Here is a 72,089-nt window from a genome sequence, read left to right as displayed (position 1 = left end):
AGATAGTGGATGTTCGCGACATATGACAGGAGATGCAAATTTGATATCTCAACTAATCAAGTATACTGGACCAAACATCAGTTTTGGAGACAACTCCAAAGGTAAAACTGTGGGTAAGAGTAAGCTTATCCATGGTAACTTTACAATTAAAGATGTTTTGCTAGTAGAGAATTTGAATTATAACTTGATAAGCATCAGTCAGTTATGCGACAATAATTTCTCAGTTCAGTTTGACAGACATACATGTTCAGTTAGAGACTCAACTGATGAGATCATACTAACTGAAAATCGTTGTGGTAATACTTACAAACTTAGTTGGATTGAACAACCTTATGTACCAGTTTGTTTTATTGCTTCCAAATTTTCTAAAAACTGATTGTGGCATAAGAGATTAAACCACTTAAACTTTAAATCTATTGCCCATCTGAGTAACCACGATCTTGTCACTGGTTTGCCCAAAATAGATTTTTCAAAAGATAAAATTTGTTCAGCATGTCAGCTTGGAAAACAAGTAAGATCTTCATTCAAAAACCGAGGTTGTAAATCATCTTCCCGATGCTTAGAACTGTTGCACATGGTTCTTTTTGGTCCAATACCAGTCATGAGTTTAGGGGGAATGAAATACACCCTAGTAGTAGTTGTGGATGATTTTCAAGATTTACTTGGGTAATTTTTCTCAAATCAAAAGACCAAACTGCTGCACAACTGATTAAGCTCTTCAAAAGACATTTAAATGAAAAATCACTTGTAATTGATCGAATAAGGTCTGACAGAGGGACTGAATTCATCAATCAAAATCTGTCAACTTTTCTAGAAAATACTGGAATCAAGCATGAGCTCTCAGTAGCTAGAACACCTCAGCAAAATGGTGTAGCTGAGAGAAGAAATCGGACTCTCAAAGAAGCTGCTAGAACAATGCTTGCTGATTCTTGTATTTCTCAAAGGTTTTGGGCTGAAGCAGTAAACACTGCGTGTTACACTCAGAACAGATCAATGATTAACAAGAATCATGTGAAAACACCATATGAGATCTGGCATGGAAGAAAAAGTGTGGTTTCTTATTTCAAGATATTTGGCTGCAGATGTTTTATTCTTGATAATGGTAAAAATAATTTAAATGCCTTTGATGCTAAATTTGCAGAGGAAATATTTCTTGGATATTTTTCAGTTAGCAAAGCATATAGAGTTTTTACTAAAAATTCTTTAAATGTTGAAGAATCTATCCATGTTGTTTTTGATGAAACTGTAATAACTGATAAGCCAACTGATCCAGTTGTGCTAGTTGATCGATTTTCAGAGATAAGTTTGGAGGATGAAGATGAAGAAGAAAATCATATCAATCAAAACATCCTTCAGACACCTGAACCAGAAATCTTAGATCAATCAGTTGAATAGGAACCTACTCCTGATAATCAGTTGGTGGAGCAAATAGATGATATTCAGTTACCAACTGAAACAGCTCCAACTGAAACTGAAAACATTCAGTTGCCAATAGAAGCAATTGATGATATGGAAACAACACATAATGAGCTCAGATGGAAGAAATCACATCCACCAGAATTGGTGATAGGTAATCCATCTGACCCGGTAAGAACAAGAAATCAAATGCTTAATTTGTTTATTCATTCTGCTTTTGTCTCAAAACTAGAACCAAAGAAAGCTGATGAAGCTCTTGCTGATCCTAACTGGATAAATGCAATGCAAGAAGAGCTAAATCAGTTTATCCATAACAATGTCTGGGACTTAGTTCCAAGACCAGTTTGTAAAACAATTATAGGTACAAAATGGGTATTCAGAAATAAACTGAACGAAGATGGTTCAGTTGCACGCAACAAAGCAAGATTGGTAGCACAAGGATATAGGCAGGAAGAAGGAATTGACTATGGTGAAACGTATGCACCAGTTGCAAGACTGGAAGCAATCAGAATGTTCCTTGTCTATGCATCATTCAAGAACTTCAAGGTTTAACAAATGGATGTAAAAAGTGCATTTCTGAATGGTCAGTTGCAAGAAGAAGTGTATGTTGAAACCTCCAGGTTTTATCAATAACTCTTTTCCTGATCATGTCTATCATTTGAACAAAGCTTTATATGGTCTTAAACAAGCTCCAAGAGCTTGGTATGAGACACTTTCAAAATTCTTAACTGATCATGATTTTACTGTTGGATCAGTTGACAAGACCTTGTTCAAATTTTCTAAAAATGATCATATTTTACTAGTGCAAATTTATTTTGACTGATATCATATTTGGGTCAACTAACCCCAAATTATGTGAGAAATTTGCTAAGTTAATGCATGAAAAATTTGAGATGAGCATGATGGGTGAACTGACCAAATACACAAAGGAATTGCTCAAGAAATTTGTCATGCAAACATGTTCAGCTGCAAGCACTCCCATGAGTTCATCAGTTAAACTAGACAATTATCAAGGGTGAATATCAGTTGAGACGTCACTCTATAGAGGTTTAATAGGTTCATTATTGTACCTAACTGCTAGTCGTCCTGATATTGTGTTTGCTGTTTGCATGTGTGCTAGATTTCAAGCAAATCCTAAGCAATCGCATTTTACTTTTGCCAAAAAAATTTTAAAATATTTAAAAGGCACTCAAAATGTGGGATTATGATACGCTAAAGACTCTTCTTTCGATTTAGTTAGATATTCAAATGCAAATTATGCAGGATGTAGGCTAGATCGTAAAAGCACCAGTGTGATAGGATCGATTAACGTATCAAGAGTGTTTAGAAGGGGGGGGTTGAATAAACACTCACAATTAAAACTGATCTTTTCGAATTTTGAGTTCAGTTTGGTGACAAACTGATTCTCGGAATCTTGTTGGTCAATGACAATCAGTTAAACTAAAGTAGTTGCGGAAAATAACTGACTGAAAGATAGAATACGAAACTGAAATAAAATAGGCAAGGGTTGTTTCCGGATGTTCGGAGAATTTAATTACCCCTACGTCACCCCTTCTATCTCAAGGATAGGATATCCACTAAAAGACATTGATCAAATACAAGAATTGTACTGACCCACTTCAGTTTGGGCTTAACACTGCCAAAACTGAAACTCTTAGTATTACAGAATGTTCTCAGTGCGTAACTGATATTAGCACTATCTAATTTCAACGATTATTATAACTTGCTAATGAGCTCAAATTGTAGCCTTAACTGCTACGAATATATCAAGTAAGATTGAGCTGAGATTTTGACAGAGTGACAGCAAGCTTTTGAATATTGTTGACTCTCTCTTTTATTCTTCAGCTATTCTTTTGTCATATTTATAAGCTTCTTTTCTCCAACGGTAACTTGAGATGAATTTGAATCTTTGTATCCGTTGATTATTCCTTGGACATTTTTTGCTTTATTTATTGTGATGCGGCGTCTTAATTGCTTTCGCCGAAACGCGTTTTTCTAAGCTGTATTGGTTGAAGTACGGCGTTGCAATCTTCTATGTCTCTTGACGGTTGATTGTTCTTTCTCGAGATATGTTCAGTTGAAGGGTGCTTAGCATACGGCTGAATATATCAACTGATCAGTTTCCAACTGATCAGTCAGTTGATTTCAGTTATTAAGTCCAGTTGCTGAGTTCAGTTTACTTCGATCAGTTGGTTCGTATTTTCAGTTGATTCATTTTTTGTCAAACGCCGAAATTTAGTTTCCAACAATTTCCCCCTTTATGGTGTTTGACAAAACTAAGTAAATAATAGCTGAACATCTGAGCTCATTGTAGATAAAATAAGAGATTGAATTTCTTGAACTGAAAGAGATCTTGATTTAATAACAACTGAATCAGATTAACTGCTTCTGCTGTTTTCTGCTGTTTTTCAAGATGCTCTTTGATCTTTAATTTCTTCCCCATTTTTGTCAAACAAATCCATCTTCTCAGATAATTTTCGAACGTCAGTGGAAAGAATTTTGACATCAGCGGAGATACTTGAGACAGTAGTTTGTAAACAAGTCCGCAGCAATTCCATTTTATTAGAAACAGAAGTTTCCAATCGCTCAACTCGTTGACTGATTATATCCTGAGTTGTATAGAGACTTTGAGCTAGACCTCTGTTATTTTTCATCTCAAGTACTGTTCGGGTAAGAGACTCCATGTTTGCTTGAATGGCTTTCAGTTTTGCGGAGTCATATTCAATTGAAGAATCCAATTTGACAGTATGAGAGAATTGTGTGGATTGAATTTTCTTGATTTCAGTAATCATCTGCTGCATATTGTGCTGCATATTCTGGATTTCTTCAAGAACAAGATCCATTTCTGTGGATTGAAGAGGAGGTGACTGATTAGATGTTCTTGGTTCATGTGAGACTTGATCAAAGACCACCATGGTTCTATCAGATAATATCGTTTCAGAGATAGTCTGTGCTGGAACATCTGTTTTAGTTATTGCTACTTGGACTGGAGGAGATGAAGATTGATGTTGATCAACAATTGGGCTTTCCTGCTGAATAAGATTTTCAGTGAAAGAGTCATGAATTGCCTCCATATTTTCAGCAATCTGTTGATTTGGTGATTGAGTAGGCACCACTGTTTGCTCCTTTAGTTCAGAAACAGCAGGCTGAACTGGTGCTTCTGTTCAGATAGAAACCTCTTGAGTGATTTGATCAGTTGAGTGATCAACTTTTTCAGAAATGGTTTCATTATTCATAGATTCTGTCACTACTGCTTGAATTATTTCATAAATGTTGGCAAAATTCAACTCGGCTTCAGAGTACAGCTGATGTTCCACAGCAGATGATTGTGGCACATCCTGAACTGGTTCTTCAGTTGTGACAATAGTTTGTTCTGAGGATGGCTCTTTCTGCTGAGAGGAGGGGTTTTCTTCTTCTTCTTCAGAGGCTTCCTCAGGAAGAACTAACTCCTGATCCATTTCCCACATTTTTATCTAAGCTTGCAAGCTAGTAAGATCTGTATCTGGCTTAGTGATCACAGCTCGATCATTATAGGCAGTTGGATTGGTGGGAATGTAGTTTGCCTTTAATTTCTCAAGCAGTTGAGATAGTTTCTTAGCTCGAATTTGATCAAAAAATATGTTTTTCTCTCCAAAGCCTGAACAATTGTAGCAGTTTGACCATCTTGAGGACAATTGCTTGCAGTTTGATAAATTTGTTCAGCTGGGATTTCTTTTTCAGCTGCTTAGCAAAAATTTGAGTTCTGTAGACGGTCCAGTCATCATATATTTTAAGTTTTGATGCTGCAAAATTATTAACCTGTTCCCAAACAAGGTCAATATGAGTTTGAATTGAATTGGATGGCCTGGGCTCTTCAATCAATTTGCCTTTGCCTTTTTCAGTACTGAGGATGTGTGGAATTTCAATCCTGTACGAGTAGTATCCACCTGTTCTATAATCTTTATTCCTTTGGGTCTGGGAGGTGCTAGAACGGTAGGACGATTGATGTGGATTAGAGGAGCTTTGATTCTAACTGTTTCCTTTGTTGCACCAGCTGAGATTTCTGGTGGAATAATCTTCAGAGGAACTGCTTTGATAGGTTGTTGGGCATCTGAAGATATCAGTCTTTCAGTAAGAATTGATTTTACTGTGGTTGGTAATTTTGTCCTTTGTGTTCTTGGTTTCTTGGCAAGTTTTGGAGAGGGCGTCTTCTCAGAATCGGATTCACTAATAATCAATTTTCTTTTAACTGTCTTCAGTTGAGCCAATGTCTTCTCCTGTTTAACTGATTTGGGAGCCGCCTGTTGAGTCCCAATCTCCTGTTTTATCTTTACAAACTGAGCAGGAGAAATGTCTAGTTTAGTCTTGTGTGGCAGAATATTCTTCCCATTGAAAATTTTGAATTTGGATAATCGCTCCGAATCATCAGCCACCAACCCTTTGACTTTCATCAAATAGCTTAGCGGAACTGCAAATCCTTTGGATTGCTTAGTGGAGGAAAACATGTTCTTCAAGATACTAAAAATGAGTTGCTTCCAGTTGAATTTTCTTCCTGCCATAATGATCGTAATAGCTTGAAACTTCTCCAAAGTTAGGGCAGCATACGATCCTGCCTTGGCCAATAGCCCTTTGGCTACGATATCAGCCAGCAACTGAACCTCATGTTTCAGTTCCTTCTTAGGATCGGAAACTTTGATTTTTCGTCCATCAGCAGAGAGTGCAGTTTGCATTTCTTCAATATCTGATGCTTTAACATCAGCAAGGTGTACTAATCCATCAGTGGGTAATGAAAAGATTTCTCCAAAAGAATCTTCAGAAATGGTCACCGACTGACCGTTAATAGTGGCAATGATGTTTCCATCAGAGTTGATATATCCATTTGAGTAGAGGTCTTGGAGTTCTTTTGGGTAAATCTCCTGCGAGTATTGTCCCAAAAACATTCTGAGACCAGCAGATTCAATCTTCAGAAAGACGTTCTTAATTTCAGCTTCGTGAACTGATAGTACTGAGTCAAAATCAATGGCCATAGCGTTCAACATGTGAGCTGGGATTTGATTCGCCATTGCTGAGAGTAAGGAAACCTGAAATTTTGCGAAATACAAGCTCTGAGTGTATGAGTTTGCTCTGAGAGATGATGTACGTGTAAGAAAGAAAGCTGAATTGAAGCGGGAAATTATTTATAAGTATGTGACTGTTTAGATTCTGGACACGTGTCAGTCCATCAAAATTTTGAATAAAAACGTGTGTTCGTGTGCTATAAGCGTGTGTACAATTTAAACGGTTCAAATGCTTCCACGTTTTCAAAATGAGATTCATCATTAGATAATAGACAGTCACGTCATTTGATTTTGAATATAATATGTTTTAATTAGTTAACTTATATGAGAAGATTAGTGAAATACCCAACTGAACGATCAGTTGTAAGACTGTGTTCTTTCAGTTGAGAGTTTACTAATATTTGTCTTCTCAGTTAACCTTTTAAAACCATTATTCCCCCTTAATTAGTGCATAAAATAATTAAAGCGAATAAATTTAAAGGTCAGAAAGATTATCGTTTGCTGAAACGTTGACGACCCTTCAGCTTCCTTGATATTCTGCTATAAATAGAAGTAACACGGTTAGTTTCAGTTATATTGGTGAAAATATTCAAGACGAAAGAATGGCAGATGCGAGTAGCTCGAGTGCTTCGCCATTTTCTCTGGAAGCTAGGAAGGCTGATATAGAAGACGAAGTATTCTACAAGAGTCTTTCCTACTGGGAAAAGTTACAGGAGCTTGCGTTCCTGTATAATTCTGGAGAGGCTACCACTCCCAAACTGATGGCAGAGTTGAGAGAAGTGCGGGAGCACTTGAATATAGCTGTGTGGGTGGACATCTTTACGGATGGTCGTATCTATCAGCTGATGCTTCGAAAGGAACTGGAGATCCTTAATCGCATAGCTTCTTCACACAGCTTTCTCAATACATCTTCCTCATCTCTATCCGTTTGGTTGAGAATGTGGATAGATGATATAGAGGAAAAATATGAAAATGTAATCCAAGAAAATATTTATGGTTGAATAAAACATTTATTTTGGCTTAACTTTGTTTTTTCTTTTTCCCGCAAATAATAAGTTTCATTAGTTATTATATATGAATTACGATCATAAACAGATGAACTGATGATTGGTTAAGCGTTAAGTAATAAATGTCAGACTGATATCAGTTGATAATGAACAACTGATAGTTAAGAGGCCTCGGTAAATGAGAAAGACGCTTTGGTTGATTTGAGTCTCTTTAGTTTCTTCAACATTTAAATTTCATCTGTCTTTAAATAAGATGATAGAATGTGAGACAATAACAGTTCAATATGTCGGATTCAAGTAACTTTGACGCATGCAGTGGTTCGCATATTCAAGTTAATGAGCAATTAAGTCCTTATTTAGAAGAATTGAAGAAGACAATGGAAGAATATGTCTTGATGAAAGTGATGTCAACATGGTTCAAGATTCATGATTTGCAGAGGGTAAGTAGTAGTGGTGCACGAATGATACAATATGTGTTTTAGCTTTATTCAACTGATTGTTCAGTCTATATCTCTTCTGAACTGGCTTGCAGTTATAGTAATTGGAATAGTCATTCGAATAGTTTTTGTAAAATCTCTTTGATGACTGACTTTGTGAATCAGTGGAGAATTTTTGACTATAACCAATATCATATCTTTTGCTCTTGTTCATACTTTCAGTTTGCTTTTCAACCAGCTTACTTGGCTCTGATTGTTCTTGTACCATAACTGATTTGACAAAGTGAATGTATTTCCCTTTGCCCATATTCAGTTTTGGTTGAGTATCATTGGTTGACATTTCATCTTGGTTACAGAACCCCAAACCAGTTTTATCAGTTACTGATTTTTGGGAGTTCTGTATATCAGTCAATGCAACAGATGATTTGTTCGAAGCCTGAATAAGTTCAGTTTGTTTTGAATTTTCAAGAATTAACTTCTGGATTAATTCCTGATTTTTGTTTCTTTCTGCTTTTAACTCAGCAATTTCCCTTTTTAGACTCAACCATCGACTGATTCATCAGTTTTGGTTTTATTGTCTGTGGGATCAGTTTGCTTTGCTTTGATTTCTTCAAATGATGATGCATGCTTTTGATACTCATTTACCATGTCATGTAGTGTTAGAATGAGTTCTTCTCGTGTGAAATCAGTTGAGCTGAATTCAAATACCTGTTGGCTAGATGATTCTTCTGCTGCGTCATTAGCCATCAAGCACTTTACTTCCTCATCATCACTTGAACTGCATGAGCTTTTTGGTTCCAAATCTTCACTGTCAGTTTCTGCCCATTTAGATTTGTTTTCTTCAGCTAAGAGTACCTCATGTTTCTTTCTGAAGACCTTTTTATCTTCCTTGGATCTTCTTTTGCGTTCATATGATTTCTTTCTTCTGTCAGTTGAGCCTTGACTGTCCTTCTTGGGTTTAGGACAATCAGCAACGAAGTGACCTGATTTGCTACAGTTATAGCAGGCAATTGGTTCATCTTTGAAATTGTTCCTTTGGTATGGCTTCTGGAAGTTCCCTTGATTCTTTCTCATGAACCTTCCGAATTTTTTGATGAATAATGACATAGCATCATTACTCAACTTATCAGCAGATTTTTCGACTGAACTGATTTGTTCAGTTCTGACAGCAGCTAGAGCAGTTGTGGCTGCAGGGGTGGATGGTTCTCCTTCTCTGGTCTGCAGCTCGAACTCATAAGCCTTTAAATCAGCAAATAAATCATGAAGTTCAATCTGGTTTAGATCTTTGGACTCCCTCATTGCCATGGTTTTGACATCCCATTCCTTGGGAAGACCTCTCATTATCTTTAGTGCAATATCTTTGTTAGTATACACTTTTCCAAGTGCATTTAACTCATTGATGACACTGCTTACTCTTTCATCATACTCGTGCATCGATTCTCCTGCTTTCATTTTGATGTTATCAAACTTTTGCATAGCAACAGAAAGTTTATTTTCCTTGGTTTGATCATTTCTTCATACAGCTGGATCAGCTTCTCCCAAATTTCTTTGGCTGTTTTACACATCTTTATTTTGCTGAAGGTTTACTTTTTCCAGCATTTTGTACAGAATGTCTTTTGCCACATTATCAAGATTTGCTTTTCTTTTGTCTTCAGTTGTCCATTCATCTCTGGGCTTTTCTATTCTTTGTGGTGTCCCTTCTGTTATGGCAACTGCTGTATTTGCTTTTAGAATCTTCATGGGTCCATCAGTTATGACATACCACATGTCATCATCTTGTGCAGCCAAATGAGCCTGCATTCTGATTTTCCAATCATCAAATTCTTCTCTGGAGAACATGGAAATTTTGTTGAATGAAATCATGCTGGCAAGTTTTTAGATCAAAAGTTTTCAAGAACAAGATTCAACCGCTCTGATACCACTTGATAGGATCGATTAACGTATCAAGAGTTTTTAGAAGGGGGATTGAATAAACACTCACAATTAAAACTGATCTTTTCGAATTTTGAGTTCAGTTTGGTGACAAACTGATTCTCGGAATCTTGTTGGTCAATGACAATCAGTTAAACTAAAGTAGTTGCGGAAAATAATCGACTGAAAGATAGAATACGAAACTGAAATAAAATAGGCAATGGTTGTTTCTGGATGTTCGGAGAATTTAATTACTCCTACGTCATCCCTTCTATCTCAAGGATAAGATATCCACTAAAAGACTTTGATCAAATACAAGAATTGTACTGACCCACTTCAGTTTGGGCTTAACACTGCCAAAACTGAAACTCTTAGTATTACAGAATGTTCTCAGTGCGTAACTGATATTAGCACTATCTAATTTCAACGATTATTACAACTTGCTAATGAGCTCAAATTGTAGCCTTAACTGCTACGAATATATCAAGTAAGATTGAGCTGAGATTTTGACAGAGTGACAGCAAGCTTTTGAATATTGTTGACTCTCTCTTTTATTCTTCAGCTGTTCTTTTGTCATATTTATAAGCTTCTTTTCTCCAACGGTAACTTGAGATGAATTTGAATCTTTGTATCCGTTGATTATTCCTTGGACATTGTTTGCTTCATTTATTGTGATGCGGCGTCTTAATTGCTTTCGCCGAAATGCGTTTTTCTAAGCTGTATTGATTGAAGTGCGGCGTTGCAATCTTCTATGTCTCTTGACGGTTGATTGTTCTTTCCCGAGATATGTTCAGTTGAAGGGTGCTTAGCATACGGCTGAATATATCAACTGATCAGTTTCCAATCAGTCAGTTGATCAGTTTCCAACTGATCAGTCAGTTGATTTCAGTTATTAAGTCCAGTTGCTGAGTTCAGTTTACTCGATCAGTTGGTTCGTATTTTCAGTTGATTCATATTTTGTCAAATGCCGGAATTTAGTTTCCAACGTAGTGGATCATGTCAGTTTCAAAGAGACAGACTGGTCTCTTGGTTCAGCAAGAAGCAAACATCCATAGCCACTTCCACAACTGAAGCAGAATACCTTGCTGCTGGAAGCTGCTGTGCCCAACTGCTCTGGATTCAGCAACAACTGAAAGATTATGGAGTTGATGCTAAAGAATCTCCCATATTTTGTGACAATACAAGTACAATTGCGATTACATATAATCCAGTTCTTCACTCAAGGACCACGCACATTGATGTCAGACATCACTTCATCAGAAATCATGCTCTGAAGAAAGCTATCAGACTAGAATATGTGTCAACTGAACAACAAGCCGCTGACATCTTCCCAAACTATTGGCTGAGACAGTTTTCTAACTTTCGCAATATACTTGGCTTAATTGATTTATCTTAATTAGTTTTATTGTTGTTTTGTCATTTTTTGTTCATTCAGTTTGTTATTTAAATGATTATCAACTTATTTAAGTTAAGTCACTCATCAGTTCATATGTTCAGTCATTAAGTGTCTGTCAACTGATGTCAGTTATTGATTAATCGGTTATTGTGTTCAGTCAGTTAATTATTTATCAACTGATGCAAGTGTAGTTTTTGCAGAAAGTAAAGAGACAACAATAATGTAAAACAGGATTTTATTACGCATGAAATCGTATCCATACAACATTACTCAGTTGCCTCCCTATAGATTCTTGCCAATCATTTAACCAATTTACAAGTTCTTGGCTATGGAATTCTCTAACAAATTCAAAATTAGAGACCTTCTCCAACTGATGCCACTCTTGCCACAGCATCACATGCCACAGAACTATATCAGTGACAAGCTGTGAAACGTGTCGGACGTTAAAACGCCTGAAATACTTTCTGGCTACAGCTCTTTGTTGAGTAGAGGGAACTGGGACGTGTCTCCGAAAAAAACTGAAGTTCGGGATTTTAATCCAAGAAGATATCACCTTCAACCAGACGAACTCTTCGATATCTTTCTTCACATCTTCCAGTTCTTGTGCCCTCTGTGTCAGAAAGTGATGATTGCTGCTGCAAGCATCTGAAATGATTGAACCAGACTCACTGGACACACTCGACATATTGAATTGTTATTATCTAACATTATTTTCATCATACTTATAGACATGTCTCATTTAATATTGGAGAAGATGAAGAGACTCAAGTCAACTAAATCGCCTTTTGACTCATATAGACTGAGTTTCTCTTACCCTTAATTTTAATTATATGCATTTATTAAGGGGGAATATCGATTTGAAAAGTTAACTGAGAAGACAATAGTCAGTTGGTCCTCAACTGAACTAACTAAGTTCTCAACTGGTCATTCAGCTGCTGACCTAACTGATCTTCTCCTTTATGTTGACTGATAAATCGAATAATATTCTATATTAAATGATGTGACTGTTTGTCAAAGCATTAAATGATGTCTTTCAATGAATAGTATTTTGAAACCTGGACCCACGTAATCCATTAATACCTTACACACGTTTTTACCACATGAACACACGTTTTAAATTCAAAACTTCCTGGACTGACACGTGTCCAATAATTTGAACAGTCACTTACATATGTGCAATACCCCGCTTCATTTCAGTTTTTTTTTACGCGCACATTCAAGCATCCAGAGCAAAATTCTATTCAAGCAATTTTGTTTCGCAGATTTCAAGCTATTCAAATGGCCAACCAAATTCCTGCTCATGTGATGAACGCTATGGCGATTGATTTGACTCTATCTTCACTATGAAAGACGAAGAAGTCAAAAATGTCTTTCTGAAACTGGAAGCAGGTGGTTTGAGACCATTCTTGGGGTTATCTTCTCAAGAAATTTACACCAAAGAAATTCAAGATATCTACTCCAGCGGCTATGTTACACAAGACGGCAGCATAGCATCTACTGTAAATGGTCAGTTGATGATCATCGACGAAGAGTTCTTCTGAAATCTTTTCCAACTGCCTTCTGAGGGGCTAATCAATTTATCTAAAGTGAAGGCATCCGATATTGAAGGGATGCAATCTACCCTTTCTGCTGATGGTCGGAAAATCAAGGTTTCCGATCCAAAGAAGGAACTGAAGCCAGATGTACAACTGTTGGCTGATATTGTAGCAAAGGGAATTTTGGCAAAGGCTGGATCATTTGCTGCACTGACTTTGGAGAAGTTTCAGGCCAAGACGTCTATCATGGCTGGCCGGAAGATAAACTTGAGAAACATCATATTCAACATCATGAGAAACATGTTCCAGTCTTCCAAGCAGTCAAAAAGTTTTGTTGTACAGCTCAGCCATGTGCTGAAAGTGAAAGGAATGATAACTGATGATTCTGAGAAATCATCAAAACTGAAGATTTTCAATGCCAAGAATGTCCAGCCTCCCAAGCAAAAACTGGACATGACTCCTGAGAAGTTTATTGAAGTAAAGAAGGAGATTGGGATGGAAAGAGCTCCCAAGTCAGTCAAGAAGGCTCGGAACGAGACTCAGAAGAAGACAATCAAGCGCAAACTGATTGTTAGTGAAACTGATTCTGAGAGGACTCCATCTCCCAAGGTCTTCAAAAAGCCAAGGACCTTGAAGACCAAGCCAGTTGCTGCAGTTGGAACCATCCCAACTGAAAGATTGTTGCAGTCAGGAGCCCAACAGCCTATCATGGCAATACCTCTGAAAGCAGTCCCAACTGAACCCTCAACTGAGGATCAGTTGCCTCTATCTGCAATCCTACCAAAGAAGAATGTCACCGAATCTGGTGACAAGAAGAAGCTTGCTGGAGTTAAGGCTCCATTGATCACTATTTCTGGGTACTCTTCCCTACCTCCTCCCAGACTTAAGGGAATAGTGATCAGAGAGAAGATCGACACAACAACAACAACAGGGTTGAGCATTCCCCATGTCCTAACTGACTCCAAGGGCAAAGGGAAGATGCAAGAAGAACCCAGACCAAATAATGCGATTCAAACAGCACATTGATCTCATATGGCAAGAGATCAATGAATTTGCGGCAAACAAACTCAAGACCTACGATGAGTGGGTGAGATTCAGAACTGAGGTATTTGCTAAACAGCTTCAGTCGATGTCTAAACTGAAGAAGTATATTGATTTGGAGGTTGTTGTTCTGAGAGTAGTTAAAGCTTCCACAATCGTTCAGGCTCTAGAACGCAAGAGTTATTTCTTCGATCAGTTGAGAGCCAAGAAGCTTCAAAAGATAGTTGCTGAGTTGCAACAGAATTTTGATCCTACAAGTCCAACATCATTCAACGATACAGCTGTTCATAATCAACTGGACTCGGATCTTCTCTGTTTGCAGATGCAAATCAAAAATTGGGAAATGGATGAAGAACTGATCATTCCAGCGGCTTCACAAGATTTATCAAGTGCAGGAAGAGCCAACTGAAAAGTCAGTTCAAGAGCCATCCAAAGGCTCAGCTGCTGAAGCTACTCTATAGGCAACTGAACCCTCCACATCAGTTTCTCAACCATCTTCATCTTCAGCACCTCAAGCATCTACTGCTGATCCAACGCCATATTCTGAAGCTGAATTATCTCTGGCCAATCTCGATGAGGTCATCAAATCAGTAACCTCAGATATTCAGCTAGACAATTCAAGATCAATCGAAGATGTGGCTATGACTGAAGAACCAGCTGTTCAAGCTGTCAATATTGAAGAATCAGCCGTGAAGGATATTTTTGAAGAGATTGAAGAGCTAGTTCAGTCAGTTGTTATGACTGAACAAGCAGTTTTCGAACAAAATAAAGAGGCTCAGCTGAACGCAGTTACAACTGAAGCAGTGTCAGCGGAAGAGCCTGTTCACCAACCAACTGAAGATCTAGTTGTTGAACCGACCGAAGAACCTTCTAATACTTATTCTCTTCTAACTGTCTCATCTCCTCCCCAGGACCCTCCAACAGAAGATATTTCAGAAATAGCTGCGCATGAAAAAGAACCAACTGACGATGCGATGGTTGTATTTACTCAACCAGAAAAGAAACAGATTCCTGAAACTTCCGAAGCCATGTCTCCTAGAATTTCAGCAACTGATGCCCTATTTGAAGAACTTCAAACCGTTCAGTCGAACCTAGTCAGTATGATTAATGCTATTTCGGCAATACAGTCTATTCAGTTCGCACACACTTTGAATCTCAACTCGACCAATGAGTTTACTACAAACAGATTGAATCTACTCAATCAAAGTGTGACTTCTCTATTCCTCCAGATGGAAAAAATAAAGAAAGACGTTTTGACTTTCTGGAGAGTAAAGTCGGCAAACGTTTTGACTTTAGTCGGCAGACGTTTTGACTTTCTGAAGAGTAAAGTCACTAAAAAAATTGATATGCTGCAGAATGTTGTGATGAATGCCGCATCAGATATTGCAGCAGATGTCCATTTATTAACAAAGAAAGTGGATGTGCTTGACAAAAAGGGGAAAATTATTCGAGAGAGAAGAATACAAAGGGAAAAAGAAGATATGAAGATCAACTGACTGACTTTAGTTAATGGTTGAAGATCTGAAGATTATTTATTCTTTGTACAAATCTGTACTTAGATTAGTTCCTGATTCTTTATTCTTTGTACGAATCTGTACATCAGAGAGTTATTTTATCTACAATGAAATCGAAGTTTATCTTTAATTCAGTTGATCAGTTCATATCTTACAAGTTTTGTCAAACACCAAAAAGGGGGAAAATTGTTGGAAACTTAATTTCGGTGGTTTGACAAACTAAAAGATTAAATCTATTGAACAAACTGATCACGAATTGACAGTTACCTAACTAAAGATTAATGTGTAGATTATCAAAGGCAACTGAATCCAGCTGAACTGAAATTAAAACTGACGTATCAGTTGGAAACTGATCAGTTGAGCAGAACTGGACTTTCGAAGACAACTAGCTGATCAGTTGGAAACTCATCAGTTGATATATCCAGTTATGAACTTAACAGCAAGTGCTTATCAGCTAATCCTTCAGCTGTACACATCATCAGTTGAAAATAAAATTCAACCGACAATAGTACAAAGCAAACTGTGACTCGTAGTGGAATGCCGCATTTCAGAGTCTAAAGTGTACGAATGTCAGAAGTATATTGACGTGACAATCAACGGATATAAAGATTCAAATTATATTTAATGTTACCGTTGGAAGAAAGCCTATAAATAGGCGAGAAGAGCAGTTGAGAAATAACTCTTATCAATACGATTCACCTATTCTCTCAAGCTTGCTGTTATTCTGCTAAATTTATTACTCTCATCTGAGATTCAAAAAGCTCACACTTATCAGAATTATTCGTAGCATTTGAGGCTACTTTTTCGAGCTTACTAGCACAAACTATTGTATTATTTATTTGATCTAAGTTAGATCAGTTGTGCGAAGTCCAGTCGAAGAACTGTGAAAATTGTTGTTAAACTAAGAGTTTCAGTTTTGGCAGTGTTAAGTCCAAACTGAAGTGGGTCTGTACAAGTTTTGTATTGATCAAAGTCTTTTAGTGCATATCCTATCCTTGTGATAGAAGGGGTGACGTAGGAGTTATTCAATCTCGGAACATCCATAAATCTTTGTGTTATTACTTCAGTCAATTATTCTATCTTTCAGTCAGGTTTATTTCCGCAACTATATTCAGTTAAACTGATTGTCATCGACTGACAAGATTCCTAAATTTCAGTTTATCACAAACTGATACTTCATTAGAAAAGGTTATAAAAATCGTGAGTGTTTATTCAACCCCCCCTTCTAAACACTTTTCTACATATTAACCGATCCTATCAAGCACTGATATATTTTTACATACACACTCCTCGTGGTATTGATACTCTACTTCCATATATTAAAACTTGACAACCGTGCTCTTGCGAGCGAAAAACGCGCAACAATTCTCTTTGATATGTGTTGATCCCCTATGTTTAAATATATACAGTACTCACATTTATATGGGGTAGCCGACAATCAAGCAAAAAGCACCACATGTCCTTGTCGTGTTTCCAAATATAGCAATGGTTAATTAAAATTCCTTGGACAGTAACTGAAAAAAATGGTAACCAACTGATATTTATTCTATCTTTGCTGACAACTCTCAGAGTAACTTGGAGAAACTTTATGTTGTCTTCATAGAGTGTCGTCAGATTAGTCTAACAGCTGATCTGTTATGCTCATAGAATAAATGCTAACAACTTGATTCCACTCAAGCTGTTGTAAGATGCTTAGCAGCATGGTTGAGTTTGATAGCTTTACTTTTCTATAAAAGTTTTGTATGTCTCTTCTTATGTCAGCGAAGTTGATCAGAAAAAGTGATGTTATTTCAATGGTAGTTTTGTCAGTTTAGTTCATTTGTTCCTTTAATTTAGCATTTTAGCTTGAGTCAGTATCAATTTAGTTTGTGATTACTAAAACTTAGATTTAAATTTTATCTTAACAATTTCTCCCTTTTTGGTGATGTCAAAACTAAGTTATTGGCTTAATTGATAAATAATGAACATAATATGAATAAAATGAACTATTTATAATCTTAATTGAACAATTGAACGGTATAATTATAAGATGCATAGATAACTAAATAAAATAAAATGATCAATAAATAAAACTTTATATCTTGTTTTATTATTTTCTCAAAAGTTGATGTGAAGAGTAGTTGGGTTTGTGTTCACCACTAGAGCTGCTGTTGTGGGGACTAGGATTTTCGAAAGCAAATCACGCAAGCAATAAACCACGAGACTCTTAGCACAAGCTTGTCAAATTAAAACCTCAACAATTGGACTTTAAATTTCAGCTCAAGATGTTCAAAATACAACATAATGAAGCTCTAGATGTCACAAAACTGCAAGGACCGAAATATTTCCGATCGGAGAAAAAAGCCCTATATTGTGAACTCGAAAATTTAGCTCAAAGAAGCTCCCTTTTAATGTCCTAAATAAACAAAAAATGCAGTCAATGGATGAGCTAAAGGATTGGACCTAATAATGATGCACGAAGTGGCCATTGAGTGCACAATTTGACCCTTGGTTGTGGACAAACTTTGACCACTTGAAAGCTACTTGGACCATCGTCCTTGGGCATTTGGAAGGCCTCATTTTGGCAGCCAAGGCGGAGCTCTATAACCTTTTTCTCCACCCATAAATACCCCATCTTGTGGTGAGAAATGACATACCAAAATCCCCCACAAAAATCCTCCAAATTTAGGTCACTCTCAAGTAAGGAAGGAGCTGTTGTGCTAGTCCATTTCAAGAAGAAACTAAGCGATACCCAAAGTGTTATTCTGGTCAATAATTCCATCCCAAACCTATTCAAGACAGTACCCAATTCACGCCAAAGTGTTGTCCAAGATCGGCCAAGTCTTCATTCAAGAATCAAGCAAGTTTCGAACGACATCTTTGAATTACTATAAGTGGGCTTATATATGTTTTAAAGACTTACGTATGTGTTAAAATTCGATCGTATACTATATGTTTTGCTTTGAATTGTTTTATTCGCATTTGCATCTTTTGCTAAGTTTTGTTTCGATGCTATTCGTTCTGTCCATTTTTTTTATTTGATATGTTCGATTCATCTGTTTCGTCCCAATGGGATAAGTTTTTTGGGTATGATTTGAATGATAGCGCATCAGAAAAGCCTGTTAGGAAAAATGCCTTAGAGGAAATCCAGAGTTATGAAGACCTAGTCCCTGATTTCTTGATTATATTTTATTCGCTTCCGCATTTCGCACTTTTCTTTGTAAGAACAATTTCTGCATTATTCGTATTTCACATATGTAAAGGCAATGTTCTTTTATGAATTAGACTGGTTTTTGGCTATATTCTACGAGGCTTATTATTTTCAATGAAATTGTTAAACAATGTCGGATGTGATTTACGTCTCGGTCTCGAGGCATGAAATTTAAGTGATATCAGAGTTGTTAGGTTCATAATCCGACTGGGATTTTGATGTCAAATTTTGTCAAAAGCCTCACGTCTCCCTATCCAAATCGTTCCGACATACCAAACTTATCTTTCGTTATTCAAAATTTGAAATTCGAGCTATTTCCATATGTGGGTATATTCGAATGACTTATATCATCACATAGAAATCTCAACACTCGATTCCATCCACGATTCCATAATTTCAATCTATGCGGAAATTGCTAAACTTTTCACTTTTAGAAAATCTCACGAAAAATTCTTTTCGATCCAAATACCTTGCTTGTCTAACAATGAGACTTTGATTCTAATCCCTTTGCATTAGATTTGTCTAGGAGATGGCCTCCCCTCATACTCTTGCTTAATTCGCCCTTCACATGCGTCAGATTATCATTGACAACCAAACCCGAGAGATTGAAACCCTGAAGGCTCAACTCGCTAGAGAGATAAGAACTCATGGAGATTAAGTCTCTACTTCAAACCGATATACAATGTCTCACCCATCACCTTGATCGAGCAGAGAGCCAGCTTGCCCTAACCCCACATAATCCATCTCACATGGTACAACTAGTTGCCCTTAATCGAGAGTTGATAGAAAGGATTGAAACTGAGAAAGACCTTGCTTGCTATCTGCTCTCATCATCAGCACGAAGACCTTACTAGCAAGCAAGAACGTTACATCACCAAGCTTCATGGCGCTGAGGACAGGCTGCAAGAACAAAATAACTATATGCAAATTGTTGTGGAAAATATGGAGGAAGAGGAGGAAGATCCTATGGATGTTGATATGAATCTGATCATGTGTGGCGTGCTGATATTTGGACAAGGGTTTAAGGAGCGTCGTTGTCTCAGACTTTCAAGCTTGATAATGATTAGTGATGGAGAATCAAGCACATTCAAGCCATTGACGGAGTCTGAAGATGAATATAAGGAAGGAGTGCCGAGAAACCAAAGAAGAACGAAGAAACTATAGGATAATGTCAAAAACAACACACACTTGAGGTTAGAACCTTCCGCGCTCGGGCGGACAATTCTTACCGCCCGAGCGCTGCACCTACTGTCCAAGAAGAAGAAGATTTCCAGAGCACCCAGCGCTCGAGTGGCCAAACCTTACCGCCCAAGCGCCAAAATTCCAAAATAGTCGGCGCTCGAGCAGTAACATCTTGCCGCCCAAGCGCGAAGACCTGCGGGGAAAATCTTTAGTTTCCTTGTTAGATTTTTAATTATTTTGGGATCTAGATTTGATATCATTTTGATATGTAAACATATTATGAACAAAATTTTAGACACTTTTTGATTATTATTGATTGAATTAACCTTGTTCTTGAGTTTTCTCTCAAACAACAACCAAAAGTTTCTCGCTTTATATCAAAAATCAAACTTATCAAAGTTTATGCTTTGTGGCGTTTGTCGATCGTTCTTACGTGGATTATCAAAGGTGAGTTCTTCGAAGGTTCGTTCGAGTTTCTATTTTTCACTTGTGATTATTTGTTGCTAAGCTTTTCATAGTTTAGAGGTGAAAATTACGCACACATTTGATTTAAAAGATCGGGACACAACAACGATTTTGTTTGCTATTGAATTGAGGGAGCAATTCTAATTTAGTCGTGTTTGCTTTTCTTACGTTCAAGGATTCATATCAGATGTAGTAGAGGAAGACAGTGATGATAGAGACATGATAGACTAAGCCAAACTAGTACTATGGTTGTAATAAAAATATACTATGAAAATAAAGAAGCATAACTTCTCCTTTCTAATAAAAACTTGATTACTATATGTTGGAAACTTAATTTCGGTTGTTTGACAAACTAATTAATTGACTCAAGGACCAAGCACATTGATGTTAGGCATCACTTCATCAGAGATCATGCTCTGAACAAAGCTATCAGACTGGAATATGTGTCAACTGAATAACAAGCTGCTGATATCTTCACCAAACAATTGCCAAAGACTAAGTTTTCTCACTTTCGCAATATACTTGGTTTAATTGATTTATCTTAATTATATCAGTTTTATTGCTGCTTTGTCAACAACTGTTCATTCAGTTTGTCATTTAAATGCTTGTCAACTGATGTTAGTTAGTCATTTATCAGTTTTTGTATTCAGTTTGTTAACTATTTATCAACTGATGTAAGTTAAGTTTTTCAGAAAGGCAAATAGACAACAGAAATGGTACAAATCAAGATTTTATTACGAATAAAATCGATACCATACTACATCACTTAGTCCACTACCAACGGCATCTTGCCATAACATCAACCAGTTATTCAAGTCATGACTCCTAATATTCTTGAAGAATTCGGCATTTTCAATTCTTTGAAGCAAGTGCCATTCCTTCAACTGCATCATGTGGATCAGCACATCATCCTTGACTAGATCAGATATATGATCCACTTCCTTTTAAGCTTCCTTGCTAGTGATCTCTGCTGAGCAGAAGCAGGGAACTCTCCATCATTGATTGATTGGATGTAGTGAGCAATAAGTCCAAACAGACATAACCTTTATAAAGATGTACCCTCAGCATCTCTTTTAAACATCTGAATATGATCAGGCGTCCATGAAGGAGGAGGGACATGAGTAATGCTCTCACAATCCATTGGAGTTCAGTTGTCATTACCAAATGACAATGATCTTAATTTATAGACAAGAGACAGGAGGAAGACAAAGAGTCATCAGGCCTTAACTGATTCAGACTAAGTTTCTCTTACCCTTATTTATTTACATTTATTAAGGGGGAATATCGAGCAAAAAGTTAACTGAGAAGACAATAGTCAGTTAGTCTTCAACTGAACTGACTAAGTTTTCAACTGGTTACTCAGTTTCTGACCCAACTGATCTTCTCAAATATGTTAACTGATAAATCGAATAATATTCTATATTAAATGATGTGACTGTTTGTCAAAGCATTAAATGCTGTCTTTCATTAAATAGTATTTTGAAACGTGGACCCACATAATCCATTCATATTCTACACATGTTGTTTTCACACGTACACACGTTTTAAATTCAAATTTTCCTGGACTGACACGCGTCTAAAAATTTGAACAGTCACTTACATCAGTACTATACCCGCTCCAATTCAGTTTTTCTTTTCTTCTTACGCGCACATTCAGCATACAGAGCAAAATTTTACTCAAAGCATACTTTTTTTGCAGATTTCATTCACTCAAATGGCGAACCAAATCCCAGCTCATGTTATGAACGTTATGGCGAATGACTTTGATTCAGTCTTGACTGTAAAAGAAGAAGAAGTCAAGAACGTCTTTTTAAAACTGCAAACAGTTGTACTGAAACAATTTCTGGGATTATCTTCTCAAGAAATTTATCCTAAGGAGATCCAGGATCTCTATGCCACCGGGTATGTCACTAAAGAAGGTAGTATCACAACTACTGTAAATGGTCAGTTGCTGATCATTGAAGAAAACTTCTTCTGCAATCTATTTAAACTGCCTACTGATGGGCTAGTTAATCTTTCTGAATTCAAAGCATCTAATGTTGAAGAGATGACTGCAATCATGGCTGAAAGAAAGGCAGGATCCTTTGCTGCACTTACTTTGGAGAAGTTTCAAGATATGACTGCAATCATGGCTGAAAGAAAGATGAACTGGAAGAATATTATTTTCAATATCTTGAGGAACATGTTTCAGTCTTCCAAGCAATCCAAGGTCTTTGTGGTATAGCTCACCTATTTGCTGAAGGTCAAGGGAATGTTGACTGATGATTCTGAGAAATCATCAAAACTGAAAATCTTCAATGCCAAAAATGTCCAGCCACCCAAGCAGAAACTGGACATGACTCCTGAGAAGTTTATTCAAGTAAAGAAGGAGATTGGGATGGAAGGTGCTCCCAAATCAGTTAAGAAAATGCGGAAGGAGAATCAGAAGAAGGTGCTTAAGAGCAAACTGATTGTCAGTGAAACTGACTTAGAAAAGACTCCATCGCCCAAGGTCGTCAAGAAGCCACAAAACTTGAAGACAAAGCCTACTGTTGCAGTTGGGACCATTTCAACTGAAATATTGATGCAGTCGGGGGCTCAACAGCCTATCAAGGCTATCCCACTGAAATCTGTTCCAACTGAACCCTCAACTGAGGATCAGTTGCCTCTATCTACCATTCTACCGAAGAAGAAAGTCACCAAATCTGGTGACAAGAAGAAGCTTGCTGGAGTTTAAGGCTCCATTGATCACTATTACTGGCTACACTTCCCTACCGACTGCCAGACCTAAGGAAATAGTGATCAGAGAAAAGATTGATGAAACTACATCAGGGTTGAGCATTCCTCATGTCATGACTGAATCTAAAGGCAAAGGCAAATTGCAAGAAGAACCCAGGCCAACCAATGCCATCCAAACCCACATTGATCTTATTTGGAAAGAGATCAATGAATTTGCAGAGAACAAGCTCAAAGCCTACAATGAATGGGTGAAGTTCAGAACTGAAGTCTTTGCCAAAAAGCTTCAGAAAAAGTCTAAACTGAAGAAATTTATTGATCTGGAGACTTTTGTTCTGAGGGTAGTCAAGGCTTCTACAATTGTTCATGCTCTGGAGAGAAATTATTATTTTTTCAATCAACTGAGAGCTAAGAAGCTACAAAAGATAGTTGCTGAACTGCGACTGAATTTTGATCCTACCAGTCCAACTGCATTCAATGATACAGCTGTGTATAATCAACTGGACTCGGATCTTCTCGCTTTACAAATAGAAATCAAAAACTGGAAAATGGGTCAAGAACTGATTATTCCAGCGGCCTCCCAAGAATTATCATCAGACGAGCCAGCTGAACAGTCTGTTCAAGAGCCACCCAAAGACTCAGCTGCTGAAACTACTCAACAGGCAACTGAACCTTCCACATCAGTTGCTCAACCTACACCATCTTCAACTGCTGAACTAACGCTTTATTCAAACGCTGAATTATCATTGGCCAACATTGATGAAGTAATCAAATCAGTTGCCTCTGATGTTCAACTATCCGCAACTGAAGTAGTTGAAGAGTTGTTGCCAGCTGAAGAACCAGTTTTTCAAGCCCCATATCAACCTCTTGAAGAACCGATTCAGTTGCCCTCCACAACTGAACAAGAGATTTTGACAACTGAAGAGCCAGTTCAATCATTTATCATAACTGAACAGGCAGTTTTGGAACCAACTGAAGAGGCTCAGCTGCACTCAGTTGCAACTGACCAAGTGCCGGCTGATCATCCGTCTATCATTCAGTCAACTGAAGCATCAGTTGAACATTCTATTCCAGAAATAACTGTTGTTTCAACTGATAATCTACTTGAAGCATCATCAGACCCTGCTAATGATCCAGCTTTTCCTCCTCAAGCTCAACAAGAAGTCTAACTAGAAGAGACTTCAGAAATGGTCAATGTTACAACTGAACCAACTGACGGGGCACTGGTCATTTTCAATGAAGAAAACAGAGAGCAACCAGAAACTTCCGGAGCCATGTCTCCAGGAATTTCTATAGAAACTGAGTCTCTGTTCGAAGAAATTACAAATATTCAAACCAACCTCGTCGGTATTATGACTTCCATTTCTGACATCAGATCAAAGCAATTCTTGCACATAATGAGGATTCATTCTATTAAGGATAATACCATGGGTAGACTGCAGCAAATCCAGAAGGATGTTTCTTCCTTATTCTTTCAGATAGAAGAGCTCCGCAACTGAAGCACATTTTCAGACGCAAGCTTTAGTGACAAGACTTCTAGACTATCTGGAAAGTACTGTTTCAAAGCGAATGGATCTACTACAAGATATCCTAATGAATGTGGTCTCTAATCTCTCTTCGTATGTGCGGAATTTATCAAAGAAGGTTGATGAGTTTGACAAAAAGGGGGAAACATGAGAAAAAGGGGAAGATCAGAAAGGGAAGAAGAAGAAATAAAGATCAGTTGAAGACATTAGCAAGAATTGTTTATTCTTTTATTCTTTGTACGAATCTGTACATAAGAAAAATTATTTTATCTACAATGAGTTTGAAGAATATTTTTGAGTTCAGTTATCAGTTCATACTTTACAAGTTTTGTCAAACACCAAAAAGGGAGAAATTCTTATAAACTTAATTTCGGTTGTTTGACAAACGAATTAATTGGACTAACTGATCAAGTATCTTGTAGTAACTGAACTACTCAAACCAACTGACAGTTTTCTAACTGAAGATAAATGCGCAGTTTATCGAAGGCAACTGAAACCAGCTGAAATGAACTTACGAAGACAACTGACTGATCAGTTGGAAACTGATCAGTTGACATATTCAGTTGTGAGCTTATCAGCTGATCATTCAGCTGTACACATCATCAGTTGAAAAGGACATTCAACCGACAACAGTACAAAGTAGACTGCAACTCGTAGTGGAACGCCGCATTTCAGAGCTTAAAGTGTACGAATGTCAGAAGAATATTGACGTGGCAATCAACGGATATATTAATTCAAATTACATTTTAAGTTACCATTGAAGAGAAGCCTATAAATAGGTGAGAAGAGCAGTTGAGCAAGTAACCCAATCGATCTATCTATTCTCAAGCTTGCTGTTACCCTGCTGAATTCATAACTCTCACTCAAATATCAAAAGCTCACACTTATCTGATTTATCTGTAGCATTTGAGGCTACATTCAATTTTACAAGCACAAATAATTTTATTGTTAATTTGATCTTATCTAGATCAGTTGTGCTAAGTTCAGTCGAAGTATTGTGAGATATTCAGTTAACTAAGAGTTTCAGTTTTGGCAGTGTTAAGTCCAAAATGAAGTGGGTCTGTACAATCTTTGTATCGATCAAAGTATTTTAGTGCATATCTTATCCTTGTGATAGAAGGGGTGACGTAGGAGTTATTTAATTCTCCGAACATCCATAAATGTTCGTGTTATTACTTCAGTTATTTATTCTATCTTTCAGTCAGTTTATTTCCGCAACTGTTATCAGTTAAACTGATTGTCATCGACTGACAAGATTCCTAGTTTCAGTTTGTCACAGAACTGACACTTCATTCGAAAAGATTCAAAAATCGTAAGTGTTTATTCAACCCTCCTTCTAAACACATCTCAACCTATCAACCGATCCTAACACTATATTTGTATTAAAATAAATTTTCAATAAATTTGAATCTATTAAGTATTATATAAAGCTACCAGTTAAGCCTTTTTTCACCCTTTTTAGGAATAAGGCATGTATACCCAAGCTATCATCTCCAAATTTCAAGAACATTTCAGGATCAAGGAGGCAGCCAAAGAGGTATTGAGAAAAAAAAATGTCAATCTAGAAAGAGAAAACCACCAACTGGATGGGAATAATGTATTCTTGTAATAAGACATGTACAAATCTCGAGAAAAAGAAAATAAATTGCACGAAGAAGTTTGACGCTATGTTGCTTACCATCTTGAAGCTGAACGACAACATAATATCACAAAGAAAAAATTTGAAGAATGCCAAGGTAAGATTATTGTACTAAATAATCGAGAAGACAAGTTTAACAAGGATATTTACTGACTCCAAGTAAAGATAGAAGAGCATGAACTCAACGAGGCAGTAAACCAGACAACAATACAAGAGCTTCAAGATAAAATAAACGCCCTAAACTACTACAACACACTTTCAGAAAACTATATCGAACAACTACAGAATGATATGGTCAATTTAGAGGATCTCGAGAAAGAACTCGAATGAAATCCCGAGGAGAATCCTGTGGAAGAAGAAGCTATTGAGGATATAGGAGATGGAGAAGTCTTAGATGATTAGGATAGACCCCTAGAATAAGAAATTAATGAAAATTATTTGGTTATGCCTTATTTTCTTTTCATTTTATTGAATCATACATTTTCCTATAGATGACTTATAAGATTTTATGTTTATAGGAAATGGCAAGAATACCACCAAGAAACAATCGTAATCCACGCTACGCTTGATCGAGTAAAACTTGCAATGTGGAATCCTCAATAAAAATATGGTTTTGTAAGCTCGAAAATTAATCGCAAATGCACGATGTCAAGTAATAGTATGATGTACGAGAGTACAAGTATCGTTCCACTTGATACTGTATTTTACAATTATTAATTTCAGTTATCAAATCTTTAGCAACGAAGTTTGAATGGTTGTTTACGACTACTAAAATTAAATAAAACTCAAAGATAAAATTCAAGAATTAAATAATGAGATATAGAATCTAGACCAATTAATTAAATTTCGATTATAAATGAATTTGTTGGAAATATCGGTTCACAGACCCCTCGTTAATTAATTAATTTGTTCGATAGTGATTTTTGCTTCCGACAGGATTTCCTATTCAATTGAACACGCCATCTCAAGCTATACCAAACTAATTATACTCGGTGAAGTAATTAAATGTCTTTAATTATTTATCAAGAGTGAATCGCATATCGATCTATGAAATACCCTAGTTTTCGTCCTATCGGACTATGACTATCGGCGCATATCCAATTTCATATATCTATGCAAATTGTAGATCCACAGACTATACCACTCGATCATATCACAAGCTATTCTCTCGAACTCACTCACGATATGAGACTATTATTAAAGTTAGCTAAACTTTAATAATTGTAATGAAAGACAGTATATAATCAAGAATAAATCAACATCAAAATCTGACTTAATCAAATCAAAGTTCGGGGTAGGATCCCCTTAATTCCCAACAAATAATTAAGTTATCTACTCAAATTCATAGTGAAAATAAACAACACAATGTTTAAACAATAAATTCTAAATAAGAAATACTAGATGAGATGAGATCTGCGAAGAACGGTGCCCGAAAATCTTGAAATCTTCAACCCCAAGCAATTGCTCGTAGCTTTTCTCCTTCTCTAGACTCCTTTGCTGCTGAATGATGATTATTTTTTCGTGCCTAGGGTTTTTTCCTTTTGCCTTCCACCTTCCAAGTTGAATAAAATCCAAATAGGAAACTTTACTCTTTTTTTATTCGCGCTGGGATGGTCAAGTTTACCCGCCCCAGCGCACGATCTTCTGTACTGCTGGTGCCTTCCGCAGCCTCTCGCGCTGAGGCGGTAAAGTTTGACCGCCCTAGCGCGAGGTGTTCTGCTTGGCACTCGTTTTTTGCTGCACTCGCGCTGGGGCGGTCAAACACGACATCTTTTGTCCCCAGCCTTCTCTTTCAGTTGATTTTTCTCCATTTTTCTGCACATTAACATAACTTCCGGTGAGCGGTGATCAAATGCAATAAAATAAGAAGAAATAGACAGAATGCAGACTCCATATAACCTAGAACGATGCAAACTACGACTCACACAATGCATTAAAACACGTAAATATTACCTCTATCAACCCCCCCCCCCATACTAACCTTTTGCTCGCCCTCGAGCAAAATAGGTTGCAAGATAGAACAACATCAAGAAGTAGTATCTCGGTGCATTCATGGTTCTGGTTTGCCTCAGCGAATATCAACACATCTTTTATCCACCAATATATTAACTCAAGACACTAGTTCCAAATTTCACTACGGAGCTTCAACATTACAATCTTTCATGGATGTTTTTTAAAAAAAACATGTGTGTGTGCAATGTTGGCTCAAGCCTCATGCATTTCCACCGTAAAATTTTCAACGTCGTCAGAGACTTCAATCAACATGTCAGTGTAACATCCCTTTCTCACATCCATCTTCACTAGTTATCGATTCGCAGCACAGATAGTTAGGACTCGGTATGGAAGAATCAGTGCAGGGTAGGGGTGTGTCGACTAGGCTGGAATGGATAATGAGGGAGGTACAGTAGTGTAATATTTTCGTACATCCAGACTTTGCGTCTGATTTCCTTCAACTCCATACATCTCCATTATTTTAGTTAAGGAATAGAATTTCATTCCTTTATTTGGCTCCCCCACACCTTACATCTCCATCGTTTCCCTTTTTTTTTGTTCAACATTTTTTTGTTGAATTCTTCTGTCCTCCCTCAGATAGGAACAAGAAATATGGGCGTATGGCTCAGGTTCAATGAATTGGTCTAGCAAAGATGTGCCTAACTCATTCTCGTCCCGCTGGGTAGTGTTCAAGTCAAGGGATGCGTTCAAGTTCAAGTCACATAGTTCATTTCAAATTCCCCACAAACAATGTCCAAGTTCACTATGTCATGCATTTTTCTTTAGCCAACATTCGTGCCGAAGATTTCATTATCCAATTCAGATTTTCATGTGTCAACCCCTCGTGTGTTCTAAACTAGCGCCGTGACAAAAATGGACCTGCGTGTGTGTGACTCATGCAACATCATCATTGGCTACCGCTCACCAATCTAACATCACTACAAACCACTTCTCAATTGACAATCCCAATAACACGAGACAAATGCAATACCAAAAACGAAACTGAACAGATGACCTAAACACAAAATAACCACATTAAACACCCACCCCCAAACATAAACAATCAATGTCCCCAGTGCACAATAATACTAAAACAAGTAGACAAACTAATAGAGTAACAAAAATGTTGAATGCTAAACAAAATGCAAACAGAATGAAATATGTAAACAAATGCAAAGAGAAGGGAACAGGAAGACTCCCCTGATCACTGATCATCCTCCTCGTCCTCGGGTGGCACAACTCCAAGCTCCTGATCGTCGGCCTGAGGATAAGCATACTGGAATGGGAATGGAGGCGGGAATGCTGGTGGTGGTGGGTAAGTTGCGGTGTCAAGGCCCATGTGCGATGCCAGCCCGCGTACCAGAGACTCCATCAATGCCATGTGTGCGCTGTTGACAGTCTGATCTTTATGGACCGTAAACGCACACAACTCGTCAACTTTATCAATAATGGACCGTCGGCGGAGCTGTGGGGGTAGTGGTGGGTGTTTGGCGGCTGCCTCCTCCTCGGGTACCTCTGAGAAGTCGATAGCACGCTTGCCTCTCTTATTCTTCACCCACGAGTCGTCAATGGGCTTCATTGGTTGTAACCATTCGTCCTCCACATTGACAACTACCTCGGCTCGCACACACAGCTCGGTAATAATAGTAGGAAAGAATAGGGCGATGCTCGAGCTGTGTATGGACTGCTGTATCTGAGAAAAGATCACTCGGCCCACATTAATGGGAATGCCCTCCATCAGTGCGTAGACCAGGATGGCGCGGTCTTTCTGAACGTCACTGGTATGTGACACTGGCATCAATCGTTTCGATTGGAACGCATACCACATCGCGGGCCTGAACAACAAATATTTTTCTAGAAAACAACTCGAAGTCTTCCACCTAGCCCCCGGGTAACATATGATTTGCATAATGAACTCGAAATTCGGATTGGCGATTAACGCCTCTAAATCAGACTCATCAACTACAGGGGTAGCCAATAATGCATTTAGTGCGGTTGAGTCGAAAGAGACTAACCTACCCCGTACCATAACCGCTCCATCAGTCCTCTCAGCGGCGTTGGCGTAAAATTCACGCTTGGGGGTCAATTCGGATGGGTTGAGTGGGTCGGGTCGGGTTGAGCAACAATACTATTCAAAAATTGTTCCACCCGAACCCAACCCAAACCCGAACCGGAGCCAACTCGAAAACTCTCAGCCCGAACCTGAACTCGATCAACCAACCCGTATAACCTGATTTTGAATTTTTTATAAATTTTTTTAAAGAAAATTAAATAAAATTCAAAAAAATTAATACTAATATTTTAATTTAAACACATAATAATAAAATCTCTCTCATATAGATGATTTAAATTTGAAAATCTAATTGTAGAAAAATAACATATATTTACTAAATCAAACTAAACATTTATTTAAAAAATAAAAAAAGTTCAAAATAAATAACAAATTATCAAAATTTATGATATAAATATATAATAAATATTTTTTCAGACATACAATATATAAAAATATATGCAATATTTATTAAATATATTTTTTTTAAAATTTTAAAATATTCGATCACTTTTTTCGGGTCAGCTATAGGGTCCAACCCGATCTGACCTGAACCCGAAAACCCCAAATCCAAACCTGATTTTTTTTGGGTTGAACCGTGTTGGGTTGGTGAGTCGTGTCTGATTTTGATACCCCTAATTCACGCAAGCGAAATCACCGCGGCCTTAGGTGTAGCACAAAACCTAAGGATCTAGAGGATAAATCAAACCCCCGCTTCGGAATGGGGCGCCTATTAACTTTGGCATGTTTATATCTATTTCGGGCTTCCTCATTGACAAATTTACCTCTAGTACCAGAAGATGAGGAAGAAGAGGCGTGTGTCACCTTTGATTTCTTCGGAGCCATGTATGAATGTGAGTGTGGAGAGATGCCAAGGCCAATCCGCGTAGCTTTGCAGAATTTGAAGGAAGAACGGAGTCACCGACGGCTTGAGTGTTGTGGGAGTGTATGAACTCGAGTGCCTGCAAATCAAGAGGGGAAGATTGAAGGTGAGGGGCGAATTTATCAGAAATTTTCGGTGTGGGGAGAAATTGTGGGCGCGCAGAGTGAAAAGGAGAAGGGAAAGGGACGGTTTTATAACGCGGCGCGCTAGGGTGGTAAAGTTTGACCGCCCCAGCACGCTGCGTTCTGGTGAAAATCAAAGGGGTCGCGCTGGGGCGGTAAAGTTTTACCACCCTAGCGCGATGCCCACTGTCCCCAGCGTGCCAGGGAGTTGCGCTGGGGCGGTAGAGTAATACCGCCCTAGCGCGAGCTCCTCGGGTTTTTGATTTTTTTATATATAATTAGGTAAAATAAATAAATAAAATAATAAAATCGAATTAAGTGCAAGATAAGGGGAAGAGAGGTAGTTCTCAATTTATAGTCGAGAGCTTGACTATCGGTCAGTTTTAGTTTGGATTGTCTTGGAACCGGGTGATTCCAAGTTGTGGCTCAATTGTGCCACCCATGTAGTGCTTCAGTTGCTGGGCATTGACCGTAAATGTCCCATCCTTTCCATCTTGCAGTTCCACAGCTCCCGATGGGTAAATTTTAGAAATCACGAATGGACCAGACCATCACGACTTCAATTTTCCGGGAAATAGTCGGAATCGGGAGTTGTAGAGCATGACATTTTCACCTTCCTTGAATTCCCTTTCGATGATTCGCCTGTCATGAGCCCTCTTTGTCTTCTCTTTGTACGATAATGCAAGATCATATGCCAGATTTCGAAATTCTTCCAACTGATCCAATTGAAGTAGACGTCGTTCACCTGGATCATTAAAGTTAAAGTTTAGTGCTTTTGTTGCCCAGTATGCCCGATGCTCTAACTCTACAGGTAAATGACATGCTTTACCAAACAGTAGCCTATATGGTGTAGTGCCTATAGGTGTTTTAAAAGCAGTCCTATACGCCCAAAAAGCATCATCTAACCTCACAGACCAATCTTTCCGACTGACACCTACCACTTTTTCCAAAATCCGCTTGATCTCTCAGTTAGACATTTCCACTTGAGCACTCGTCTGGGGTGATAGAGGGTAGAGATCTTATGTGTGACACCATATTTGCCCAAAAGTTTTTCAAATAGTTTGTTGCAAAAATGGATGCCACCATCAATAATGATTGCTCGTGGTGTTCCAAATATATTAAAAATATTTTTCTTTAAAAATTTCAGGACCATTTGAGCATCATTAGTGGTATATGCTTCTGCCTCTACCCACTTAGACACATAATCAACCGCAACCAAAATATATTTTTTCGTGAAGGAACTAGGAAACTGGTCCCATGAAGCCTATCCCCCACATATCAAAAACCTCACACTCAATGATATTGTTTAATGGCATTTCATGACGGTTAGAGATGTTACTTGTCCACTGGCATTTATCACAGGCTAGCACATAAGAACGAGCATCTTTAAAGAGGGTTGGTCAATAAAAGCCACATTCAAGTACCTTAGATGTCGTCCTTGTTGGTCCAAAATGACCACCTACCTCACGATCATGGCAATGGTTGAGAATTTGACCAAACTCTTCCTCTGCAACACACCTTCTTATCATGGAATCTGCACAAACCTTAAACAAGAATGGTTCCTCCCAGAAATAATGTTTCACGTCAGAGAAGAATTTCTTTCGTTGGTGAAACGATAGATTTGGTGGTGATGTGCCTATGACAAGAAATTTAGCGAAATTTGCATACCAAGGACAGTGTTTCACCTCAAATAGCTGCTCATCAGGAAACCAATCGTTAATAGCATGATCTACACAGTCAGTACTAATCAGTTACAATCTAGACAAGTGATCTGTCACCACATTCTCAACACCCTTCTTATCCTTTATTTGTATATCAAATTTTTGTAACAATAAAATCCACCTAAGTAGGCGTGGCTTTGCATCTTTCTTAGCAAGTAAATATTTAAGTGTAGAGTGGTCTGTGTAAACAATGACTTTGGACAAAACAAGATATGAATGAAATTTATCAAGCGCAAATACTACTGCAAGTAATTCCTTTTCAGTTGTTGCATAATTCAATTGAGCCTCATCTAATGTTTTACTTGCGTAGTATATCGTATGAAATACTTTTTCTTGCCGCTGGCCAAGAACAGCACCAACCGCAGTATCGCTGGCATCGCACATGACCTCGAAGGGTAGATCCAATCCGGTGCCACCAAAACAGGAGCCGTCACCAAGCGCTCCTTTAAATCCTTGTATGCCTGCAGACAGTTAGAATTAAAATCAAAAGGCACATCTTTCATAAGTAAAGAAGACAGAGATTTGGCAATTTTTGAAAAATCTTTGATAAAACGCCGATAAAAACCGGCGTGGCCTAGGAAACTTCTAACTCCATTTATGGATGTCGGGGGTGGTAAGTTCTTGATAACTTCCACTTTTGCCTTATCCACCTCTATTCCATGCTCCGAAATCTTGTGACCTAGGACAATTCCCTCTTGTACCATGAAGTGGCACTTCTCCCAATTCAGCACCAGGTTCGTTCTCCTCACATCTCATCAACACCGCCTTCAAAATCTGCAAACAGTCATCAAAAGAAGAGCCAAATATCGAGAATTCATCCATAAATATTTCAAGGAAAGTTTCTATCATGTCATGAAATATAGCGGTCATGCATCGCTGAAAAGTGGCAGGGGCATTACACAAACCAAAGGGCATCCGTCTAAACGCAAAAGTGCCATAAGGACAAGTGAAAGTGGTTTTCTCTTGGTCCTCGGGCGAAATCATGATTTGGTTATACCCTGAATACCCATCCAGAAAACAATAAAACTCATGACCCGCTAACCTCTCAAGCATTTGATCAATGAAGGGCAGCAGAAAGTGATCTTTACGGGTAGCATCATTTAATTTCCTATAATCAATGGACAAACACCATCTCATGACTGTCCTAGTGGGTATTAATTCGTTTTGTTCATTTGTGATAACAGTAATCCCACCCTTTTTTGGCACACATTGAACAGGACCCATGCACTATCGGATATAGGATAGATAATACATGCATCAAGGAGTTTGATAGTTTCTACTTTTACTACCTCGTACATATTTGGATTCAATCTTGTCTGAGGTTGCACAAGGGGTGAATACTTTTCTTCCATCAATATCTTGTGCATACAGACTGATGGATGATCCCTTTGATATCCGCCACTTTCCATGCAAATGCACTCTTGTGCGCTTTCAGAACATTTAGCAGTTTGTCCTCCATCATATCTGTCAAATAAGAAGAAATAATCACAGGAAGTTTTTTATTCTCACCTAGATAGACGTATTTCAGATTTGGAGGTAATTGCTTGAGCTCCAGATTTGGTAGCTCCTCTAGGCTTGACTTTTGAGGGATCAAGTCTCTTCGATCCCCCTGGTCCTCTAATCTCATCTTTATTGGCCTCTTCCATTGCTGGTTGGCATTGAGGTATGCCACTATTTCGGCTTTCTCTGCATCCAATTCATATTCTCTTAATTCAGTAGTGAGAGTGGCTTCCAAAAGGTTCCTTAGAGCATCCTGCACATAGTTAGACACAAGAGAATCAAAAGCTTCAATTCTATAACAACTATCAGAATGCAGTGTGTGCTTAAATGCATTAAAAATGTCAAAAGTAATCTCCTCTTCTCCCACTCTCAATCTAAACTTCTCTTCCTGCACATCAATTAAAGCCTTGCCAGTTGCAAGGAACGATCTCCCCAAAATCAAAGGCATCTCTATATCCTCCTCCATGTCGAGCACCACGAAATCTGCAGGCAAAATGATTTTGTCCACTTTCACTAGCACATCCTCAATAACTCCCCGTGGATACTTGATAGATCTGTCTGCTAGCTGTAAAGACATCCTCGTTGGCTTAGGTTCTCCCAATCCAAGTTTCCTAAACACAGACAAAGGCATAAGATTAATACTTGCACCAAGATCACACAAAGCTTTATGAAAAACAACATCACCAATCATGCAAGGAATAGAAAAACTCCCTAGGTCTTTAAGTTTCGGTGGGATTTTGTTTTACACCAAAGCGGAGGAATTTTCAGTTAGATTTACCGTCATGTGACCCTCCAATTTTCTCTTGTTTGCTAAGATATCCTTCAAAAATTTAGCATAACTAGGCATTTGCATCAAAGCATCGGCAAAAAGAATATTGATATGAAATTTTTTAAACACCTCAAGAAACTTACCGAATTGCGCATCAAGTTTTGCTTTTTCCAATGCTGCAGGGAAAGGAGGTGGTATAACAATTTTTGATTGTGCAGTGGGTGCTGGTGTAGTATTCGAAGACTTACCTTTGGATGTCTCAGTCTGTTCATCCGGTATTTGACTTTTTTTCCTTTTCTCTAGACTCTAAAATTTTCCCACTCTTCAACTCGATGGCCTTCACTTTCTCTTTTGGATTGGTCTATGTGTTACTTGGCAAGGTTTCAGGCTCTCTACTTGCTATCATCTTTGCTAAATGTCCAATTTGATTCTCTAGCCCCTTTATCAATGCATCTTGCTTTTGGAGTCTAGTTTCAGTGGACAAGATAAACTTAGACATCATTTGCTCCAAATTAGACTTTTCTTCTCTAGGAGGGTCATATCTGTACATCGGTTGTTTCCCATATGGTTGTCCTCCTTGTGGTCTATTCTGACTGTTTTGACCACCCCATGAGAAGTTGGGATGTTGCCTCCATCCAGGATTATATGTGTTCGAATACGGATCATTCCTTGGACAGTTTTGGACTCACTTGATTCACTGGTGCCTCTTCTTGCACATAGAAGGGATTTCCATCTTGACAGTCCTTCACGAAGTGTTCACCTCCACATTTATCACAGAATATCTCTTGAAGACGCATAGATGTGCCACCCATATTCAAACTGTCCAATTTCTTGTTCAAGACATCAAGTTGTGCAGTAATAGCAGAAAAGTCAGTTACCTGGTGAACTCCTGCACTTCTCCGCTGGATGTTCCTTTCTGATTGAGGATGATAGCTGCTAGCAGCCATCTCCTCCAATAACTCGTATCCTTCCTCAACAGTTTTTCTCAATAGGTTCCCACAAGCAGCAGTATCTATCATAGTACGATTAGGAGTGAGTAAGCCATAATAAAAGGTTTGAACAGCTAACCCAAGTGGCAGTTCGTGATGAGGGCATCTTCGTAATAGATCTTTGAAACGCTCCCATGCCTTACATAAAGACTCTTGCTCGAATTGAGCAAATGTGGTGATATCTGACCGTAACTTCATGGTCTTAGATGGAGGAAATTATTTAATGAGAAATGCCTTCGCCATGTCCTCCCATGTGGTGATCGAACCTACAGGCAAACAATTTAACCATGCTTTAGCATTATCACGTAAGGAGAATGGAAATAAACGCAACCTAACAGCATCATCAGAAACTCCATTAAATTTAAAAGTATCGCAAATTTCAAGAAAATCTGCGATGTACGTGTTTGGGTCATCTACTGCAGATCCTTCAAACTGGACTGTATTCTGAATCATCTGAATTATAGCTGGCTTGATTTCGAATTGATTTTCCCACACAATAGGCCTCACAATGCTGGGGCGTGCACCATCCAAAGAAGGTTGGTCATACTCTAGCATTGGAATGTGGCGTGGTATCTCAACATGTCTATCTTCATGGTGTTCCTCCTCATGCTCGTTCTTGTTCCTCTGCATAAGTTCCTTCAGTATCTGCTGCTGTCTTCTTCTGCAGAAAGTTCTTTCAATTTTCGGGTCAAACTGCTCAAGCTCCACGTTAAATGACTTTGGCATGCACTGGAAAAAGATATCTGGAATAGAATATGGAGTGTTAGCTCAAGAAAAATAAAACAATGCTAAAGAAAATAACTAAAAATAAAATTTTGAATTAACTGTCCCCGGCAACGGTGCCAAAAACTTGATCGAGTAAAACTTGCAATGTGGAATCCTCAATAAAAATATGGTTTTGTAAGCTCGAAAATTAATCGCAAGTGCACGATGTCAAGTAATAGTATGATGTACGAGAGCACGAGTATCGTTCCACTGGATACTGTATTTTACAATTATTATTTTCAGTTATCAAATCTTTAGCAACGAAGTTTGAATGGTTGTTTACGACTACTAAAATTAAATAAAACTCAAAGATAAAATTCAAGAATTAAATAATGAGATATAGAATCTAGACCAATTAATTAAATTTCGATGAGAAATGAATTTGTTGGAAATATTGGTTCACCTACCCCTCGGTAATTAATTAATTAGTTCGATAGTGATTTATGCTTCCGACAGGATTTCCTATTCAATTGAACACGCCCTCTCAAGCTATGCCAAACTAATTCTACTCGGTGAAGTAATTAAATGTCTTTAATTATTTATCAAGATTTAATCGCATATCGATCTATGAAATACCCTAGTTTTCACCCTACTGGACTATGACTATCGGCGCGTATCCAATTTCATATATCTATGCAAATTGTAGATCCACTGACTATACCACTCGATCCTATCACAAGCTATTCTCTCGAACTCACTCACGATATGAGACTATTATTAAAGTTAGCTACACTTTAATAATTGTAATGAAAGACAGTAGTATAATCAAGAATAAATCAACATCAACATGTGACTTAATCAAATCAAAGTTCGGGGTAGGATCCCCTTAATTCCCAACAAATAATTAAGTTAGCTACTCGAATTCATAGTGAAAATAAACAACACAAGGTTTAAACGATAAATTCTAAATAAGAAATACTAGACAAGATGAGATCTGCGAAGAACGGTGCCTGCAAATCTTGAAATCTTCAACCCCAAGCAATTGCTCCAAGCTTTTCTCCTTCTCAAGACTCATTGGCTGCTGAATGATGATTCTTTTTTCGTGCCTAGGGATTTTTTCCTTTTGCCTTCCACCTTCCAAGTTGAATAAAATCCAAACAGGAAACTTTCCTTTTTTTTTTATTCGCGCTGGGGCGGTCAAGTTTCCCCGCCCCAGCGCGCGATCTTCTGTACTGCTGGTGTCTTCCACAGTCTCTCGCGCTCGGGACGGTAAAGTTTTACCTCCCCAACGCGAGGTGTTCTGATTGGCACTCGTTTTTTGCTGCACTCGTGCTGGGGCGGTCAAACTACATCTTCTATTCCCAGCCTTCTCTTTCAGTTGATTTTTCTCCATTTTTCTTCACATTAACATAACTTCTTGTGAGCAGTGATCGAATGCAATAAAATAAGAAGAAATAAACAGAATGCAGACTCCATATAACCCAGAACGATGCAAACTACGACTCACACAATGCATTAAAACAGGAAAATATTACCTCTATCAACGCTCCACCACCAACGGTTAACCTTAGCCAAGAAGACATGATGACAATTGAAATCAATGTGGTTGAAACCATACAAGGGTTTATGAACCCAAATGCCAACATCACCGCCAATCAGCCACCACCGGAACCTCAGCCACATGGTATTAAATACCACTATGAGTCCCTCCGAAGAAACCAAGTCCCAACCTTTGATGGAAACCCTGACCCAGAAGTTGGTCATAATGGCTCAAGAACGTGGAAACCCAACTTCATCTGCTAGAAGTCCCCGAAGAACTTAAAGCAGAAGTGGCGACGCCATTCCTCGAAGACAGAGTGTCCGAATGGTGGAAACCATCTCACCAGCCATAGCTGATGTTGAACAAATCACATGAAAAATATTCTGAAGAGAATTTTTGAATCAATATTAACCAGCAGAATTTTGTTTGCAAAATCTAAGTGAATTCGAAGGCTTTAATCAAACTCCGGATATGACGATGATAGATTATACCTCAAAATTCAATGATCTTGGAACCTATGCCCCAACCATTATGGCAGACGAGACTCTAAAGATGCACCGATTCAAGAAAAGTTTGAGCAGCCAAATCAAGTCAGTTTTAGCTTTATATAAACACACCGATTTTGCTGAGTTAATGGGAGCAGCCATGAGTGCTGAAACTGACATTAAGCGCGGTGATGAAGAAATAAAACTCAAACGAACCTTCAATGGTTAGTCTCCCCAAGGTGGACAGAGTTTCAAACAGCCCAACCATTCAAGTAGCCCATCACAAGGAACCTTTACCACCCCCAACAACAAAAAAATAAAGCCTTTTCCTAATTGCAACATGCGGAACTTGGGGGAATGCTACAGGAAGTCTGATGCTTGTTTCAAATGTGTGAAATTAGGACATCGGATCGTTGATTGCCCTAAAAACAAGGATAAAAGTACTAGGCCAAACATGGATACTAAAAAGCCAAAATAAAACAAGCCCAAGGCTCGAGTGTTCGCCATGACCCAAGATAAAGCAGACAATACAAATGACATTGTGGCAGGTATCATACTAATCAATAAAATACCTAAATATGTATTGTTTAACTGTGGTGCTACCCATTCCTTTGTGTCTAAAAGATTTTCCAAGAAACTACAACTTGTGTGAAACTCTTAGTGACCAATTAAGAGTGGCAGCACCTGCTAGCAAAAAAATTGAAACTCATAAGGTACACCGGAACTGCACATTTGCATCAGTGAACAAATTTTTGAGGCAGAATTGATTCAATTCAAACCAAGAAGAAATCACATATAATGGTAAATCCAAAGAAAAAAAAACTATTCTATTTGAATTTCAAACCTGGATGGCCATGAAAAGTCGTGAAAAAATTTGCCTAGCAATGATCAGCGAGGCAAGAGACAAAGTTGCCCCAAGGTTAGAAGATATTCCGGTCATTCAAGATTTCCCAGACGCCTTTCCCGATGAATTTCCTGGCACAATTCCTGACCGAGAAGTGAAGTTTGAAATTAATTTGATCCCTGGTACTGCACCAACTTCAAAAGCATCAATACCGAATGGCTCTAGCATAATTAAAGGAGTTAAAAGATCAACTCCAGGAGTTGTTGGAAAAAAAACAAATCCGACCTAGTTCATCTCTGTAGGGAGCCCCAATATTATTTGTGAAAAAGAAAGACGAGAGTATGAGATTATGTATCTAATATAAAGTTGAATAAGTTCACAATTAAAAATAAATACCCTCACCTGAGAATAGATGACCTCTTCGATCAGTTAAAAGTAGCCAAGGTCTTTTCAAAAATCGATCTAAGGTCGGGTTAGCACCAACTGAAATCAAGGCAGACGATATTCCTAAAACAGCTTTCAGGACAAGATATGGATATTATGAATTCACAGTAATGTCGTTTGGTTTAATTAATGCTCCACCAACATTCATGGATCTCATGAATGGAATTTTCAAGCCATACCTCGACAAATTTGTAGTAGTATTTATAGATGATATCCTTATGTACTCACCAAGTGAAGAAGATTACAAAGAAAATCTTCGTCTCACTCTACAAACACTTTAAGAAAAAGAACTATATCTCAAAATTCAAGAAATGTGAATTTTGACTAATGAGTGTCGCCTTCTTTGGTATCATAATCTTTGAGCTAGGAATTTCAGTAGATCCCAAGAAAGTAGAGGCAATTATGGACTGGCCTCGACAAAAATCAGTAACTGAAATTCGAATTTTTTTTGATTTAGCGGGTTATTATAGAAAATTTGTCGAAGGATTTTCCTCAATAGTCATCCCTCTCACTAAACTCACATAGAAAAACTCTAAATTTGATTAGAGCAAAGAATGTGAGGAGTTTTCAGGTTCGGAAAAAGAAACTTGCATCTATACCGGTGCTAGTACTCTCCGAAGATGGCAAAAACTTCACATTATATAGTGATGCATCAAAAGGAGGATTGGAATGTGTGCTCATGCAGGATGGTCAATTAATTGCTTACGCGTCAAGACAATTAAAACCTTATGAGCAAAATTACCCAACACATGATCTTGAGTTGGTTGCAATTGTATTTGCTTAAAAAATCTGGAGACACTATCTATATGGTGTTAAATTCAAAATATTCACCGATCACCAAAACCTCAAATACTTTTTCACACAAAAATAACTGAACATGAGGCAGAGACGTTGGATCGAGCTCTTGAAGGATTATGATTTAACAATCAACTATCATCCGGGTAAAGCAAATAAGTTAGCTAATGCCTTAAGTTGAATAAACATTGGGAAAGTAAACTTAGTCTCTCTTTCAGCTCAACCATGCCTTTAGGAATCCATCAAGCTGAAACAAAACCAAGATCCTTATATAACATAAATTAATGAAGAACTCCAAGTTGGGAAAGCACAAGAATTTCAAACATATTATAAGGGTGTTCTATGGATGAAAAGATGTTTGTGTGCACCAGACATCGATGGAATTCGGGAAGAAGTGATGTTCGAGGCACACAAGTATAAATTTTCACCCCGGAAGAACCAAGATGTACCGAGATTTGAAAAAGATTTACTGGTGGAATGAAATGAAGAAAGATGTAGTTGTCATTGTTTCTAAATGTCAAACCTGTCAACAGGTCAAAGTCGAACATCAGCGACCTGGTAAACTTCTACAAGCACTAGAAATACCCCTAATAGAGTTTTCTTATAATAATAGCTGTCACAATAGTATCGAAATGGATCCTTATGAAACTCTATATGGACGAAAGTCTAGGTCACCACTATAATGAGATGAAATCGAAGAGAAATCCATCACATGACCTAAACTAGTTCTAATGACTATTGATGAAGTAGATATCATTAGGGAGAAACTCAAAGCGGCACAAGATCGAATAAAGAGCTGGGCGGACTTAAAAAGAACACCATTAGAGTTCGAAGTCGGTGAAAGGCTTACGTCAAGGTTTCACCTATGAAAGGAGTAGTCTGCTTTAGCAAATCCAGGAAATTAAACCCAAGATATGTCGGACCTTTCGAAATTCTAGGAAAATGCGGAACCTTAGCTTATCAACTAGCCTTGCCACCAAACATGTCAAGAGTTCACAAGGTGTTCCACATTTCACAGCTAAGGAGATACATCCCCGACCCAAATATGATTCTTCAAGTCGCAACGTTGCTAATATATGAGAACTTGAATGAGAAACCAAAATATGAAGAGGTACCTATCTGTATAGTGGACATCAAAGAACAAGTACAAAGACACTGGACTATTCTATACATCAAAATACAATTGTCTAACCATACTAAGTGGGAATAAAAATGAGAATTAGAAGAGAAGATGCGCACCCAATACCCCTACCTTTTTGAATATCAATCAAACTCAAGTTTCTAGAACAAAAATTCTAATAAGGAGGGTGGGATGTTAGGACTCGGATTTTCGAAGCAAATCCCACAAGCAATAAACCACAAGAGTCTTAGCTCAATCTTGTCAAATTAAAAGCTCGGTAATTGGACTTGAAATTTCAGCTCAAGATGTGCAATATACAATTTAATGGATCTTGAGACGTCGCAAAACCGCAAGGATCGAATATTGCCGATCGGAGAAGAAAACCCCTAGCTCGTGAACTATAAAATTTAGCTCAAAAAGCTCTTTTTTCGGCCATTCTCAAGCAAGGACGGAGCTGTTGTGCTAGTCTGTTTTAGGCAGCAACTAAGCGATACCCAATGTTTTATTCTGCTTGAGAATTCCATCTAAAACCTAGTCAAGACAGTACCCAATTCTCGCCAAAGTGCTGTCCAAGATCAGCCAAGACTTCATTCATGAATCAAGCATGTTTCGAACCACGTATTTAAATTACTATAAGTGGGTTTATATATGTTTTAAAGGCTTATGTATGTGATAAAATTCGATCGTATACTGTATGTTTTTCTTTGAATTGTTTGCTTCGCATTTACATTTTTTGCTAAGTTCCGATCTGATTCGTTCTGTCTGTTCTGTTTCGTTTCGTTTCATTTCGTTTTGATCCATTCGTTTCGTCTGGTTCGTCCTAATGGGATAAGTTTGTTTGATATGATTGGAATGATGTTGCATCAGAAAACTCTGTGAGAGAAAATGTCCCGAAGGGAGCATGTCTATTGGAAAAGGCCCCAGAGGGAGCTCAGATGCGAGAAAAGGATCCCAGAAAGAGCCCATTTACAGGAGAAGGCCCCAGAGGGAGCCCAAGATCAATGATAGCCCATTATCATTATTATAAGATCCATGTTCAGTATATGATTTTGTTTTGATAAGATTTGTTAATATTTTTTTCTATTTGATATGATCTGATCGTCTAATATGATATAAGTTCTTAAATTTGTCTGTTCCGTTTTCGTCTTCTGCTTTGAAAAATTACCACTTTTATATGTATAACTTGTTATTCTTATATTTGATCGGCACCACTTACTGAGTGTTTTCCAAAACGCTCACCCCTTTACGTCCTTCCCCATATAATAATGAAGAACATGTGGACGAGACGGAAAAAGATCAATTTGGGGCTGATGAAGAAATCCAAAGTTATGAAGATCAAGTCCCTAATTTCATGATTATATTTTATTCGCTTCCGCATTTCGCACTTTGCTCTGTAAGAACAACTTTCGCATTATTAGTATTTCAAATATGTAAAGGCAATGTACTTTTATGAATTAGAATGTTTCTTGGCTATTTGCTACGAGGCTTATTGTTTTTAATGAAATTGATAAAAAAATGTCGGATGTCATCTATGCTTCGGTATCGGGGAATGACAGTTATGATAACCACCGGTACTGGAATTTCCACCAGGTAGTTTCTTGTGCAGAGACGAGGAAAAAGAGGGCTTAGATTGTTCTTTGGGCTTCTTTTCCCATTTTTTGATATCAGCCTGTCTTGCTGGAGAAATTCAACTACTTCAGAGATATGTTTGCCCAACATATAAATATGACAAGTCAGCACATGTTCGTGCTTGTCGATCACGTCGGCATTAGATCTTTGAAAAGTATGTCTGAGGTCGATAACTGGCTTGATTGCATGTTCAGCAGTCTGAGTACTTCGGAAATTTGAGTATTAAAGTTTGTTTTAAATAGCTATAAGTCTAGGGAAGATTCCATGTGATATGCTCTTAGGCCAGAAACGTATTTTTGTAATTGGGATAAGGACTGATGAACTAAGTTTATTTCATCAAACTGTGGAAGATCTTGTTCAAATCCTTGATCCGTCTCTTGAAATAGGAGGTAGGAACAGTGGAGACTGCGGTGTAGTTAAACTTCTTGAAAAGTCTGTTTTGATTGGATTGGTGGATCAATTATCGGTTTCTGGGTCATCTGCAATTTCCTCAGTTGGAATTTCTTAAATTTGAGGCTTACATTCTTCTTCTTCTTGTGCTGGTAACTTTTACGGAGTCAGAGGAGCTGGAGCTTGAAACATGTTGTAGATAATATCGTTAATAGATGGCAACAAAGATGTTATAAGTTGATGTTATGTTGTCTTCTATTGATGATGAGTAGAAAAGATAATATGCATCTATGTATCAATCTGTTTATAATTAGGTGGAGAGGAGACCGAAGTAGATTCAACTACCACAACTTAGTGTAAAGGGATGATTGTTGTTATAACAAAGTCAGTTTCCTGTTAAATGGAAACTTGAATAAATTTAGGAGTAGTTGAGTTTTCAAGGGTTACAACATCTCATCTGTTGTAGTGAGAGGTATTTCCGAGAGAGCTTCAGAACATTGCGGAGGCACAGGAGATTCTTTAAGCTGTTCAACAGTAGGTTGTTGTATTTATTTTTCTGGGAACTTCAAATTTTGATCGGTATAGTGATTTGATTCTATGTCTTGATCAGATTGAGCAAACTGTTCCTTTTTTAATCAAACTATTTGAATTGTTCCTCCAGATCCATCAGTTCTATGGGACTATCTTCATGAGTTTCTTCAATAGGAAGAGGTAATTGGAGCTATGTTCTCATAATATTGACTCTCATGGATTTCCCATGCGCGTCCATCTCCAACTGGTTGATGGCTGCAAAGTCATCACACGACGTCGGATCATGAAGATTGAAATTTTGTCTTTTCTTGTTCAACAGTAGTCTCAAGCCACTTTCCCTTATCATCATGACTAAAAACCTCTTCTTTTCAAAGCTTCAGGAATCACCTAAGTCTCAGTCCATTCCAAGATCTGTTCTTATTGAGTTGTCATCTATTCGAGCTTCTTCAATGTCAATGCCCAAACATTCTATTATGTGCCCACTTGTCAAATTTTACAGCTGAATTCGAACTTTTTTTCCACTTCTTAAATTTCTAGATTGATTCTGTTTTGAACTGCTAAAAACGGCTTGGTAGGTTCTATGAGGATGCCTTTCCTTTGGTTTTAGGGCCAATCTAAGTTAAGCCTGATTCATGAGAAGCGATGTGAGTCTCAGATATCTTCAACCCAGGAAATACCTTGCTGATCCGAACAGCTGGGATAAGATCTGGTCTGATTGGTTCGTTGAAATAATTGATTAGCTTGGTTCTCTTCTTCTTTGTCGGGATCTGGTGAGAAGACTTTGGTAAGTGGGAGATTCTCTTAATCAAAATCAGTGCCTTCTGATTCAGATACTTCAACCACCAATTTTCTTTTAACTAGTGCATTCTTTGGAGATTTTCTGTTCTTCTTCTCTTCATCAGCTTCCTTCTTCACCTTTAACATATCATCCTTTGTAATGATATTCTTGGTATTGTATATGTCAATTGACTTTTGATTGAGCACTTTGTGGGAGTGCATAGAAGAAGACGGTCTCATCTAAGCTTTATATTGTTCCAAAAATTGATAGATTGGAACAGCGAAATCTTGATGATGTTTGTCTGGATAAGAAACCACAGTTACCAGAATCTTGTAGAGAAAAACAAACCAGTTGAACTTGATGTCGGCAAGGATGTCAGTAATAATTTCTAGCCTTTCCATAGTGAAGGGGTCAAAGGAGAATATTTTGGCTTTCAGTGGCTTGGCCACAATATCATTCAACAATCGGTATTCAATCTTCATGACCTTCTTGTTCTCGAAGGATTTGAGAGGAGCATCAGACATGGAGAATTGAACCTTAATTTATTCAATGGTTGCAGATGGCAACCTATGGAACTTAGTAATCCCTTATATTGGCAGACTGAAGGCATCAGTGAACATTTTCTGAGTAATGGAGAGAGATTGTTCATCGATGGTGCAGAACAATGTTTCGTTATCTATCTTTGCAGATGAAAAAAACCGAGACATTTTTTTCATAGATATGGCTTGCACAGTTGAGGAATCCATTGAGCCCAATGGCTTCCAAAGTTTGAACATAGCCACCATGTTGTCACCCAACAACATATAAAATGCATCAAAGTCAACCTGAAGTGTGTTGCTAGTGAATGAAGACATCTTTAGAGTTGGAAAGAAGGAACTTGAAAGCAAAGAATGCTATAAATTTTTAGAGAGTTTGGAGAAGATGATTAGAAGACGGTAAAATAATAATTCGATGTAATTTCCTGAATATGTATATGGTCGCATTAGGGACAAATATGTCAGTCCATGTGTCAGTATATTTGTGAAGAAAACGTATTCTTGGGTAATGGATTGGTGAAGACTTATTCTCAGGTAATGGATTGATGAAAATATATGTCACTTGCTGATTTGTTGAGGCATGTTCCAATATGATGTCTTTCTTTATGGCATAATCTCTTATGAAATGATGTCTGATATCAATATACTTGGTTCTTGAGTGCAACATGGGATTATATGTAATTCTTATAAGACTTGTGTTATCACATAAGATTGGGGACTCATCAGCTTGAACACCATAATTTCTAAGCTGTTGTTGGATCAACACTAGTTGAACACAACAACTCCCGTCAGCAACAGTGATCCAATTAAGCCTCTGAAAAGGGACACATCAGCCGATGGTCCAATCTCATCCTTGTCCAGCTTGATTGAGGAGCTCATGAGTGTTGATGTTGCTGAGCAATTCTCCATTCCAAACTTCTTGAGAAGTTCTTTGGTGCACTTAACTTGAATTACGAAGATTCCACTATCAAGCTGTCTAACTTGAAATCCAAGAAAGAATGTAAGATCACCCATCATACTCATTTCAAACTTGTCATGCATCATCTTCGAGAACTTTTCACAGAGTTTAAGGTTAGTTGACTCAAATATGATATCATCCACATATATTTGAATTAACATAATATAATCTCCTTTACTGAATTTAAACAATGTTTTATCAATCGTGCCAATAAAAAAATCATGCACAATTAAAAATTTTAATAAGGTTTCTTAGAAAGCTTTGGAAATTTGGTTCAGACCATATAATGTCTTATCTAGTTTAAACACATAATCAGGTAGTACATGATTCACAAATTCAGGAGGTTGTTCAACATATATATCTTCTTGTAATATACCATTCAAGAATGTATTTTTAATATACATCTGATAAAATTTAAAGTCTTTAAAAAATAGCACAAGCAATAAATATTCTAATATCTTCTGATTTAGCTATAGGTTCAAATGATTCATAGAATTATATTTTCTTTTCTTGCTTGTAATCTCATGCCACTAATCTTGCCTTATTTTTTACTGCAATGCCATTTTCATCAAGTTTATTTATAAAAACTCATTTTGTACCTATAACATATTGATTTGATGGTCTAAGAACTAAATGTCAAACTTTATTTCTCTCAAATTGACCTAATTCCTCTTGCATCGCATCTATCCAATTAGAATCAAATAGAGATTTATCAATCTTCTTAAGTTCATTCCGAGAAATAAATGCAGCACGTAAAAATTAATCAATCATATGTTTCCTAGTTCTTAGAGGCTTACAAGTGTTACATATGACCAGTCCAGGTTGTTGATATTTATTCCACCAATAGCATGGTTCAAAAGGATTTGAATTTATAGTAGGGGGATCTTGTTCTTGAATTGGGTCAGCTTGTTCTTCAACTAGAACAGTTTGATCTTGAACTTGATCTGTTATTGGTTCATCTTGATCTTCCGGTATAAACTCGATGTCCTCGTCAGCTGGAACTTTGGGAATATCTGGCTCACAATGTAAATTATATGTTTTTCATATATGAATCTCATCATCATTGCCAGACTGAATATTAGTGTTTTCCATTCTATTGGAAAGATCATTCAAGCGTGCATTGTGTGAATTAGGAACAATAGAATATTCATCAAATACTATGTGAACATACTCTTTAATAGTTAGGGTTCTATTATTAAAACTTTGATATGCTTTAATAAAATATGAGTATCATAAGAATATTCCAGCATCCGATTTTGCATCAAAAATATTTAAACGATTTTTATCTATTCTATTTAATTAAAGTTGAGCACCTTATAGAAACTGTCACGTAAGACACCAAATTATTTATATCCCTTTTTACCCCTCAATATAAGTACATAATTCGAACCCCTTTTCAGCCCATAACCAGCCCACCTCAATTCTACAAAATTTCTCTCCCAACTCCTTTAGCGAGAGAATAGAAGGCGCAATCGGCCTCACATCTCGATCGAATTGCTCATCCGGCAGGGCAACAATCCAGGTAAAAATCTGCTATACATTTTTTATTTTGTTTGTGATGGCTTCTCCGTGATTTGTGGTTTCTTGATTGGCTTTGGAGTAGTTACTGAGATTAACTCTTGGGTTTTCTATATTTCTAAATAATTGTTCTTTTGAACATTGAAAAACTCCCTTCTACGGAAGCTTTACTCCTCTGAAACGAGATATGGTAAGTGCTATTACTACACACACTAGCACAGAGATTCACTTTGGCTAGCCCAACTCTGTATTAATTTTTCATTTCACTGTGTCTGAGACACGAATTTGAACAGCTTAGATTTTTGTTTTCACCGGCAATCTTTATTCCTTACGTGTTTTTTTTTAATCAGAGATGGAGCCTGAGTTGTGGCAATTATTGGAGTTTCAAGTCCAACATAAGATCAAGAGCCTGCTTTTCCCAAGTGGGCGTGAAATTACTTCTTCATTTGATGTGTTTGAGGTCCAATAGAATAGGTAGTAGTAATTAGGTGTACTTCATTATCGCATATATAACGACCAAAAAATCTAGCCTTTGAAAAGAGTTTACAGATAAAAGAAATTTAGCATTGGTAATAGCTTCAATTCCTAACCATTCATGAGAATCAGATCAAGTTCAGAATACAAAAGCATCCCAAACATCAATGGCACCTTAAAAATGTCATACATTGTAACAAGGAAAGCAAAAAAAAAACATAAATGCATAATGGATTCTTCAAATAAACCGTGACGAGAGCTAAAGAATAGCAACTTATATTAAATAAAAGATTGAGTAAGAAATTCATCTCAAAACGCAGTAGTACCACCCAAGGAGCAAAAGTTGAGCATAAAGCGGAATTTCAACCCTAGCACAAAGAAAAATTAATAAACAAAATTTGCAACACATTTTTAGAAAATTTGAAGTACAAGATCTGAATTTGTTTTATGTGTGCACACTGGATCAGTCCCCCAATTATGGCGGAGATAAAATATTGGGACAATGGTTTATTCTCATTCAATTTTTCATAGTAGATTCATTAACTCGATGCATTTGTTTTTAGTTTTCCGGGTTACTTTGTGATCTACACGAGTGGTATGTCATGTGTAGTGCAGTGTAAATTGGATATGAAAACTCCTCTTTTTTATCCAGTGTTACGCCAATATGTTTGAAAAACGGACCAACTAAAACATGTTGCAAACAAAGTATTTGTAGAAATGACATACTGAATTCAATGGATCATATCTATTTGCCCACATCTTCATCTGGTTCGTTTTTTATAATGGATCATATCTATTCTGCCTGTCTTCTTTGTTCATATTAGTTGTTATACCTAATTGCTTACATTATAATCCTGCGAATTTGTGCTTCCATTAGGCTTTGTTTGGGAGAAATTTATCTTGTGTGTTTATGTTGCAGGAAGTTGTTTATGGTAAGATGCCAAAGCACGTGCTTCTTCGTCTATGGACATTGTTGGCCACTTAATGCAGCTTAGGACGCTAAAGGTATTCTTTGAATAAAAATTGCTAATAAGCCATCAATAGTCTTGCATTTTTATGTTGTACTGCTCTCCCTTTTCTTCATTGGTGTCAATAGCAATGATACTGAAGATACGGAGATCTCATGATTTTGCTATCTTGGCTATAAATATTGCAATGTACTGACAGTATGTTGCTATTGTCAAATTTCTTCAATAGGAGCACTTCATTAACGGGCTAGAAGCATTTAAACTTAGAGAAAGTTACAGAAAATCATAAAGCAAGCCACTTTATTTTCGACCATCTTCACGAAATTTGCTGTTTTAATTACTTACATTTTTATGAGGACAGAGATTTCTCATGAGGGACAGGTATGTGTTGGCTGAGAGAAAATCCAATGTTAAAGACAAAAAAAATGGAATGACACATTTCTTCTGAAATGCGTAGCTCTGAATGTGAATTTCCTTATTTTTTATATTCCACTAAGAGTTATTTGAATGTGAATGTTCTGATTTTTGTATTCAGATGCTATCAATATCTTGATTAAATGTTGATGTTTGATATGGGTCTCTCTTTGTTCTAAATGGGATGTCTGTGTTTGCTTATGTCATATCATCTTTCAATTTTTATTCTTTCTGGTGTTCACTGTAGAACCACTAGACATGTGTAATGCATATATTTATATATTTATTATTAGCTGAAATGATATTATGGCTTCAAAAAAATATTATTTTTTACAAACAAAACATATACCATGTAAGGTAACAAATTGAGTTTGACAGATTTATTTAAGCTTTGAGATTTACTGCCTCTAATGATTCAAATACAAAATATTTTGGTGTGATGACGGCTAAGTGTAATGAATGTTTAATATATTAGCTATATATTCATGACACACGCAACGCGTGTGCCTCGGTGGCTAGTTATTATTATGGATAAAACACTTACAACCAAATACTCTGAAGTATGATATTTCAAGTTAGTTTCCATTCTAGACCTGATAAGTTGTCTTGCCATGTATTTTTAAATCATTGATATGTTCTTATTATGACATGAAGTGTTTACAGCTTCAGCCCAGAAGCACTGAGAAATTCTAGAGTCATCTAACATGGTTTGAGATGCTTCTTTAAGTGTTTTGTTACGTCTCTCAGAAACACCGTTATGTTGAAGTGACCTGGTAGCTGAAAACTCATGTTCGATTCCATGATCTTCCAGGTAAGTTGTAAGAAACCTTTTGGTAAACTCAGTTTCTCGATCACTTCTGATCCTATCAACCACTAGGGTTTTCTCATTCTGTAGACGCTTTAGGATCTTTATAAGTTGAGAACTAGTATGGTCTTCGGAACTCAGAAAGATAACACATGTGAATCTTGAAAAATCATCAACCACCGTCATGGTACACTTCATTTCCCCTAAGCTCGTGAAGTACAAGTAAACTAGTTCAAAACATAGAGCTGAGGAAGTACATCCTTTGTTCTTGAAAGTTGATCTGACTTGCTTTCCATCTGACATGCTGAAAAAATCTTGTCCTTTAAAAAGTCAATCTTGGGCAGACCAGCAACTAATTTGTTCTTACTCAGGTTAGAAATAGTTTTGAAATTCAAATGATTTAACATTTTATGCCACAACTAATTTTTATTAGCATTGACAACAATAAAAAATGTCATATCATATGGTTGTTCAACATACCAATCTATTTTATTTGTATTATCAATTCATCTCCTATCGACATAGTCTTACCATTTGGATTTTTGACAGTGCAAGTGTATTTGTGAATTTATACGATATATCCATTGTCACATAATTGACTAATGTTGATTAGATTAACATAAATTTTCAACTAGCAGTACATCACTGATAACAATATTGCAATGTATAATCTTAAATTTACCCACAGTTTAACTTTCGAGTCATCTCCAAAAGTGATCATCGGACCTTGATATTCAATGATTTCATATTGTAACTTGACATGTCCTGTCATATGTCTTGAACATTCACTCTACAGGTACAAGGTTGATTTCTTCAACAGCTCAATCTTTTGTACCTATAATCACATATCAAAAATGACTTTGGTACCCACATCTATTTGGGTCTATAAAATATTAGTCCTTTTGAGACCCACACCTAAATTATCATGTCAGATCTTCCATTGTGTGTATTAAATAGGGTGTGTGATTGTGCTGAGATCTTGTCAGTGTTGTGTGGTTTGTGTTTGACAAATCTTGGTTAGGCATTTCTTTCTGATCAGTTAACCTATATTTCTTTTGAACTGATTTGCAATTATAATAGCTATTATTTTTTACCTTCATAGAGTTTTCTCTAGCATGACTCTTATCAGAAAACCTTGATTTCGAATAAGAATCATATTCATTCTTGCTTAATCTGTTCTTGAGCTAGCCTGATCTAGAGCTCTCAGGTTGTACATATCCAAGCCCACAATACATTAATTTGTTCTTCTGATAGACTGGTTGAATAATTTGATTTCAGACTCTAAATGTTCATATATTGTGATTGATATGACAAAATATTTAAATTTAGATTTACATTCTCTAAACACAACTGATTACTTGTTTAGGAAGATTCAATCATAATTGTCAAAGCCTGTCTGATATGTCACTAGCTCGTTTTTTACATTCTTTCATTTTTCCAAGCAAAACAGAAGACTTTGTCTAATTATTTACCAAATTATTTAACAATTTATTTTCAATTATTATTAATTTGACTTAGGGTCATGAGCATCTTAACTTTAATCTTAAGAATTTTTAGCTCATCGAGTTGTTCACAACTTAAGCTACCAGGCTTGTCTGTTAGATATTTTTTTGACTTCCTCAAATGTTTGCGAAAGTCATTTGTAATTTATAATCATCTCATGAAGTGCAGTGATCAAGTTATATCGTGTAAATTTATCATAGGTAAAGTCAAATACCTCATCAATGTTGGATTCCAGATCATTGACTGCAATTAAGCACTTGATTGACTCTTTATCACTTTCACTGGAGTCGTTATCTGAGGTGGTGATCTCTTAGTCTGTCTTAGCCCACTTGCTCTTGATTTCTTCTACTATCAGCACCTTCTATTCTCTCTTCTTTATGAAGGATCTATTTTCTTCTTTGGTTCTTCTTTTGTTAGATGACTTCTTGTCATTTTTTTGGGTCTGGTATGGTGAGCAATGAAGTGGAATGTTCTGACACAATTAAAACAAGTTTGATCAGAAGATTTTTATTCTTTCTTATAAATAATCTTATTATAAGAGTTTTGAAAATTAGAATTATTCTTTCTCATGATTTTTCCAAACTTCCTGAAAAATATTGACATAGCATCATTGCTAAGCTGTTCTGCTGACTTTGATGGATATCTTCCTATGTAACGAGGGCATTTGTAACTTGTAGAATAGATGGCTCTTCTTCATTTCTTGTTCCGAACTCGAACTCGTATGCCATTAGATTGGCACATAGATAGTGCAACTCGAGCTTGTTTATATATTTGGATTCTCGCATGGCTATGGTTTTGTGTCTCATTCTCTTGGTAGGGGTCTCATAACTTTAAGTTCAACTTCTCTCTTGGTGTAGTCCATACCAAGAGCTGCCAGCTCAGTCACTATGTTACTGAACCTTTCATTTCGTTCATCGTCTCTCAGGTCATCATCTTGATGGTTATTGAACTTATGAATGGCCACCATCATCTTGTTCTCCTTTGTTTGGTCATCTCTTTCACAAAGTTGGGTTTGTTTTTTTTTTTTTTTCCATATTTCTTTAACAGTTGAACATGTTTTAATTTATTAAACAACTTTTTGTATAATGTTTTATAAAGTATATATTTTGCAATGTTATCCATATTAGCTTTATTTTTGTCCTCGACCGTCCACATCATTCTTTGTTTCTCTACTATCTGAGAAGCATCATCTGTTAAAGCAATTGTGTTTACTATCATGATCTTCATCGGTCCATTTGTGATGTCATCGTTTGAGCTGATAGATGTGTATGCATTCGGATTTCCCAGTCATCATATTATTCTTTTGAAAACATGGAGATTTTTTAAAGGAAACTATTTAATGTATCAAATATTTAGAGATCAAAATAAACCATTGTGATACCACTAGTTAGGATCAAAGATAACAATTTATAGGAGATGAATGAACTGTTATAAAATTATGTCAAATAATGAGAAACTTAGGCTACTTTACAGCTCAAGTCAATATTCCAATCAGACTGAGTAATTTAAGCTACTAAAATATTTAAGTGCGGAAATATCTCAAGTTACTAAGTGAATACAATATATGGAAGTGCGACATATTAGTTCAAGTTAGAAGCTCAACAACACCGATGATAACAGATAAGATAAAAGTGATTGTAAGTATAAGAGGCGATAATTTGTCTATGAAAGTTCTTAGACTAAGTTTCTACGTCTCCACTTCTTTTGTTTCCAGAATTATTCACTAGAAGATTTTGACTAATACAACACTTCGTACAAACCCACTCCGACTTAAGACTTGTCGCTTGCTTAGTCGGAATTTCTAGCACACTCTTTTCTTAACTTTATTTGTTCAGAAACAAGCAGCTGACAGTTATAGTGATTCTAACAATATAATACAACTCGTGTAAACAAAATATAAATGAAAATTTAAGATGCACAAAATGATCCTTCATCGATCTGATAGAAATTTGTGTGTGCAAGAACAGCTTAAGAATAAATCTTGTAAAAGATGTTTTGTGAAATTAGAATGCTTGATGAAGATCAATATAACATTGGTCTCTACATTTTTTGATGCATCCTTTTTTAGGTGTCGATTCACAACATTAATAAATATATATGATAATCACAGATGTATTAGGTAGCCGACATTAATCAAGCAAAAAATGTAACATGTCCTTGTATATTTCCATATATAGCAATGGTTAATTCAAATTTTTTGGATAGTAGATGAAAAAAGGTAACCAACTGATCTTTATTATGTCTTTGTTGACAACTCTCAGAGTAAACTTTGAGATAACTTTTTGTTGTCTCCGTTGTGTGTCATAAGATCAATCTAACAGCTGGTATGTTCTGCTCACAAAAATAAATGCGAACAACTTGATTCCACTCATATATTTATTAATTTAATTAATTGGGTATTCAGTTCTGATGTGTATGATCCTTTAAGACTCACATTCATCCTCATAATCGAAAATCCTTATATCCAATATTGCATTTATTCAATTATATTGCAATTTTTTATATAATAATTTAGATAATTCAAATATAAACTTTGCAAGAAAGAGAGACGAAGAAACACACAATACATGCACGAGATATACTAGTACATAACAAATAATGTGTTTACTAGCTTTGATTCGAAACGTTAAACAGAAAAAGATATTCATCGTCGGGAGAAGCCTTGTTTTACACTAATTTCAGATGACGAATTGACTACAAGAATTGCATACATACGATATGATCCCTAGTTTCTAAATTAATATTCTGACTTATATACTAATTTTATTGGTCCAAACTTGGGCTAAAAAGATAAATTAGAAGCATTAGGTTTCTTGTGAGACGGTTTCGCAAATCTTTATCTGTGAGACGGGTCAACCCTACCGATATTCACAATAAAAAGTAATACTTTTAGCATAACAAGTAATATTTTTTTCATGAATGACCCAAATAAGATACATTCACAAAATATGATCTGTGAGACCGTCTCACACGAATTTTTGTCAATTAGAAGAGGGTGTTTCTTGTCAGGATGACAGTTCCTTGTTATCACGCAATGTGGGAAGCATGAATTGTCCCAAGTGAAAGATTTTGTCGAGTTGAGCAAAGATTGTTAAAACAGTTATCTTTGGTCATGCGTTACATAAAAGCTTTTTCGGTTCCAGAATCTCTTGCCAATTTTTTGCGGACCATCACAAAATGTGCTTATTTTAAATTTTCATCATTTTTTGTATTACAAGAAATATAAATATATATATAAATGACTTGTAGGTCGACTGACATCAAGTTTTGAATTTGGGATTTTTTTCATGACACTTATGTGTTATGTCCTAAAAAACCATTTTTGAATTAGTTGTATGATCACTATTCTCAAATGTGGGATTAAGCAAGAACTTAGCGTGAAGCATGAATATATATATATATATATATATATATATATAAATACACACTAAAATTTACCCTCTTATTTAGTTAAAAGTGGGAAAGAGGCCAACCGATGTTTGACCTCATGCAATAAAACATCAGTTTGTTTGTTACGATTTTTAAATTGGATTTTAAATAAGAATAAATATATAAAAAAAATTATCCATTACAAATCCCGAATAAAAGCTCAATGAAAAAACTTCAAAATAACCCTTTCCTCGTTTTTCTTATTAAAACTATGCAAAAGAAATAATCTCATTATTGTTTGTTGTATTACTCGATCTTAGAAAGAATTTGACTTAACTTATTTAAAACATTTTGCAATTTTTTACATCTTATAAGATGTTTTAGGAGATAATAAGTTGTATGACCGTATTTATAAAATAAGTTGTTAAGATATTTCAGTTAATTTATTTTAAACAACTTAAAGATATTGATTTATTTGGTATTATAAAATATTTTTATTGTTGTAATGATTAAAAATGACACCATAATATGAAAACAATGCACATATTTTTAACAGAATATAGTTTTAGAATATTATCATAAATATTAAAATTAGTTTATAGTAAAAAAAATAGTTCATAGTATAAAAAATTTAATGGACAATATTTTCTGAATAATTAAGAAAATAATATTTAATAATTTGATCTTAACTTTAATATGTCTGAGCAAAAGTTGAGAAAAATATTAGTAACGAATTCTCCTCAAAAAATTTATCTGTAATAAATTATTTTATTTGAGTGTATGTCATCATTACATATTATTTAATGTATAAAAAAATTCTTTCGAATAGTTTCTGTAATATTGAAAATTTTACATGTAGCTAAAAAAAAGAATATCAACACTAAAATAATAATAGTTGTCGATGTTTAAAATTTAAATTATTTTAAATTCTTGTCATTTTGGGGAATGAGAAAAAAATTTGAGAGAAAAATTTAGACTTTCAGTCTTTATTAAATTATTGTAAGAATTTATAATAGAAATATTATAAAATTTGTGGGGATATTTTGGTTTTTATGATATATTAAAATATTATGACTTTTTTAAAACAAATTATAAGTTGCATGTTTCCAAATATCCTCCTAAACATATAATCATTATACGCTATTTGAATATCGATAATAAGTTCTATATCCTTTTTAAACTCATAGTAAACACATTAAAAATTATAAAATTTTAAATAAAAATTGAAATCGTCACAATTTTTATGTTTATTGAAATTTCAAGAAAAGACAACCTTGTCAAAGAATTTTTATTTATCTATTTTGTTATGACAAAAATTTGTGTGAGACGGTCTCACAGGTCGTATTTTATGATACGGATATCTCATTTGGGTTATCCATGAAAAAAAAAATTTATGCTAAGAGTAATATTTTTTATTGTGAATATCGGTAGGCTTGACCCGTCTCACAGATAAATATTCGTGAGATCGTCTGACAAGATACCTACTCAAATATAATACTCCAAATAATGAAACATATCAAGTGTTAGACAATAAAGTGACATGACCTCAGTGTGACACATTTCGAGACAATTTTCCATGTAAAGTAAGAGGAAATAGGCATCAAAATGGCCATTTTTATGTCATCCAACTCAAAGAATCTCTACCGGTGATTTCCATCCCAGAAACTCAAAACAAAATGGCTGTCACATTAGCAAGAAACTTAACATACTGAATCTGGCATATTATTTGACAGCAAAAAAAAAACCAAAGACCTTTCACTCTTCGATTTCTTTCCCGTGTCACGAGGCTCCGACTCCAAGAAAGTCTATGAATTTTGGTGCAATTCCTTGATCTTCAGCAGAATCGACGGCCGAGATTTCTTGAGATGATGGTCTGAAATGATCGGTGGAGTAATTATAATTTGCATGTTCAATTGAGGTGAATAATTGGGCGTGGTTGGTGATTTCGTTCCAAGATCTCGATGTGTTGAAAATATTCATCTCATTTGTTTCCTGGCCTGCAGTGTAAAACAAGTAATCAGATGGGTTGACAAGATTATGTTTCTTATTATAATTCATTTGTCTTATCGCGATTTCCATCTTTTGATTAATTTGGTCCGATATTTCTTTTGCAAATTTGTGAAAAACTAGGTAACTAGTTTGATGAAATTTGTGGGAGAACTTTGTTGCGGTCGGAAAATGTAATCAGAAGGCCCACCAGGAAAGAAACCATGAGATGTTTCCGCCGCCGCCCAATACCCATTGTTTCTAGGAGTTCCGCCGCCGCCAGCTGCCGTGTGATTTGAACTAACAGAACCGCAGAGAACACCACCACCACCACCACCGTAGAAATAAGTAGGGAATGGAGGCTCGGCTTTCATGGCTGCAGAGCCACTGTTAATGAGGGAAACATCGTCACCATCTTCCATTTTCTTGAAAACAAACTGCCCCATTTTCCTCCTATACGCACTGGATTGCTCCCTATATTTCCTCGCCATTACAACATGCCAATGATTCTTAACGGCATTGTCTGTTCTTCCAGGAAAGAGCCTCGCTATCATCGCCCACTTGTTGCCGTACAATCTGTGGGCAGCCATTAATCTATCTTCTTCCTCTTCTGTGAAAGCCCTTCTGTTAATCTTTGGATCCAACTGGTTAAACCACCTCAACCTGCAGCTTTTCCCTATTCATAAAAACAAGGTACTGAACAAAAACCCAAAAAATGAAAAAAAAAAAGGATAAAAAGAGAAGAAGTTGATCAATTAAAGAACCTGATCTTCCTTCCAACTTCTCTGCAATAAGATTCCAGTTCTGCGGGCCGTATAACGCTACGAGTTCTTTAAGCTTTGTATCTTCTGCAGGCCTCCAGTGTCCTCTGGCACAGTGTTTCGATTTCCCAGTATGTTCATTCGAGTCTTTGCAACTGCTCAATGCATGCATGTTGGATTCTTGATCTTCTTCATGAATTAAACTCGCGTTCAGATCGAAAGAATCAGAGTCTTTCCCATCACATGGAGATGAATGATCCTTTCCTTGCGAGGAAAACTCGGAGTTTTGGTTAATTGAAAGAATGCCCATATCTGCAAACACCATTCCCACCATTGGATATCCTAATTTACCAGAGGAAGAAGAACAAGACTGATAATAATTGGGGCTATTGTAATTCGACGTCCCTTTTGGCGAATATATAATGCAATCACTGCAATCCATGAATTTCTTTTTCAATTCATTCTTTTTGTTTTACTTCAACTTCTGACCGGTGCTGCTGCTATAATACTGTTACGAAGTCATCCATCACCGTAGATGATCAGATTATGAGAAGAAAAAGGGGGAAGTAAAAGATTTTGGGAAGAAGGGAGACGTTTGGCAGATTGTGGGATATTTAGCAGAAAGGAAAATGAAAATGAAGTGGGATTTCCTCTGTGGGATTGTGGAAAGTTTGGAACAGAAGAAAGTATTTGTAACAGAAACCTTTACATGGATCGCCATTGGCAAAAACATTTGTGTCCGAGCTAGCTATCTCATGACATAAAATTTGTCCAATTATTACCCCAAAAAAATTGTCTAATTACCTATAGGTGCTTTTTTTGGGAAAAATTACCATTTTTGTCCATTATATATAATTTTTTTTTTTACTTTTTGTCCGTAAATTCACACTATTAATCTTCGTTGATTTTTTCATTTACTATTTTACTAATCGGATATCTGACATGACACTAAAAAACATTACATGGCAACAGATATTGCTAACATATTATCAGCACTTCGATAAAAAAGATATGTAATTGAAAGAAAGTGTAAGATAGTGGATTAATTAGCGTGCAAATTAATCGATATCATGAAAAATGTATAAATTATATGACTAAAAATAATTTTCTAAAATATTCTCTATTCTTATTTCTGTAAATCTCAGTTAATAATATATAATTTCTTTTAAATTATATTATTTGAATGAAAGGGGAACAACAAGTTAGAATTTGAGTAAATGTGATGATAATCTTTAGGGGTAGGTTCAGACATTTATTTGAGAGGTTAATGTGTACAGATTAATTTTATACATATATAAAATATTTCATGTACTTTAAATTGTTATTTCAAATAAGTTATTCAAGTATTTGGCTTCTTCTTCTTAAATGTCGGGTTAATTTAATTAGTAGCGAAATATAAAATTAAATATTAACTTTGTAAAAGAAAACTTAAAAAATGGAGTACTCGTATGAATTTTGGAGGGAACTAGTCATATAAGTCTTTTAACTCGTTAAAATTAGGTCTTGGTTCTGTAACTTTATTTTTTTTTTAATCTTATTTTGCTGGATCGCGGACATGACATAAAATATGTCGATAATTTTTCAATGTCACATCATCATTTTCAATTGTCATTTATGTTGGTATTTTCCAACATCATTCGACGAATATGACTAATAATCAACAAAAAAAATTTATACAATTAATACTTGTAAGAAATCTTGTTCGACAGATGTGAATAGATATATCAACAGTAGTGTAAAATTGTAAATTTGTGTTTTATCAGAATTAAGTATTGTGTCAAATGTTATAACATTTAAGATAACATGCAGCGGAATATTATATTTTGTAATACAAATTCACTTTAAATAAATAGATGGACAAGACTAAATTTGCACAAGTATAAATACTTGCGCGGTGCCTCAGGGCAAAAATTAATCATTAGAAAACTTAACTGTTTACAAAAACCTATCACTAGTGATTGAGACTAAAATCAATTTCCTCAACACGTTGAGAAAATAAAAGTTTTCTAAACAACCAACAATAATAAAACATCAACTAAGAAAGCAAAAAACGTGATGCCAAAAGAGGAGTCACGAAAACGATCTTCAGCCAAGTTCGTTACGGATGTTGTCTGCAGATGTCCCCAACATTCAAGGCAACACGCAGTATCTGCACTCTTCAAAACAACACGTCTCTTGAATAAATATTTCTCTGAAATCTATTACGTGGACAAGTACGTGTATATTTGATCGAGAGAAGAGACCGCCACAAAAATCTCTCACGAAGAACTCCCACGAAAATCTCTTCCACGAAAATTCTCTTACACTAAAATTCTCTGAATTTCTCTTCGTCTCTCTCTCAATGCTTTTTTTAATCTCCATCTCTCTTATTTATAATTCAATTCATCTCACAATGAAATCTACAAAATAAAGAAATCAACAGTTAAATCAATAATATCATATCTTCAAGATATTTATCATAAATATAATATTTAAAAAAGACAAACCTAATATTCCATATAATTTTATCAAGAATGAAATTAGATTTAAGGAAGATATTATATTACAATAAAATCTTAACATAATTATCTAGAAAGACAAAATCATAATTAAATATTAAATATCACATCAACAAGGAAAATATATCTTGAGAAATAAATTTCATATGGAAATTATATTTCCCTTCAATACTCAACTTGGACAAATCCTAGAACGAAAATTGAAAACAATGACAATTTATGAACCAATTTTCCCATTGACGATTTGTAAAAATTTGTGCAAAGTGGACTGCTATAAGTTACAATTTTTGTAGTAGAACTATGTAGTGATTTTTATATATTCTGTGTTTTTTTTTAATAGTGAAGTTTTTTGAGCTAAGAAAATGCAAAGGAGATAGATATTATTTTGATTGACATGATAAAAATTAAAATGGCAAGAAAAAATTAAAAATGAAGAGTTACCCATTTTTTATTTTAAAAAAAATTTATATGTGAATAGATTGATTATTCTTTTCCTTGCTGGGGTGATATGTATTATTAAGGATTTAAACGATTAACAAAGCCAAACAGTATCAGTCTTGAGCTTGACTTGTTTAAGATTGATAGAGCGAGCTCGAGCTCGATTCGAGCTTTTATCGAAGAGTAGATCTCTTCTGAGACGGTCTCACGAATCTTTATCTGTGAGACGGGTCAATCCTACCGATATTCACAATAAAAAGTAATACTCTTAGCATAAAAATTAATATTTTTTATGGATGACCCAAATAAGAGACACGTCTCACAAATTACGACCCGTGAAACCGTCTCACACAAGTTTTTGCCTTTATCATAAGGCTCGAGCTCGACTTGTCTTGAAATTATTAAGCTCGTGAAAAGTTCGAGCTCGGATCGTTAAAATCTCGTTTATCATGTTAATCAAGCTGAGCTCGAACATGGTTCATTAATAGCTCGTTATCATGCATGTTTAACAAATCTTGCTTGAATTAGGCTCATTTTTGAGCTTGTAAAGTATAAAATTGAGTTCAAGTTTGAGCTTGTTAAAAATTAAATATATCTATGAACTAATTTTGAATCAGACATAAAGATATAAATTCATTCATAAATAATCAAAACGAATAACATAATAACTAAATACATAAACGAACCTAGCTCGAGCTTACGAGCAACATAAACAAGCCGAGCTCGAGAGCCTCATTAACGAATGTGTTTGCGAGCTCATGAGTCAAATATCTTTAACCAAACCAAACCGGACCAAACCAAACAGTATAAGACTTGGGTTTGGTTCGTTTAAGATTGTTTGAGACTTGAGTTTGGCTCGAGCTCGATTCAAACTTCTATTATCAGGCTCGTGCTTGGTTTGTCTAGAAATTATTAAGCTTGAGAAAAACTCGAGTTCTATTCGTTAAAAGCTCATTAATCATGTTAATCAAACCGAGCTCGAGCTTGATTCATTAATAGCTTGTTTACCATGTTTAACAAGCCCGGCTTGAGCTCGGCTCGTTTTTGAGCTCGTAAAGCGTAGAATTGAGCTCGAGTTTGAACTTGATTCGAGCTTGTTAAAAATTAAATATAATTATAATATAATTTTAAATTAGACATAAAAATGTAAATTCATTCATAAATAACCAAAATGAAAAAAATAACAAATAAAAAAAACATAAACTAATTATATCATTGAATATCCCAAAATAATACATCTAGCATCCAGATAACAAATATTCGTCAAACACTGATATCACCATATAAATAAATTTGCAATAATTTCACTCATTTAATACTTAAATTCCTTCTATTGACATCAGTACTAATATTTTTATTTGTCAACTCAACAAATGAGCCAAGTTTGAGCTTACGAGCTATCTAAACGAGTCGAGCTCGAAATCGCGAGCATATTATCTAACATGTTTGTGAGTTCACGTGACGAATATCCTTAAATTTGAGCTTTGTTTGATTAATTTTTCAAGCTCGAAATCGAGCTTGAGCTTGAGCTTGGTTTGATACGATTAAAAAACAAACTCAAACGAGCTTTTATCGAGCCGAGCTTCGAATAGCTCGCAAAAGGTTTGATTCATTTACATCCCTACATCTCACTATCATTTTCACTATATATATATATATATATATATATATATATATATATATATTAGAATCTTACAATCGCACGTGTGTACAATATGTCCGCATAGATGAAATTAGTATTATAGTTTAGTATAGACAATAATATATTAAAATAAATAAGTAATAATATTTTAATCATATATAAGTTAACAACACAAAATAATTATCTTATAATTGATCTTTTCGAGTATATATATTTTGAAACATTTTACAATAGTGTCATTATCAACTATTAGAAATATTTCTCTCTATATAAACAAAAGGCCTATCATTCATCAAGTCATCACTCGTTTGAACCAAAAGTCTTTCTCTATGTATAGTCGCAGTCGTAATTGATAGAATTAATATAAAATATATTATTATTAACAATTTGATTATTTACTTAAAAGTAATTTTTTGTGATTTTATAATAATATATGATATATTTTCTTAAAAATATTATATAAAATATGAAGAAAGATGGTTAAGTTTAGAATAATAAGCGGTCCACAATAACTTAATCATTATTAAGATAATTTATTATTTTCATAAAATTGATTAAATTGAATAAAGATGTGCAATTTGATATTTAAAAAATAAATTTTTTCCTGGCCAAGGGCAAGGGCGAAGTCAAATGTATGCGTACGTGGCCTGTAGCTCGAGTCGGCTATTCTATTTTTAATTTTTTACGTTGCTTTTAGCTCAGATATCTCAAATAGAAAAAGAAAAATAAAGCTCATAAAATTAAATTTTTTGTATTTAGTTCAGGTAATCCAAATAAAAAAAAAAACAGCCCAGAAAATTAAGATTTTAGTTCATAAAATCTAATGATATTGAAATTAATTAAAATGTAACATTTTTTATTTTATTAATAATACTTTTAGCCTAAATATGTCAAATTTTTGGCTTCGTCGCGTCGGTGTGGGCAGCCTAGGAAAGTTCCGCCATGCCTATCTGCATTGGAGATATCATTGTTTCTGGTACAGAAGTCCCTATAAAAATGAGAAAAAGAGTGAGTTTACCATGCTCATTTGACTTTTCTTCAATTATGTAAAGAAAATCTAACATTTTGACAATAAATGTTTGTGATCATCTTTATTGTTCAATTTCAGTTTGTCTTGTGTATTTCAATTTTTGGCATTTTGAATTTTTTCATCGTAAGTGATAATATGATACTTACAAACCAGTGTCATGTCTCTTTTTAATCCAATCATCGCTCATTTGACGTTTCTTCAATTATGTACAGAAAATCTAACATTTTGAGTTGTTTCTTCAATTATGTAAAGAAAAACTACAATTATGATAATATATAATTGTTGTTTGAAATTTTGATGTCTTTACTGTTCTATTTCAGTTTGTCCTGTATATTTCAATTTTTGGCATTCTGCATTTTTCATCAAAAGTGATAATATGATACTTATAAACCAATGTCATATTAGAACCATATAGGTACTACGTTAGCGCCACGTTGAAAAAAATTGAAATTTCCAAAATAACAATAATAGCAGTCCAAGATTGAAATTTGATAATATTGATGATAAAAAAACAGACAATACACATATATAGAACTAACATTACAGTTTTCCTCGAATGTAATTACAACAAACTCGACAAGTTTATAAAAATATATAAAGTTAATGGTTGAAAATCAGTTATCTATTTCGAGATAGAATAAGGATTATATTTATATTATTATCATGCACATGAAAATCGAACTTGTAATACGCATGCAGTTCGCATGTTATTTATTACATCTCTATTTACTTATATTGAATAGAGCCAGAAAATAAATTAAAGGGGGGCAAAAATTATTATTTTTAATTATAAAAAATATAAATATAAGTACAATAATTGCCATGGTACAAAATAATAACATGATTGAGTACATCTGACAAGAATATGATTATAAAAAACAATTTTTTTAATGAAAAAAAATATTTTAATCTAGTAAAAAAATGCTATCTAAAAATGGGAGCAACATATAATGTCAAAATTTGAGAAAATTGATAAATTGGTCTTTAAATTTGTTTTTTTTTTTTTCGTTTTTGGTACGATATATTTATCACTTTATATTTAGGTTCAATATCTTTCTATTATTTAGATATTTAGTTATTTTTTTACTTGATTTCTACCACGTTACTGAATTGACATTTTTCTTTGGTGACATGTATATTTTGAATTGTGGATTTTATCGCATCACACATAATGTGAAATTTAAAATATTCATCACATCTTCCGTCTCATATTTATCGACATCAGCTTTTATCTTGAGAAGCAAATTCCTAATTTTTTCTCAACAAATTCCTAAATTTCTAATAAGAATAGAAGATATTTTACATGATATTAGATGTCATCTTTTTCTCGAGGAGGAATGTTATATGAATGTGGAAAAAGAGTATAACAATTTTAAAGTAGTGTAAAATTAACATGTTGACATCATAATAATCGAACTTATGTACATGATGATATTCTACACGGAACTTGTCTCCACAGTGAACAATCACATTCAAGAGCATTTTTTTAGATCTACATATACATAAAAAAAATATTTCATGAAAAAACGAACGGAAAATTATTACGACAAAACAAACAAGAATATGATGTGATAACGATTAAAGAATAAAGTCGAGGCATATGGGAGGAAAGAGTAAGTCTTTTGTGAGACGGTCTCACCAATCTTTATCTGTGAGACAGGTTAACTCTACCGATATTTACAATAAAAAATAATACTCTTAACATAAAAAGTAATAATTTTTCATGGATAACACAAATAAGAGACATGTCTAACAAAATACGACTCGTAAGACTGTCTCACACAAGTTTTTACCGGGAGGAAAAGAGTACAAAATTTAGAGACACATAAGGATTAAAGATCGCATACCATATTTAGGTCGTGGTAGATGAAGATCAGACGTAGCTTGAATCTGCATTTTTTGTAAAATAGCTTCATTTATCTCAGAAAATTGGAGATTTTTTCTGAAAAAATAGGGATTTGTTTCTCTCTCAGTCGATGAATATGGGAGATAAGAGTTGCTCACTTTCCCTGTAATAAAAATTGATGTGTACATTAAATTTCAAATTATGTGTAATGTGACAAAACCTACCATTCAAATTTTACATGTCACAAAAGAAAAATATCACTTCAACAACTTTAGTGGAAATTGGGTAAAAAAAGATAAAATGACTACATATGAAAATGTACTGGATGCAAATCAAAGGTGAAAGAAATCCGATCAAAAATCAAAAGTGGCAAAACTATAGACCAATTTATCAATTTCCCCTCAAAATTTTCAAACCTTTTATACTATGGTTTACGTGATTTGCAGGCTAATGTCTTCAGCTCAAGAGTTTATCCAATTAACACCTACGATAGCGATTGCGAGTTCGCCTGTTACCTAAAAAAAATTCAATGCTTTGTTCAACCATATTTCATAACAACAAGAAACGAGGTTTAAATCGACTTTTCTCACTTCTCCTAATTCTACCAGTAAGATTTATCTCAAACGCGATGATGTAATTCAAGCAAAGTATATTAATTTTGCATCTAAAAACATCAAATGAGTCCCATAAAATTAACACATATTAAAAAAATTTAAAATAACACAGAGCAAATAAAAATTTAAATTTTTATTTGAGGGGTGCATTTAGTAATATATTTAGTTTCTAAAAAAGTTAACACATAGCAAAAAAAAAAATTTTATGGGACGCGTCCACCCCCTGACTATATAACACTGTTGTGAAAAGATGAAATTTAAAATTCTCGTATCATCTCGTATCATCTCGTATCAGAGTTAAAAAACTATGTTTATTACATTTGATACCCCATGGGCCTACTAGGCTCAGACCACATGTGGGGCCCCTAGCCCATCTCCAACCAAGATGGAAAGCCCATTAGGGCTTATGTATTCTCCTATAAATACCAGGTTTGGGTGTCTCATTCATTCACTCAATATATTGTTTTTCAGCAGCATCCTTAGCTGCTCTCCACTTATATCCTCAGTCTCTGACTTGAGCGTCGGAGGGGCTACGTCAGGACACCCTCCTGGCCCCCTTCTAACGGTCTTATTCGTGATTTCAGGCTCGAGACAAATTTGAAACCTACGTCTGGACTAGTGACACTTGCTGGATTTGGACCCTAAATTTCCCGTGGGTATCACTTGGCGCCATCTGTGGGAAAATTTGAGTTGAGACGTAGAGATGGTAGGGAGGAGAGGGAGCAGAAGAGTTAACTCAGCATCATCGCGTCCTCAGAGGGAACCCGAACAGTCTAATGATGAGGCGAGGCAGGAACAATCCCGTCAGGAGACGAGAACTGAACAACCTCGTCAAGAGACCAGGGCCGAGCAACCCCGTCCTAATGAAAATGAGGGGAACTCGACCCTGGAGCAGTTGGGCCAATTTATCACTCGGACACTGGATGAGGCTATGAAGAGGAACCAAGGATCTATGTTCGTTGAAGAGCTGGCCACTCGCCAGGAGCGAGAGGAAAATGTTGAGGGCCAGCAGAGCAGGATTGAAGAGACACAGCCCCTCCCAAGCGAAGGGAACCAAGGGCTGCGGGAGATGGGAGAGTGCGAGGCGCTGTGCTAGGCGAGAGTGAGGGCTGGGTGTGCGAGACAGGGCGAGCATGCACTCGGCAAAGCGGCGCGAGGGAGAGACATGCGCTGGGGGCGAGCTTACGGGAGGGCGAGAGCGCGCGGGCGCGCGGCGAGTTGGGCGAGCTTGCGGGAGGGCGAGGCGCGCGCTGAGCGTGCGAAGCATGCTGGGCGAAGGTGAGGTAGCTATGAAGGGAGGCGTGGGGCGAACTGGCAAGGGGCGAGCTTGCGGCTGGCGAGGGGCGAGTGGGAGAGCGAGCATCTGGCGAGGGGCGAGCGTGCGGCTGGCGAGGGGCGAGCTGGTGTGTGGGCGGGCATGGGGCGAGCCCTAGGCAAGGGGCGAGTGAAGCGATGTGCGGCAGTGGATGAAGGCGAGGAGAGAGCCGACAGGGGCAAGCAGCAAGGCTGTTGAAGGGCGACTTTGTGAAGGGGAGGCGAGGCTGGATGGGCGAGGGGCGAGCGCTACTAGTGTGTCAGGCAGGAATGGGCGAAGGGCGAGAGCTCGTGGGGCGAGATGGTTATAGGCGAGGGGCGAGCGATGCTAACGTGTCGGGGCGGGGATAGGTGAGGAAGGGCGAGAGCTCGTGGGGCGAGGCGCTGCTAGCCATGGGGCGAGGTTAGGGGCGAGATGCTGTCGGGTGAAGGCGTGCGGCTACAAGCGAGATGGCGAGGCGTGCACGGCGGCGTGTATTGAGCAAGGGGCGTGCAGCAGGTGAGGAGAGAATGGGCGTCCGGACCAGATCTTTCCCTTCAGAACAGGATTGTGATTTGATTTGTTTTCAAACTTATGGAGACTACTGTGAGCAGCAGGGGAAAACTGCACAACTCGCATATTGCAAACCAAGGACAATGCAACTAATCGAACTTCGAACCTATGATTCAGTTCGACTCGGGAAGGGGAGACTGGTGATACCCCATGGGCCCACTAGGCTCAGATCACATGTGGGGCCCCTAGCCCATCTCTAATCAAGATGGAAAGCCCATCAGGGCCCATGTATTCTCCTATAAATATCAGATTTGGGTGTCTAGCCGCTCTCCACTTATATCCTCAGTCTCTGACTTGAGCGTCAGAAGGGCTACACCAGGACACCCTCCTGGCCTCCTTCTAACGGTCTTATTCGTGATTTCAGGCTCGGGACAAATTTGAAACCTGCGTCTAGACTAGTGACACTTGCTGGAATCGAACCCTAAATTTCCCGTGAGTATCAATATTTTAATTTATTATCTCGTTTTGAATCATCTCATCTCATTAATCAAACGATTTTTTAATATTATTTACCCATCTATCTATATCATGTTTTTGAAAAACATAAGGATGGGATAGAAAATATATAGAATGACCCACAACATAAAAGTACGATTGATTCCACGAGATTCTGTACGCTGTGTTATTTTGGAACCACGTGAAATTTTATTTTATTTTTTAAAAACACTATATACATTTAAGTACATGTAAGAGATATATGTATACAAAATCTCTTCGATCCCACCTTAAGAAAATGAAAAATTAAAAACCCATCAATTAATACACCATAATATAGATTCTGAGAAGTGACAAAATGAAAAAACAAAAATAATAAGACCCAAACTAAATCGCCACAAACATGTTTTTATTTTTTTATTATACATACACAAAAACTCCTATGAAACGTCTCACGAGTTAATTTGTGAGATGAATTTCTAACCTCACTCAAGCTACGAAAAAATTTATTTTTTATGCGAAAAATATTACTTTTCACGCAAATTTCGATAAGATTGGGTCGTCTATATATATATATATATATGCACACACACGAGACTAAGTAGACAAAATGTTGTGAATGGGATTCTATCAGCGATGCCAAAAGCACAGAGATAAGAACAACAAAACATCATCAATTTCCAGCACACACAATCAAAATTAGATATGAAACAATGGAAGTCAGTTAGCTTTGTCCTAAAAGCACGGTTCCCGAGTGGGGCAAGTGTTATTGTCACCATCAAACTTTATTATATTAGCCTTCATTATTCCCAACTTAATATAGCTTTTCACTATCCCTTTACAATGTATTTTACTTGCGTGTTTTTCATTTTTTTGTGTTATTACGGTTTTAGCTATCGAATTTTCATTTTTTTATTTAATCATTTTTCATCGGAGTTATGATATGACACCGAAAAATAATGATATATAAACCGAAAATGATGATATATCGACAAACATTGATGATGTGTTTGATGTTACGTCGACACTCACGTGAAAGAAATTACAATTGAAAAATAAGAAACCGTATAAATTACATAAAAAAATACTTGTATTATATATTGCAGATTGTATTCAGAGTATTATATATTTCTGTGGGAAACAGAAACTAATGGTCAAAAAACAGCGACCTGACAAAAACTCGTTAGAAGAAGCAGATGCCATGCATGAAGCCTAGGGGAAAAATAGATCATAGACAGAAGATAATACAAATTATTAATTTAACCACATTAAATTATTTACTTGGTGGGGATCCACTATTTTTCGTCTCAGCAATTTATCAGTCGAGAAAAATCTTGATTTGTTACGAAAAAAATCTAAAATATATTACCTTAGTCGGCCCATCAAATTTTTCCCCCAGGATTTGCCTCCACGGGTCATAGACATTTTATACGTTGCATAATAGCATAGTCTCTATCGATCTGACTGACCATTCGAGTTACAAATCAAAATTATTTTAACTTCAGAATAACTTCATACATTGTTCGTCGGAAGAAGTTCAGGCGACAATTTGACGAGCTCCAGTTGTCATCGATCCAGATGGTCCTTCTGGTGAAATTTAGATGTAGTTCAACAAGTTCTGGTCGATGGTATGTGATTATGTCACGCCCCGAGATTGGAGTTAGACGACACCGGCATTGTTTAACAATCACAAAATTGCAAAACAACAAGCCTAGTAGCAATCAAAATAACCAGTCTATTTCATAAATAAATAATTGTCTTTACAATGCGATTAAAACGAAATATGCAAGCATAAAACAAGATAATATAACAAAATGACAGAATAGCAAGACTTGTCTTGAATTGGATTGGCTTCATCATTATTCCTAAAAATATTCTTGTTCTTTATATTCGATTTGTTCCTCATTTTTATATGGGTTGAGAATGTAAGGGATGAGTATTTGAGAAAATACTCAGTAAATGAGGGGTCGATCGTGCATAACAAATATCAAGGTTATAAATGTATAAATACATTATTATAATTTCAATAATAAGCATGTTGAATCGAATACGAACAAAATACAAACATAGCACTGAAAATCATCTCATTTTCATGGTTTACTATAAGTTCCCTATATGTTACTCCTCTAAGGGGTGAGGCCAAATGAACGATTATTATATCCCACCGCATCAGTGCCTTTAACAAAACATATCAAATGTCAGAATTTCCTTGTCATTTCTAATTCGAATCATTACAGTGCATTTCAAATGTTTCAAACATTCTTTCAAATATTATAACTAATATCAAACAAAAAATTGTTCAAGGATTTTCATAACAAATAGAAACGAATATATGATGCCGATCGAATTTTCAAAAACATACATAAATTATTATTATTTTATTTTAAAAATATAACTAAGCCCACTTAAAAGAATTATAAGTGTGCAAATTTGTATTTAAAATATTTATCTAAAGCACCCTTAAAAGAATTATAAGTGTGTAAATTCTATATAAACATTATTCATCAAAAACACACTTAAAAGAATTATAAGTGTGCCAAATATTTAGTTATTCAAAAACCTACTTACATAGATATAAATGTTCAAATTTAATAAAAATGATATAAAAATAAAAAACCCACTTACCTTTTTCTTTCTTGTATTAAAATGTGAGGAACTTGTGGGAGAAACTCGCTCGAACTCGTACAAGACTTGGTTCAAAATCTGTTCACGACTTGGAAAAGGATCTCTGCTTTGAAAACGGACAATACAAGGCAGAACCTTACTCAAATTGCTTGCTGGAAATTCAAGATACACAACATTCTTTCCAGTTCAAAATCGAAAAGAATCTTGACAGCAACTTGGCTTGAAATGTAGCTGGAATTTCGAACAAGCTGAAGGGATTTCGGATATTGGCAGCACTTGAGCAGCAACTTCAGCTCAAAACTTGGGACATCATGTGGGTAGAATGGAGGTAAATCGAGGCTCGAGAATAGCAGATGAGGAGCTCGAAAATGGACAGCTTTGTGCTTTGTTTTGGTGTGATTTCCTTCAACTCTAGGGGGTATTTATAGGTTAGAAAATGGGAGGTTTTAAGCCATGTTTATGGCCTCTTCAATGGCCTTAAATACCATAAAAAAATGTTACAGGT

At 36.1% G+C, this 72,089-nt stretch overlaps 1 protein-coding gene, 1 long non-coding RNA gene and 1 other non-coding gene across 3 annotated transcripts; 2 read left to right on the top strand and 1 right to left on the bottom strand.

The window, feature by feature from the left end:
* Positions 1-36,124: 36,124 nt before the first annotated feature.
* On the top strand, positions 36,125-36,230 carry LOC142504648 (small nucleolar RNA R71). The gene has a single exon (XR_012804274.1). It is a non-coding gene; the product is annotated as a small nucleolar RNA R71 (small nucleolar RNA).
* Positions 36,231-48,098: 11,868 nt separating this feature from the next.
* Positions 48,099-50,587, top strand: LOC142556473 (uncharacterized). The gene is made up of 3 exons (XR_012822629.1): positions 48,099-48,313; positions 48,668-48,783; positions 49,703-50,587. It is a non-coding gene; the product is annotated as an uncharacterized LOC142556473 (long non-coding RNA).
* A 6,782-nt stretch (positions 50,588-57,369) lies between these two features.
* LOC142556437 (uncharacterized) lies at positions 57,370-59,358 on the bottom strand. Its single transcript, XM_075667897.1, has 3 exons — positions 58,593-59,358; positions 58,040-58,504; positions 57,370-57,839 (listed from the first exon to the last, which is right to left on the bottom strand). The coding sequence occupies exons 1-3, from the start codon at positions 59,029-59,031 to the stop codon at positions 57,622-57,624; spliced, it is 1,122 nt and encodes a 373-aa protein (XP_075524012.1). The 5' UTR covers positions 59,032-59,358; the 3' UTR covers positions 57,370-57,621.
* Between the last annotated feature and the right edge of the window lie 12,731 nt (positions 59,359-72,089).

Source organism: Primulina tabacum, chromosome 9 (genome assembly GCF_025594145.1).
Source record: "Primulina tabacum isolate GXHZ01 chromosome 9, ASM2559414v2, whole genome shotgun sequence".
Taxonomy (NCBI): Eukaryota; Viridiplantae; Streptophyta; class Magnoliopsida; order Lamiales; family Gesneriaceae; genus Primulina; species Primulina tabacum.
Note: the sequence above shows the minus strand (reverse complement) of the source record. Positions and strands in the feature narration are given on the sequence as shown.

Bases quoted from the DNA above. Each gene is read 5' to 3' on its own strand.
- LOC142556437 (XM_075667897.1), bottom strand. From the start codon at position 59,031: ATGGATTGCAGTGATTGCATTATATATTCGCCAAAAGGGACGTCGAAT. The intron at 58,505-58,592 runs GTTCTTTAATTG...TTTTATGAATAG, and splicing joins GAAGTTGGAAGGAAGATCAG to GGAAAAGCTGCAGGTTGAGG. The intron at 57,840-58,039 runs GTGGGCCTTCTG...TTTACACTGCAG, and splicing joins ATCTCATGGTTTCTTTCCTG to GCCAGGAAACAAATGAGATG.